Raw genomic sequence first — 70,663 nt, forward strand, 5'->3', positions numbered from 1 at the left:
TTGCGTGTAAAATGCTCCACTTCTGATCTCCTGGGATGACTGGTGGGTTCTTCCTTTTCTGATCATGAGAGCTGTGCAACTGATCACATTCCCCTTTTCACCTCATCCACCAGGTAGCTCAGCACCAGCAACTGCTTCTATGTTATGGATAGTGGCTCTGAGTCCCCTATTTTTCTAATTTCTGACTCCACTTCTGATTATCCTTTCTAAAATTAAACTTCAACCTAAGCTTACCCACAATGTCTTCACAAAGAAGCGGGATGCAGAGACATGATAGTTTTTCGTTTTAGTGGCTGCCGTTCTCTGGATGGAAACTCAGGAAGGAATGACAGAAGAAATCGGGAGAGAGGGAAGGAGAGGAGGGAAATGACTTTCAGTGGCCATGGACCAGGTGTCTTGCATTAGGCAAGCACCTAACATAATTTCTTAAAGAAATTCAATATGCACAGCAGATCCTCTACAGCAGGATGGCTGAGTCAAGCTTGGACTGAGGTCTTTCTGAGTCCAGAGCTAATGCACGCTCCACATGATCGTGCTGTTCCTCAAACAGCTAATGGGGAAAAGGTTGGCCAGTGGCAGAATATCGCTGTGGACCACACAGTACCATGGGCAGAGAGCAGGTTTGCTCCATGTCAGCAGGGAGGACCAAAGAGAGTGGATTTCAGGTGAATAGGTTAAATACAGCAAGCCCCAGGCATCCGTCCATCTGTCCGTCCGTCTGTCCATCCATCCGTCCGTCCGTCCATCTATCCATCCATCCATCCATCCATCCAACTAAAACTTTCAGACTCCACTGCACAACAAAGGCCTCAAAACCAGTTCAGAACTGATCCCAATTAAGCCACAGCCTCTACACCCCCACATCGACCAGTCACTGGATGCAGATACCCTTGGGAAGCGAGTATGAGCCTGAATGAGGACTCTCAGCACAGAGAGAGACTCAGCTGAGAGCCACTGGCAGCCCACGCTCCCTGCAGGGTGGGCAAAGGTGGCGGGGGACGCAGGTTGTCGTTCTGCAGGGACATCTGGGTGGCACAGCACAGGCCCCACCAAGCCCTGCTTTTCTGTTCTCCATTCCATGAGTTTTTCACAGTCTACACCCCCCTCCATGAGAATGTGAGCTCCCCTTTCCTGTTTTGTTCACTGCTGTGTCTGCAGAGCCTAGACCGGGGCCCGGCGCAGAGTTCCACACCCTGCAAGTAGCCCCTGAATGAAAGGAAGGGATAGACACAGCAGCCAATGCTGCTGAGTGCTTACCATGCGTCGGGTACCGTGCAGAATGCTTTGCAGGAAGTGTCACGTTCAATCTACAGGACAACCCAAGAGGTGGGTACTGTCATTCTTGTTCTACGGAGTTAAGAAATAGGGCTTGAAGAAGCCAAGTCATTTGCCCCCTGCCACACTGAGAATAGGGGGTTCAATCCAGATTTCAAGGATTCTGAAGGGTGGCCGTTGGCTCCGGAGACTTTCTCTAGTTTACGACGTGCCATCCCTCAGGGCAGGTCCAGAGAGAGTGGTGGCTGCTGGGAGTTCAGGGAGGACTGGGGACCAGAGGGGCCCTTTCAGGGTCCCACTCGGGGTAGTATGGGAGGTTCCACCAGGATGCATGCAGGACTCAGCTCCTGGCGGGGAGGGGCCCGTAGCCCCCCACGCGGCTCTCCACAGCACCTGCATGCCGGCAATCCCCAGTCCCCGCGTCCAGCCCAGGACTCTTGCCGACCTCCAGACCCTCATGCTCTCACCGTGTGTCTCTCAGGGATCGACCTCACATGGCTGAACCAGACGCCATCAAACTGCTCCACTACCAGCCTTCCCATCTCACCGAGTGGCACCCGTTAGCCACGCAGTGCATGGTCACATACCTGCGGTTACCTTTACTTGCTCTCTTCCCTCCATCCCCTACATCCTTCAGCAAGACCTACAACTCTGCCTCCAAATGAAATCCCAAATCTGCCCACTTTACTCCATTTCCACAGCTGGCTCCTAGCTGACCCGCCAGCAGCTTTCATCTGGACCACTGCGAGAGCCTCCTGACTGGTTTTCTTTCATCCTCTCCACCCATGCCCTGTCTTCGCAAGTGCCAAAAGCCATCCTGTCAAGAACTAGGAAGGGGCTGAGATCTCACTGGGTTGAAAGCTGACAAATCAGGCTGGTCTCACGGACGCTGACAGGAGACATGAGACTCTTGGGTCAGAGACAACAGACTTCATCACTCACAACAAGAGCAGTGGGAAGTACCGGCAGGCTCACTGATGGTCCCTTAGCCCCGATTCCCACAAGGGTGACATGGATGGGCCTAGATGAATGCCTGTACATGCTATGGGTTTTCATTAATGGAGAGAAACTCTGAGCTTTTATAGCAGGCAGGAAACAAATCTGTTCTCTGTCAGGAAGGGGACATTACTACATGTCTCAAGCTTGCTCTCTGCAAACACAACCCCGAGAAATGGCTCAAGTAAAGAGTGACCAGAGCCTTGCATCCATGGCATACCCAATAAGATGAATGCCCATTGACCTAGAACAAAGTTCAGACTATCTCACATGGCTTTCAAGGCCCAGAGTGATCTGGCTCCTGCCTGCTCCTTCTGACCTCACCTCCCAATCCCACTGCCCTCATTCACTCTGCTTGGCCACAAAGGCCTCCTCAGGGCCTTTGTACTTGCTCCACTCCCATCTCTTCACACAGTGGCTCCTTTTCGTCCTTTGGATATCGCCTCCTTGAGGAGGCCTTCCCTGACCACTCCAGCTAACACTGCACCCTGCCTTCGTCATTGCATCATACAGACCCTCTTCTTTTCAAACGCCGTCACACTCTGAAATGACCCTTCCCTGTAATTGTGCTTCCTCTACTTGTATGTCACCTCAGGAGGGCAAGGACCTCGTGTGTCTTATTCCCCACCGTATCCCCAGAGCTCAGGACAGGGTCTAGATGCTAAAATATATATTTGGGGAATCTATAAATGCAAGGCAGGAAGAATCCCCAGCTCAGGAGGCTGGAGGCTCTGAGAGTGGCCCCAAGGGTGGGAAATGCCAACCGAGATGCTTCTCAGTGCTTCGGAAACATAAAACTCGGCATGACTCAACTTAATACCAGGGTGCAAGCACTGTGTGACTCAACGTTATGCTTTAAACACGAGGCTTCTCTTTGTAGCAGCCTTAGAGAACATTAGTGGGGACACCGCGGCATGATTGTAGGGGAAGCCAAGTGGTGGAAAGTGGCCAAGTGATGGAAAGTCTTCAAAAAGTTTATGTATAGAGATCTGTTGTTTACAAAAAACAACTAATACTCTCATAATGATGTATTTGCCCCTCTTGTAGAGGCATTAAGAGCTTGAACTCTGGACTCAAATGAACTTGGGTTCAAGTCCTGGCCCTGCCTGCCCCCATCCCCACTGGTCTGAGTAAAGGGAGGAAAGCTTTTAGCTAACAGCACTGTCTGGGAGGTGAAGAAGGGGACAGATTTTGGTGGGAAGATGACAACGGAGCTTTCAGATACAGAGACTGCAAGGATGATGGATCTCCCCAAGGACATTGCGCGGGAGGCAACTATGAGTTCAGGGCCAAGATAATAAGGGACCAACCAGGCTGAAGGCAATGGCGGCTCAGGTCATCAGGATGGCAAGGTGCCCAGAAAAACAATCCTCGACTGCTCAGAGTGCCCCCGGATGGAGATAGAAGATAACCCAGTGCCAGAAAAGAGGACCGAGAAGAAATATTACAAGAAGTTAAAGACAGAGAGGTAGAGTCTTCTCTGAAGATGACAGAGGAACCAAGGGACAAGGGCTGATTGGCAAGGGGCAGGGGTAGTATTGGTCAGCAGTGTCTATGCTGGAGACACCAGAAAGGATGAGGCTGCTCATTACCCGAGAGAGCGTGGGCAAGTCCCCTAACCTCTCTGAGCCTTTGTAAGTGATAACTGTTATCAGCAGTAATGGTAAGAGCAAGAAGAAAAATAAACCCTGAGGATAGTAAATCCCTTCCCCTGGACCTGGTTGGGGAGGTGGTTGGGACTCTTCTAACTCAGCTAACTCAGCTACTGTCCTTCTCAACCGACAGAGAATGTCTAAGAATTAGCTACAAAATGGCGGCTGGGTTTCCACTGGGCAGTGGGGCAGGTGGGTGGACTTTGTTGCAAGCTGGATTCAAGGTCAGGGAGATAACATAGGCAGCTGTTTCTTCGGGGCTGGCTGGCAATACACAAGGGAAGTCCAAGTAGATCTTGTGTTTGTCTATTTGCCAAACACGGCTTGATTCCCTACTAGGCGCCAGGCTTGTGCCAGGCATTCAGGATAAAAGATAAATGAACCCCAGTGACAGCATTTGGCAGAAAGAGCAAGCCAGGGGCGCCTGGATGAGTCAGTCAGTTCAGCATCTGACTCTTGGTTTCTGCTCAAATCATGATCTCAGAGTTGTGAGACTAAGCCTTGTGTCAGGCTCTGCGCTTAGCGCAGACTCCGCTTGAGATTCTTTCCCTCTCCCCCTGTCCCTCCCCCTGCTCACATTCTCTCTCTCTCTCTGTAAAATAAATAAAATCTTGGAAGGAAGGAAGGAAGGAAGGAAGGAAGGAAGGAAGGAAGGAAGGAAGGAAGGATGGAGGTAGGGAGGGAGGGAGGGGCAGGTCAGCCATACGCTCACATACAAGAGCCCACGGCCTACAATGGCAGTGAGAGTACCCTTTCCAGCTGGCCTCACGGGGCGCGTGCAGGAAGTGGAGCATGGAGGCCTCTTGAGAACACAGTCACCTTTGGGGACAGACTACATCTTTCCTCCTAGAGATCATACCTGGTGCCCCCAACCAAAGTAAGGGGTCCAGAGGAGCCAGGCAAGGCTCCCCAAGGATTATGGACTGTGGCTCATCACCCTACCTACTCCCTTTTGCCATGGAGGCCTGATTGGTGGGGTGTGGAGGCCTCATGAATCCATATAAATCTGTCCCTCCCTCCAGCCTCCCCGTGTCTGTCTTGGGTTCCCAACATCAGTGACCTCCATTCGGTCAGGAGAACATACAATTCATAGACCAACAAATGCAGAGGGCAGCCGTGCACCTTTGTTACCTCCTCCACTGTGAGCGTTTGTCAACTTCCAAGGGCTGGGGAATGCTGGAAGCTGCGGCATGGACCGTCACCTCCACGGCAAGCCCGTCTTCCTTCAGCCGGCCCTGGGACTTAGGGCAGAGCTAATGGGCTGGCTGTATGGCTGGCAACTTAGCAACATCTGTGCAGCTTGGCCCAGAATGTGGAAGTGGCTGGCTGGGAGCCACAATGGTGAAACTGGGATGCGACCAGAGCTCAGATCTCCCAGTGACCTGAGCAAAATGCTGCCCGAGAGAATGTTCACGCTGTGCTGACATTGCCTCTGAAAAATCACTGATTTTTCAAAAGCCAGTCCTGGAGACACCCCACATCCCTACTCAGTTAGAATATCTGAGGTTGGGGGGGCGCCTGGGTGGCTCAGTCGTTAGGCGTCTGCCTTCGGCTCAGGTCATGATCTCAGGGTCCTTGGATTGAGCCCCGCATCGGGCTCTGCTCAGTGGGGAGCCTGCTTCTCCCTCTCCCCTGCTCATGTGCTCTCTCTCTCACTTAAATAAATAAAATCTTTAAAAAAAATTAAAAAAAAAAAAAGAATATCTGAGATGGGGACAGGGCCAATCTGAATTTTGAAACCCCAAACTGCCCCTGGTGGCGATTCGTTTGATGAGGCCAGTGTGGGCCTTTCTGCTCTATTTGAAGCCCACGGGCTGGAGCTTTCCCACCCTTCTCGGTGCCCACGAGGCTGACCCATGTGGAGCCCCTCACCCAGGCTCCTTGTCCTTTGGCTTCCTGCTGGGTCTGGCCAGGGGTGGGGTGGGGGATGCTGTTGACTGCGCATGCTCACGCCCTGCTGGGTGGCCTCTGGTCAAGGCCACCGCAGGCCCCTCTTGAGCCACTCCCTGCCCTGTCCCTTCAGAGCTGGCTGTAGTAACAGCTCCCCTCCGTTGCTAGCCTTGCCCACCCCTCTGCCCTCCACCCCCTCCTTCTGTTGTCTTCAGTGAAACCCGCTGTGGATGCCACCCAGTTCCACACAGCCGTCAATCTCTGTCGAAGTGTGGTCTATCTCCACCTCCAGCCTCGGGAGAAGGTTCTGGAATCTGCTGGCCAAAGGAGGGCAGAGGACGGTCACCCCACTGGGCTGAGAAGGTCAGAGGAGGTGACTCCTGAGCTGGACTCCTGGGATGGAGACCAGGCAGACGGCTGGTGTTACACCAGACAGAGGGCCTGAGGCTCGAGGCGGACTCCTGGGGTCCAAGAGAGCCAGGCAGGAGGAGGAAAGACCCAGTGGCAACTGAGAAGGGGGGAGAGGGCGTGAGAAGGGGTCCCCAGGATGACTTCATTCCCAAACCGCTGTGGGGCAAGCTCTGGCCGCCCCCCAGGTAGGGAGTGCGTGCCTACAAGTGGAAAATGATGCTGAAGAAGGCCTTTGGAGGAACCAGAGGAGGCACGGCGGTTCACAGCCGCGCGACCTTGCACGAGCCTTGGTCCCCTTAGCCAGGACCCTGGGTGACAGTCCTGCCTGACCCCCTCCTGGACGCTCTGGGAATGGGAAAGCGCTTTGCAAACTATGACGTGCCGGGCCCAAGGGAACAATGATGACCATTATTTAAGCAAAAGAAACAAATGGGTTTGTCGGCCCTACCGGAAATGAAGGGCCCCTCAGCACCCCGAGCTTCCTCCAGGCCGTGGACGCCCCTGATCGAATAAGCACAGCTCCAACTGCTCCCCAGACGGACGCCTGCTGACGTCTCCAACAGCCCCACGGTCCCGGGGCGGTTGCACTGTCGTTCGGGAGCCGAAGCGGGAGGTGCTGAAAATCTATTCTCAGGCTCTCTGATGAGGTGCTGACAGCTCTGGTTTTAGCCAATTAAACACCATTTTCATGCACATACATCAGTCCCAGAAATGGGGCTATTGGTTTCAGGACGACGTCCCCTCGGGCTGTCCTCCTTTGCATTTAGGTTCCATCCGCTGCTCAGAGGCAATTGGCTGTGCAGGTACCGGGTCTCTGTCTGTGCTGACTGCTGGGGTGCACGGACACGTCCTCACCCCAGAGAGTCAGCGTCTTGTGGGGGAGACCAAGATCCATGGCTGCCCCTCTGGCGGGTATCGAGCGCATCCTCTCCAGTGCAAGAGACGCAACGCTCGCCACGCAGGTTCCCGAGCTCGGGGAGCTCCCATTCGAGTGTGTCAAAGCCAACAAGCCAAACCCGATGGTGAACACCACATGCCAAGAGCCCAGAAGGAGGGCGTGAGAAGAGCCGCGGAGATGAAAGATGTAAACGTGGCAAACCCTATTGTTGATCCTGATAGGAGGTGTGTGCGCGCGCGCATGCGCGCGCGCGCACATGGGGGTGGGGGAGGGGTTATATCAACTGGAAGGCTCGGTTTAGCAAGGTTAGATCCTCTGATACTGTGCTGAAGAATACTGTAGCTCTGGTACCTGGGTTCCCTGCACTGGGCACCAGGCGCCGGGCACAGGCAGCTCTCCGGGGCTGGTCCTGAAGGCAGCCCGGCCAGACGAGCTCACTACACCACGGCTCGAACGCCTCAGTCGCTATGTAAGCAAATCAAAACCTAAGCCGCAGTCAGGGCACTTGAATCCTCAAAAATGAAACTCAGGACCAACCAATGATAGTCAACGAGGCCTTCCCAAGTAAGGCAACTGCTTACACTCTAATCAATCAAATAATGGCTTTGCTTTGCTTTGCTTCACCTCTTCTCTATAAAATCCTTGTCCTAGCTCCTGTTGATGGAGAGTCCTAATCATCTTTTGGGGGGACTGCTCGGTTCCAATCAACGTATGCTCACATAAACTCTTGAAAACTGTGAAGTGCCTCAGCTTACATTTAACGGAGCTCAGAATCGATATTCACGTCCGCCGGCGGCTGTCGGCTCGGACACTACGGTCATTCTGGCCTGAGGAATTCTCTGTGGTGGGCGCCCCTACCCGCCAGGAGCATACCGCACCCTATCCCCCGGTTGTGACGACCAAAAGTGGCCTCAGATGTTGCGAATGTCTCCTGAGTGCAAAATCTCCCCCGGTACATGCAAATGCTCTGCACCTGTCCTCCAGAAATTCACTTTGGGGACGACTTTAGGGGCGTGCACCCCACATAGAAGATTTTAGAGCTAGAAGCCTACAGTAGTCTCCTTGCGATGCCTTAACAAACACATTGTTCCACAAATAATGGGAGAGAAACATATTGTGTCCCAGCTGTAGAAACGGGACGTCTGAAATGAGATGTCGGCAGAGCCCTGCTTCCTCTGAGCCTCTAGCAGGGGATCCTTCCTGGCCTCTCCCAGCTTCTGGTGGGAGGTGGTGGTCTGCACTCCTTGGCTTATGGACACATCTCCTCCAATCTCTTCCTCTGTCTCCATGTGGCCTTCTCCCCTGCGTGTGTCTCTGTGTCTCTTCTCTTCTTGCAAGGACACCAGTCATATTGGATTGGGGGCCATCCTGCTCTACTCTGACCTCATCCTAACTAACTGCACCTGCAGCAACCCCATTTCCAAATAAAGCTGCATCCTGAGGCCCCAGGGAGGACATGAATTGGGGGCGGTGGGGACACTATTTAACTCACTATGAGACCTTGGAGAGACAGTGGAGTCTAGCCTCATCTTCGCAGAGGGGGAACTGAGGCCTGAGAGATTGGGTTACTTCTTCTAGATCCCTGCGTCAGAGGGAGGGCAGAGCTAGGAGCCGTGTCACCACACCACACACGGCCTCCAAGGGCATGCGGCACAGCTGGGACCAAAGTCCCATCCACGGGAGTCCACCGCTAGCCCACCGCCCAGGTCCCGGGGCCCCAGCCATGCACCTGCACCTCCGGACCTGAGGGGGCCTCCTGGGACAGCCTCTGCACGTCCCCTCCGGTTCGGCCCCCCAAGAAATCTCTTCTTCCTACGGCCAGTCAGACCCCATCACCAAAGGAGACAAGCCTTGGTGGTTAATTTTTTCCCCCCTTCAAAAAAATAAATTCATAAATGGCCTTTGGCAAGCTGTTTACTACCCGGCTTTAATGGCCTGTTTATTACCTTGAGCCTGTGTCTGTTAACACGCCCCTTGCATTTTCCCTCATTAACTGTCAATTTGGAGGCCAGTTTTGGCATAAACCATGCCTCGACCTAAATGGCTGCGGACAGTTGATTTTATGACCGCGCCTTGTCTTGGAAACGCGGGGCCTGTCGTCAGGGGAGGGCTGCGCGGAGGGCTCCAGCGCCAGACAGCCGGCCCTGGGCTGCCGGGCAGGGGGGGGTGAGTAGGCGGGGCTCGGGGGCCCGATTCACGGGGCCACGGGGCCCTTCTTCCGGCAGCGGAAGGACCGAGGCATATTTGGAAGGGAGTGTCACTTCAGAGAGGGACCGTAAAGAATCTCTGATCTGGAAAAACTGCACAGGAAGGCCCGCAGGAAAATACCTCTTTGGGAAACAATCCCGAACAAATCCGTGCATTGACTCCGAGCCTGATCTTCTCAGGCTCCCCATGCCTTTGTCCCTATCTGTTCTGTGTCCTCCCTGCCAGAAGTAGAAGATTTGGGATGAGGAGAGCTGCCTCTATGGCCCAAGAGCTCCCGTTCAAGGAGGACAGAGATGGACGCAGCCACAGGTCACGACGAGCCACGAGCCAGGTGAGCACAGGGAATTTCGGTCTGGGGGCGCTGAGCAGAGGCCCGGCCGTGAACTCAGGGCTGGTCGGAATGGCTCTGCCGAGAGGCTGGTGGGAGCCTCGGAAGGATGGGATACGTTCATCGCAAGCAAAGAGAAATAGATTCTAGAGTGTCGGGATGGGGCAGAATCATTTATCACACTGAAAACCCTCCACAAGTGGAAAATAAAGTCTAGATAGTGAGGCAAGGGTCACAACCCTTTACCTGCTTCCCAGTATCTCCTGCTGTGCACCCCCTGTCGCGCCCTGGGTTCCAGCCACACCAGCCAGAGTGGGTTCAGCAGGACCCCCAGAATTCACGTCCACCCGGAACCTCAGAGTGTGACTTCGTTAGAAATAGTGTCTTTGCAGATGTAATTAGTTAGGTTAAGTTCATAGTATACTGTGTCCGAAATCCATTACCTGGTGTCCTTACTGGGCGGGGAGAGGACGCACAGACACATAAGGAAGGAGGTCATGTGACCACAGACGCGGAGATAGGAGTGATGAAGCGACAAGCCAGGGAAAGCCAAGGATCCCAGCAGCCACGAGAGGCTGAGAAGCAGAGAAGGATCCTCCCCTAGAGCCTCCAAGAGAGCAGGGCCCTGCTGACACCTTGGTTTCAGACCTCCAGCCTCCAGAACTGACTATGTGTCTGTTGGAAGCCCCCCCTTCTTTAGGGCAGCCCTGGGAGAGCAGTACACCCCCTTTCTCCCCTTAGACAGCTCCAGCCCTATAGGACTCTGTCGCCCAACGTCCTTCTAAACTTCTTTATTGCCCAGAGGCCTGGCCAAGGGTTCTGGGTGAAGAATGCAAGCTGAACACACACTTCCAATTTCACTCCCTTAAAAAAAAAAAAATCCCACTCAGTTACAGTCAAGGGATTTTTAAAGAAACTAGCTCGCCAGGGACGGGAGGGAAGGAGAAGACAACCATGAAGTTTGGGTCTCCCTGCCTTCATCTGGCTGCCTGTCCCCATCCTGGGGCCTCAAGGGCAGTTTGGTGAGGGCGTCATCCCCGAAATCCCCGCCATCAAGATCCTGGCGTGGGGCACCTGCCTTGCTTCCTACTTGTTCTTGACCATGAGCAGATGGATCCCTGCTCTCCTGGCAGGGTCCAGGGTCAGCAGAGTACCTCATTTACCCCTGGAAGGGTTCTGGTTTGATCTGCTCTGGAGCTTGTGAGCAGAAAAGGGCAACCACTGGCTGACCGGGTATCTGGGGGTACATGGTACCCCTCCAGATGCCCTGAGGGGATGTCCTCACCCGACTTTCCTCCCAGGGAGCTCGCAGGGAAACTGAGTCGAGCTTGTCCCAGAGATGGTGCTCAGCACTCAACCCGCAACCAGGCCTGCACTGCTTTTCAAAACGAAACAGAATTAAAAACAAAACAAAACAAAACACATTTATTTTGATGGAGAGAGAGAGACAGCGAGGGAGGGAACACAAGCAGGGGGAGCGGGAGAGGGAGAAGCAGGCTTCCCGCAGAGCAGGGACCCCGATGTGGGGCTCGATCCCAGGACCTCGGGACCATGACCTGAGCCAAAGACAGATGCTTGATGACTGAGGCGCCCAGGTGCCCCATGTCTCAGAATTTTTTTCCTGAAAGTCTGTTGAAATGTCACCTTCTCCTAGAAGCTCTCCTTACCCTTCTCTAACCACGCAAGTCACACCTCCTGTGTTGGGGTTACAAACTCCTACACCTATGGGGACCAGGCAAGTGACAAAGTGACATTCCCCCACTGAGGCTGGCAGGAAGGACCCACACATGCCAGCTAGAAAGAAGTGGTAATTAGTCACCCACGGGAATTTGGGCCCATGGCTACCAGATCTAGCTTTTTAAGACAAGCTGGAATATTCAGACTTTTGTGCAAAATCTGATTCCCCCCCCTCCCCCGACCTCCATGGGCTATAAGGGGTCTGTGTGTTGCCGAAGCTCTGCCCCCGCCTGTCGTTAATCTAGTCACACGATCTCCAAGCAGCTGTGGGGTCCTCCGTTAAAGGGGCTCATCTGTGATCTGGATGATCCTGATATAGCAGTGACTCTGTGCCAGGCACGGCTCTAAATGCTTTACTAAGCTCTTCGGGCATTTTTATCTGACTCCTTGCAAAAATGTTCTGAAGCGGGGGGCTGGCCCCATTTTACACGTGAGAACAGCTGAGTCTGGGAGCATTGCCTAAAGTTCCAAAGCTGGTAGGCAGTAAAGGCTTGAGCCGGGAATGTCGGCCCAGGGGCACGTTCCCCAGCCGCTGCACCGAGTGACAGTCAAGCACTGTGCCAAGCTGACTGGCGGATCTACAGAAAATGCACGATTCTTATTCCAACAAGCCTGTGACCTTGGGCAAGATACACAGCTTCTCTCTGGCTTCAGTTTTCACATCTGTAAAATGGGCTTAAGGACAGTGCCTGGGTCCTTGGAATGGAATGAGCGAGAATTAAACCAGAAAAAGTAGGCAGTGTATTTAGCTCCTGGGCACAGTGCTGGCCAAATTACAGCAAGTTTCGTGACTATGATTATTTATTTTATTGATGTTCACTGTGTCATGCCCATAGCCTGATTCCAAAAGGGTCCCTTCTGTCTGTAGCAGCTATAATGGCTGGGCGCATTGGGATGCATTCATTTGCATCCCTATCTGGGGTTTGGAAATCAATATATGCAGGGAGACTGCAGGTTAAATGTTGATGGAAAGAAGAAAAGGAAAAACTGGGGAGAAAGGGAGAAGCAAAGAGAGGAAGGAGGAAATCCCAGCAGATGTGTTGTTGGGTCTCCCAAGGCAGAAACCTGCAGAACGTGGTCAAATTCCCACCATGTGCCAAGTCTTGTCACATCCTGGGGGGGGGGGAGGGGGGCCGTGCATTATCACCCACTTTTACAGGAGAAGAGCCCGAAGCTTAGTGTTCCCACGTTGCCCTGGGCGTTAGCGCTCCTGTGTCTGGCCATCTCGCCTGCTGGGACTGCTGGCTGTGTGTAAAAGCTTCAGGCAAGGGGTTCATCTGCTGCTTCTCATCCTGTGTCCTTGAGGACTTGGAGCTCGCAGTTAGGACCAAGCCACATCACTACATCACCCAGAAGGGACCGCACCCACCATTGATAAAATTGTCCTTTGTTTTCAAAGTCCTTTGCCTTTATGTTAATCCTATTATTTAATTATTCTAAAGACAATCATAAAAGGAGAATTTTCATTTTCTTATTTATCAAATAGTTTGCTTATCTCATGTAATCCCCTCAGCAACGCTGTCCTCACCTGACTCTCTTCCTCAGTCCTGTTACCTGTGGCCTCTGGGGAATTTGAGCTCGCTGTCCGCTCCCCTCCCCCACCCCCCTTCAAATCATTCCTCCAAGCTGCAGTGACCCATTTCTCTGAGTAAAAGCACTCTTGAGTAAAATACATATGTTTAGCTTTCTCCTAGCAAAAAACTCTGAGACCACCAAAAAGCAAAAGAGGTAGCCCTGTTTATACCTCGGGGGCATGGGAGGATCCTTCTTTAATATCGCAATTGTTTATAGAAGGTTGTTTTTTTCTCATTGGATTATAGGAATTGTTTATGTATGGTGGATACTAATCCTTTTTCTGTTAAAGTGTTACCATTATCTTCCCTTTTGTGGTTTGTTTGCTGAAGGGGAGTTTGAACAACAGTTCCCGATTCACTGAAGTCCTATTTGCCAATCTTTTCTATGACTGTCCTTTTTGAGTCTTATTTAGAAAATTCTTTCTTGGAGGCCATAAGAATATCCTCTAATGCGTTTTTCCAGAAGTTTTAAAACTGTGCTTTCCCTATTTACATATTTAATTTGTCTGAATCTAGTTTTTTTGTAAGTGAAGGCTCAGGAGAAGACCCGTTTTTGGTTTTCTGCCCTCTGGCTACAAGTGGTCCTAGCATCTTCGATAGACCCATTGTTCATCTCTCTGGTAGCCAGATGCTGCTGCATGCAGTCCTAGATGAGGTTCCCAAATGTGCTTGGGTTTGTTTGTGAGCTTTTTATTCTGCTTCACTGGTCATTTTCTCTGTGCCAATAACACTGCCATAATCCACATAGCTCTACGCTAAATCTCAACATCTTCTGGGCAACTCGCCCCACTTCATGCTTCTCCAGAAATGTCTTGGCTATTCTTGGGTCTTTGTTCTTCCATATACATTTTAGAATCAGCTTGTTCAGTTCCTTGAAAAATCCATTTGGGATTTTGACTGGCAGTGTATAAAGCCTATGGCTCGATGTGGGGATACTTGAGACCTCCAACATACTGTCTTCCTAGCCATGAATTGAAAATATTTCCCCATTTACTTGTGACCTTTTAAATGATTTTCTCTAACAGTACATACTTTTCTCTATAAAGGTCTTCCACATTTAAAAAATGATCCTCAGATGCTTTGTACCTTCTTTGTTGTCATTGCCATTATAAATGGAATCATTTTTTTAAATTACATTTTCTTTTTGTGTTATTGTTTGTTGTTGGTGTCTAGAAATGCAATTAATTTTTTCATTATTGATTTTATATCTAGGTACTTTGCTAAACTCTTACTAATCTTAATTTGTAGATTCTTTTGTATCTCCTATGTAAATAATGCTATCATCTGTGACTAATGACAGGGTTTTTTGTTTTGTCTTTCCAATCATAACATCTATTATATCTTTTACTTTTTCTTTTCTTTTTTTTTAAGATTTTTTTATTTATTTGAGAGAGAGAATGAGATAGAACATGAAAGGGGGGAGGGTCAGAGGGAGAAGTAGACTCCCCGCTGAGCAGGGAGCCCGATGTGGGACTCGATCCCGGGACTCCAGGATCATGACCTGAGCCCAAGGCAGTCGCTTAACCACAAGAGCCACCCAGGCGCCCTATTATATCTTTTTCTCGCCTTGTTGCACTGGCTGGGGCCTTGGATGCAATAGTGGTGATAGAACGCATTCTTGTCTTATCTCTAATTTCTAAGGAAAAGATTGTAATTTACCACCATTAAGACTGATGATTTTGGTAGGTAAACCTCATCCAGGAAGATCTTTTCCATTTCTAGGCTGGTAAATGTTTCTTGTTTAACCGACTGATTACAAATGGGTAATAAGTTTTCCAAATTCTTATTTCTACACACATGGGACAGTTAATTTACTTCAGTCTAACTGAGTGCATATTGAATTGCTGGGATTAAACCAATTTAGCTCTCGGGCACTATCTTTTTTATTGCCAGATTCCGTTTGGTAATGTTGTAGATGAGACTTTTGCATTCATGTTAATAAATGAGATTGATCTGTAATAGTTCTTTCTCACACTGTCCCTAACTAGTGGGTTTTGATATCGAGATTATATTACCATCATGGAAGGAGTTAGGCACTTTTTATTATTCTCTGGAAGATTTCCTGTAAGATTGGAATGAGTTTGAAAGTTTAGTTGAACTCCCCTATTTAAAAAAAAAAAAATCTGGGACCTGTCATTTTTTCTCATAAGAAGATAATTAACCTATTGTTCATTTTATAAATGGTTTTAAGAAATTTGGGGCTTTTTAATTCTCTATGAATCAATTTTGGAGTTACATTTTTCTAAGAATTCAAATTTTTGGCATAAAGATTTTTATAGTATTCTACTAAATCTTAGTTGTGGCTATAATTTTGATCCATTTACATTCCTTTCATTGTTATATGTGCATGCTTTCATTTTTTTATTTTTTATTTTTTTGATAGAGAGACACAGCCAGAGAGGGAACACAAGCAGGGGCAGTGGAAGAGGGAGAAGCAGGCTTCCCGCTGAGCAGGGAGCCTGATACCGGACTCGATGCCAGGACCCTGGGATCATGACCTGAGCCGAAGGCAGACACCCAACGACTGAGCCACCCAGGTGCCCCTATGCTTTCATTTTTTTTAAATCAGTCTACCAGAAGTAGCCTATTTTATTAATCTTTATTAATCTCTTCAAAGAACCAACATTTAGCCTTGTTGATCTGCTTTCTTGGATCTTTTTTTATTTCTATTTCATTAATTTCTGTTCTTTATTGTCTCCTTTCTGCTTTCTTTGAGGGTAGTCTATCTTTCTCTTTAATGCATACATTTTCAGCTTCTCTTTGTTCTAATATAATATTTAAGGTTACAGATCTCCACTCAAAGTATCACTTTTGTTGCACACTGACAAGTAATCATTTTGGTATCATACAATTCTCATTTTAAAATTCACCAAAAAAAAATTCACATTATTACTCTCTTATTCATGAAGGTTTTTTTGGTTTATTTTATTTTATTTATTTTAGAGAGAGACAGCACATAGGCAGCAGGGGCAGGGAGCGAGGAAGGGGCATAGAGAGAGACTCTTATGGAGGCTCCACACCCCGCACAGAGCCAGACATGGGGCTTGATCTCACGACCCTGAGAGATTATGAGCTGAGTGGAAATCAAGAGTCAGACACTTAACCGACTGAGCCGCCCAGGTGCCCCTATTCATGAGTTATTTTGAAGTGTGCTTTTACATTTCCAAACATAGAAAGATTACTAAAATTTGTCTTTGCATTATCTGTATCTACTTTTTAAATTCCATCATGATCAGAGATTGTGTGGTATCTGTATGACACTGATTGTCTTAAACATAATGACCAATGTTTTGTGGCTTAATAAAGTCTACACATTTCAACCATGGTTTCTGACCACGATGTGATTAAATTAGAAATAAAAACCAGGGGCGCCTGGGTGGCTCAGTTGTTAAGCGTTTGCCTCCAACTCAGGTCATGATCCCAAGGTCCTGGGATGGAGCCCCACATCGGGCTCCCTGCTCAGCGGGAAGCCTGCCTCCCCCTCTCCCACTCCCCCTGCTTCCCCCTCTCCCACTCCCCCTGCTTGTGTTCCCTTTGTCGCTTGCTATCTCTCTCTCTGTCAAATAAATAAAATCTTTAAAAAGAAAGAAAAGAAAGAAAAAGAAAGAAAGAAAGAAAGAAAGAAAGAAAGAAAGAAAGAAAGAAAGAAAAAGAAAGAAAGAAAGGAGAAAGAAAAACCAGTGCTATGACATTGTAAAACACAGATGAAAGTTTCTATATATCCTTGAGAAGAATGACCATAATTTAATTATCAGAGGAGCTATATGTCCTCTAAGTCACAGCCGGGCAATTGTAATTCAAATCTTCTGTCTTTCCTAATTTTTTTGTCTGTTTGAGTTATCAGTAACTAATAAAGGTGTGCTGAAATCCTCAACTGTTATGGTAGATTTGTCCATTTCTCCCTGTAGTCATTTTCCATTTTTGTTTTATATTTTTGAGGCTTTATAAAATGGATACAAGTTTACAATGTCACATCTTACAGGTGAATTGAACTTCTTTATCATTACATATTGACCTTCTTTAACATTGCATTTTTTTCTTAAAAATAAGTTAGTTTCTGGGCGCCTGGGTGGTGGCTCAGTCAGTTAAGTGTCCAACTTTTTTTTTTTAAGATTTTTTATTTATTTATTTGAGAGAGAGAGAGAATGAGAGATAGAGAGCACGAGAGGGAAGAGGGTCAGAAGGAGAAGCAGACTCCCTGCTGAGCAGGGAGCCCCGATGTGGGACTCGATCCCGGGACTCCAGGATCATGACCTGAGCCGAAGGCAGTCGCTTAACCAACTGAGCCACCCAGGCGCCCAGTGTCCAACTCTTGATGTCGGCTCAGGTCATGATCTCAGAGTCCTGGGATGAAGACCCATTTCAGGCTCCATGCTCAGCGCAGAGTCTGTTTGGGATTCTCTCTCCCTCTCCCTCTGCCCCTCCCCCTACTCGTGCTCTCTTTCTCTAAAATAAATAAATAAAAATCTTAAAAAAATCACTTAGTTTCTCATTGGTAGTGCTGATATAGGTCTTTGACCTTAGGACAACCCTGCCTTATAGTTATTACTCAGTTTACTTGCTTACTATTTACCATTCCTTGCTTTGGCTTCAGGTCCCTGATATTTATTTATTTATTTACTTATTTACTTAGTTTCTTGCTTACCTATTTATCATGGCCTTAAGTGTGCCCTTATTTCCAATGAGCTCATCAATATATTAAAATATGTTTGCTGTCATTTTGCCTGGCTCTAATTGAGATAAGAGAGTCCTTCAGACAGAATACCATGATGCTAAACTGGCACACTTTGCAGTCCTCATGATAGTTTCTGAAAGTACAAGTTACGGGCCCAAAAAGATAAGCCCGGAGCCGTGGGCACCAAGGAGTACCGACCAGGTGAGCTTGTCGTATGTGCCCACATACACCTATGAGTATTTTCCAGAATGGCTGTGGGTAAACTATGTGTTGAAGGAAATATATACATTCCTTCTGTCATCTGTGTTTCTGAAATCATAGGGGTTTTTTTAAATCCTTTTTAAAAATTTTTAAAGATTTTATTTATCTGGGAGAGAGAGCAAGAATGCACACGAGCAAGGGGGAGGGGCGGAGGGAGAGGAAAAGCAGACTCCGTGCTGAGCAGAGAGCCCGCCGGGCTCAATCCCAGGACCCCAGGATCGTGAGCTGAGCTGAAGGCAGATGCTTAACCAACTGAGCCACCCAGGCGCCCCTGAAATCATAGGTTTTTAAAATTACATCATATTTTGGTCAATGAATATTCGCTATGTATGAAACGACAAGGGTGTGAGAACCATAAAGATTTTAGGGATCGTCACATCCATTACATGTAAACAGTGCTTCTCTCTATGTGTTGGGCCTGGGGGGGGGGGTGATATATATTGGCTTCTATCGATTTTCTCTGTTTCTTGAGCTTCTGCTGTAGGCCTGTACTGGTTTCATGATTATAGGGAAACAGTTGTTTTACGAAGGGGTTTTCATACCTCAAAGAGTTGGAAACCACTACTTTGAATGGCGATTGAGAGCATTAGAGCAAGAAAAGCAGATCCGAAGGTGGATGGCTGGGGTCAGGCCTGGGATGGGAATAAGAAAGTGGGCCAGGGGGGTTTCGAGTGGCCAGACAGCGAAGGTCAGATAAAATGGGAGTGAATGCTAGTTGGCTCCAGCCCGTTTTTGCCCTGTAAAAATTCAGGCCTGATATTTGCCAGATCTTTTGGTTAAGTGAAAATAGATATCTAGGTATCTAAATCTGTTATTTGAAATCCTTGCAGAGTTTTAAATGCTGGCAAGTAATTTTTTAAAAAATGTTTAAACACGGTGCAGTTCAAATCAACCATCTGTGTAGATTAGATATGGCTCCTGGGTGGCCCCTTTATATCCTGGGTTAGGATCTGAGCTCCTTATCTCTTTCACCTCCACATGCAAACTCCACAGTCACTAAGATCAAGTCCAGCCCTGAAATATTTCTGAAATAGGACCGTACCAATTTCCTCCTTTAGTTCAGATTATGGGCAGCCTCTCCGTCCATCCTAGTTTCAGTCACATTGGAAGAGTCACCAAGTTTGTATATCCATCCATCCATCCATCTGTCCGTCCATCTATCAATCCATCCGTCTGTCCACCCATCCATGTATTCATTCAGACAACAGCTATCTTTTGGACATTTCCTAGATATCAGGCACGGCCGCAAATGGTGGAGAGAGAGAACAGGGAACAAGACTAAGGCCTACCCTTAAGGAGCATGTCACATTCAAGGGGAGGAAATAGACAATTACAAGCAAATGATCTGATTTCAGGCAAGGGAGGTGCTATCTACAGCCAGGATAACGAGTTGGCTTGTGTGGGAAGAGGAGGTGAGGGGACAACAGTGCTAGAAAGGCCTTTGCAGCTGGTGTCTGAGGAAGACCTGCTTGCTGATCAAGGGCAGCTGTGCAAACATGGAGCGTGAACTTAGCTTCTAGGTAACAGACAGATAGCAGCAAGTGCAAAGGCCGGAGACAAGAATGGGATGATCTCGATTTGCTGGGGGAAATCTGCTAATCCTCTTCCGGAGTCCCTACACAATGCAGCCCTCCTCTCTGACTCCACTGTCAAGCGCTTTGTCCATGTTATCTGCTAACTGAGGCTGTGGGCCAAGGCCATTCTCCACTGGTCCATCCCACAGGGCTGGTTTCCAGGGAAAGGACAGAGCTGTGGTTCTGGTTCTTCCACCCCCAGCTGAGACCCAGGGCAAGTTCCTGGTCTTGACAATCCTTTCTGATCTTCAGTGGCTATCTTCCGCTAAGAGGGGCTCACCTCCGCCAAAGGGCCTCCTTGCCGATCCTACCGAGCAGAACCATTAGCTCCTTTCTAATGCCATTTGATAAAAGTCCAAACTCCGTTACCACCTTTGTCCAGCCCTCCGGCTCCAACCACTCCCCATCTTCCCAACCCCGCCCGGTCAGCCCAGTCCCCAGACTCCCCAGGCCCGTCCCTGATATTTGACCTTAACACGTGTGGTTTGTTCTCTTAGAACAAACACCATGTGCCCTTTACTTCTAGCACCCTTCCTGGTCACTTGGTCCATATGAAGGCCCTGAGGCTTTGTATTTCCCAATTGCCTCACCGTGGGCCTCGTTCCATTTCCCTGCCTCTTCCCCAAGTCTCATCTGTCTCCCATGGGCCTTTTCCTGCCCCCACAACTGCAAGCTCCCTGCCTGGCTCACCCTCAGGCTCCTCTGCCCACGTTCCACGATCTTTTCTAACCGCTACCTCCTCCTACAATTCTAGACCATTCGGTGCAGCAAATGCTTGTAGGGTGAACAGTTAGTTGTTGAATAAAGTCCCTGGGCTGATCAGGGCACTCCGAATGGTCCGCCTTTGAGCTATGAGTCGCACAATTGACAGATGATCTCTTCTTCCCACATCTTCTATGTGCATTTATCATGAGCACGGCATTGCTGGCATTGGTCTTAATCTATACTCGCTCAGGGTTTGTTCAGTATGAGCAGAATGCTTGCACGGAGGGCTCACTACCTGCCCAGTGCCCCACCTGGAATGCAACTGCCCCTCACTGTTGTACAGGTAAAATGAATGAATGAACAGCATAAATGAATGAGTGAACACTCCCTAAAGCACTTTACACAGGTCATTAACTTTAATTTTTTTTTTAAGATCTTATTTATTTACTTATTTGACAGAGAGAGCAAGCAAAAGCAGGGGAAGTGGCAGGCAGAGGGAGAAGCAGACTGCCCGCTAAGCAGGGAGCCCGACATGGGGCTCAATCCCAGGGCCCTGGGATCATGACCTGAGCAGAAGGTAGATGCTTAACCGACTGAGCCACCAGGTGCCCCCATTAACTTTATCTTTAAAAACAACCTAAGAGATAGGTTCCCTCGTCAAATCCCATCCTACTGTCTAGGATAAACATTAAGGCTGAAGGTGATTAAATGCTTTGCCTGAAGTTCACAAAGCTAGTAAGTGGTAGGGCTGGGATTCGAACCCAGCACTGTCTCGTTTCATAGCCTAATCCCTGTGCCGTTCCAACGTGGTGGCTGTGAGCCACAGGTGGCTACCGAGGACCTGTCCAACTGTGGCTAGTCCAAATCTAGATGTGCTGTAAAGATAAAATACATTCCAGATTTCTAAGATGTAGTGTGAGAAAAAGAATGAAAACTATCTCATTAATGCTTTTTACATTAAAAATTTGCTGAAATGAAGGTATTTTGGATACATTGGGTTAAATGAAAAATATCAAAATTAATCTCACCTGTTTCTTTTTACTTTTTAATGCAGCTACTAGACAAATGGAAATTGCACTGTCGCTCGCGTTATGTTTTTGTTGGACGGCACCGGGCTAAGCGTTCAGCTGATGTGTTCTAGCGATTCAAATGCCTTCATCTTTAACATCGCCAATAATGTACTCACGGGACTATCGGCCTAAGGCTTGGTTCTTTGTCCCCCTGGTTCTCTCTTCCACCCCTGGGATGTTCAGCCTCAACGTACCTCAAACCCCAGTGCTGTTGCCTTGCTTTTTAGCTGAATATTGTGGACAGTATTTACTCTGGAGATGCCTCCTACATGGGGGGTTGGTTCTAAAGTCAGAACATGAGGCAAACATTGTTCTAGGCAAAATTATCCATAAAAAGCCCTCAAAGTGGGCATGCGGTAGCGTGTCCCTGGTTCGGTGCATGGGGATATGTATGCACAGACTCGGTAATATACAGTAGAATAAGAGTACACAGCAAAACCTTAGTTTACAGGATATTCCCACGTATTCTTATTATTTTGATGAACCATTTGTAAGCTGCAGATATTGTGACCTTTTACTCTTGAATGTTTAAGCGTATATTCTTTTTTTTTTAAGACCTATTATCTTTATTTATTTATTTTTTAGAGAATGAGAGAGGGAGAGGACAGGGGGAGGGGCAGAGGGAGAAGGAGAGAGAAAATCTTAAGTAGGCTCCATGTCCAGCGCTGAGCCCTACACAGAGCTCGATCCCAGGACCCTGAGATCATGACCTGAGCTGAAGGCAGATGCTTAACCAACTGAGCCACCCAGGCACCCCGATCTTCTCCTTTTTAATTATTAAGAAATCTCTGGTCTCCTTTTGTAGTCGATAAGCAATCTGTAGCATGAGGCTTTGAGTGTGTACAAGCATCACGTCTCCCAACAATTTCACCCAGAGGTTTTTAGCACCCATCAGTGATTTTTGCCCGGAACGAATTTTTATTAGGAGAGCTGCAAATCATCTTTAAAGATGTAAAAGAGAGATGGAGCAGGGGGAGGGAACGCAGGTGAAGGGTTGACTTTGCTTCAGATAAAGGCCTGGAAGATGTTACTCCATTGTATGCAGAATTTTTAATCTGCAAAGCTTGGTTTGGGAGGAAGGGACAAGGGTAACCAAGATATGGTCCCTGCCACCAGAGCAGCTCATGATCAGATGGGGGAGACAAAGCAGACAGAGCACAGAGGACACGTGCACGTGTGCACACACAGACACACACGCATGTGTTAAAGGAGTGGCGGGAAAATGCCAAGTGAGAGCTTCAAGGGGAGCCCAGCAGCCTGGATGGCCCGCTGGAGCCTGAGGTTTGCCCAGCCCACAGGCGCCGTGTAGGGGAAGAGTCCTCCATCCCCAGTGTGATGGGTTGATGGGTCCCTCCCAAATTCATCGGTTGAAATCCTAACCCTCAGTACCTCAGAACATGACTTTATTTTGAGATAAGGTCTTTACAGAAAAAATCAAGTTAAAATGAGGTCATTAGGGTAGGCCTTAATCCAATATGGCCTTTGTCCTTATAAAAGGGAGAAATACACACAGAAGGAAGATGATGTGAAGACACAGGGAGAACATCATTGACAATTCAAGGAACTCCCGTGCTTCCAGAAACCTGGAGGGAGGCCCAGAACAGATTCTCCCTCAAGGTCCTCAGAAGGGACCGACCCTGCCAACCCCTTGACCTTGGATTTCCAGCCTCCAGACCCTGGGACAATACATTCCTGTTGGTGAAGTCGTCCAGGGTGTGGCACTTTGTTACGGTGTCGTGACCCTGTGTTCATGGGCTGCAAAACATAGGGGCAAGAGCCCAGGGGGGAGGCAGAGACTTGGGGTCATGGCCAGGTTCTACCACTTCACAGCTGCTTGAGCTCAGGACGATCTTGTTTCTCCCTAGTCTCGTTTCCTCATTTGTCAGTAGAGGGGAGTGACCCTGGGACAACTTGAAACTGCTGAAGATGGCGGGGGGGGGGGGCTTGCATTCCACTGTGGTCATCTTGACTGGCCAGCATTACGTCATCCAGCTTTGCTGACTACAGGACTCCTTCATGGGAATCCTCTCACCTGAGTTCCGCTGGGCATGGCCACATTTTGACTCCCTTTCACACTCAAGGCCAGCTCATAGGGGGTAGAACTAGACAACACAATCCAGTCGCCCAAAATGTCCCGGTGCTGCCTCAGTGAAGGACGAAGTTCGCTTATCTGTCTGCGACTGAACATGACCCACTGTGCACCAGGCATTACAGGCCTCACCTGGGTCACTGTCGTGGCCTAGACGGTGTCCCTGGAACCCAGGACATTACAGGAGCCTTCCTGGTTTCCCCAGCCCACTGTGGAAGTGATCGCTCAATTTCTTAGCTCTATAATTGCTTCTCTCAGGGGCTCTGGTTGCCTTCCATTGACCACCGTTGTAAGCAAGGGGAGGAGGTTAAGGAGCAAAGTGTAAAGGGTCTCGCCCTAGAGCCACCCTGTCTGAATCCTGACTTGGCTCTGTACTAGCTGTGTGACCTTGGGCAGTTTCCTCAGCCTCTCTGAGCCTCAGACTTAGCTTGTGTAATAATGACGTGCTTCTAGGCGGGTGGTAAGGATTGGCTAGGGCTTGGCATATAAGAATCATTCAATGAACGTCAGCTGTTTTTGTTAGCGCTTCATCTCTCAGCGTGTTTTCTCCCTCCCACTTGTCATTAGGAGCCAGGATTTTGGTGTAAGAAAAAAAAAAAAAAAAAAGACTGAGATCTGAGTTTTAAAAGGTTAAATATAGCCTGACTTAGAGTTAGAAGAATCAGTACAAACTCATGATATAGTTTATCCTTTAAAAAATTAGCTCATATTTTTTAACTCTGTTAACTCTAGATCCACTGAAAAGGCCCAGAAGCAGTATCTCAAGAGTGTAAATGAACATCCCCAGCATCCAGACTATGGTCTCTAAATACCGTTTCTCCCTTCAAGAAACCAGGGAGGGTTGATTCCGGTTCTTGGGCAGGAAATGAATGAGAGAATCCTGGAAAATCTTGTCATATAAGAAAGCAGGGCAGCCAGGAAAGACTACTGAGGCACGTCAGCTTAGGACTCAGCCTGTGAAGCATCCAACTCTTGATTTTAGCTCAGGTCACACTCTCAGGGTTGTGAGATTGAGCCCCACCTTGGGGGCTCTGCATTCAGTGTGTCAGCTCGGAGTCAGCTTGAGATTCTCTCTCTCCCTCTGCCCTCCTTCACCTTGTGTGTTCTCGCTCTCCCAAATAATAAATCTTTAAAGAAAATTGTCTTTAAAGATGCCTCAGGGTATTATAAAAAAATGACCTTGAATAAGCTCCTTAAACTCTCGGTGCCTCGGTTTAACCCATACATCGGGATAATACTATCACCTACCTCTGAGGGCTATTACGGGGATAAATGAGAATGTAAATGCACAGCCTCTGGAGAATGCCTCACTCATCGTTAAGTGCTCAACAAATGGCAGCTTTTACAGACATCGTGGTTCCTATCAGATCCCTAGGCACTGCGCAGGGGAGCGGGGCCGCATAGGGATGGGGCTGTGGGGAAGACCAGGGAGGAACTGGCTAGAAGGATACCAATCTAGTGAACAGAAAATACCATACAACACCTGCTATCGTCATGATGGGACCCTAGAGCGCAGGGGACAGGGGCATGGCAACTCCTCTGAGCTGAGTGGTGAGCAGAGGACAGCGGCTCAATAATAGCAACCATACAGCGCACTGCTGCTAACCGAAGGGGCCCTGCAACGTAAGATGCATCATTATTTTATAAATGCTCTGCCCATTGATGCCATCAGGTATTTAGGTCGAACCCTAACATTGGATGCGTTGAAGTGTGGATAACAAAATAAGCGTATCTCAGAATTGGCAAAATACAGTAAATGCCAAGCACGTCATCTGAGTTAACTCTGCAGAAACCCTGGGAGATGCATGGTCAATAAGATCCATTCATTCTCATCCTGGGGTTCATGCGGCTCCCAGGGGTGGCCCCTAACTCTGATTTCACTCCAGACCTACACCAGATCCCTAAGTCAAACCTCTAACCCTACCGTAAAAGTAGCCCTATCCTTAACTCTAACACCAACACCGTTAGCAGCCCTAACTCTGTGTCCGCTCTAGTAGGTCTGTTTTTCTTCTTCTGGCCCGGTCGTCAGTCTGTCTGCGTCCTCTGCCCTCCAGGCGCAGGTGGGTACCCCAGCGCTGCCACAGCCCATTTCTGGAGAGGAAGACAGCTGGGGGAATCTGGCCATGTCCCACACCTGCGGTCAGACCCACTTCTTCTAAACACTCCACATTGTCCCCTGCTGCCAAGGGAAAGGGTAGGGCAGTGATTCTCAGACCTGGAGTCCCCTGGGGCGGTTTACAAAGTGCTACCACACCCCTTTCTCAACTGGTCTCGGTGGATTGGGAAGCAGAATGGTGGAGAAGGTGGCCAGGCCGCTCTCCACCAGGTGCCTGGTTCAAATCCTGGTTTCACCTGCCCACCGTATCTCCTCATTAACCTGACCTTAGCACCTGCTAAGCACCATGTCAAAGTCACATGCACATCTGTGCAGACATACCCACTTAGCACCTTCATTCTGATGTGATGAGAGCTTTAGCCCAACGTAGCCATAGAGAAATTCCTATTCTCTATCAGTCTCTCATGTGCACATGAAGGAAAGTGAGAGCCAGGTAAATTGTTTTCCTCTAATAAGAGTCCAACTTCTGTGAATTATGTGTTTCCACATAGCATAGCATCACCCTCTGGGCCACCATGCCTGTGAAAGCGACCCCTAATTGGCTCCTTTATTCCTCATAACAGCCTATGTGGACAGGACGACTACTAGCCCCACTTTATGGATGCAAAAACTGAGGATCAGGGAGGTTCAAAAACTCCGAGCAAGCTAACACAGAAAGCCCATGCTGGAGATTTCCATTCTCGGCATCCGCTCTTTGCCTCGCCGTGGGCTGAATGCAAAGAGTGCAGGCTTGGGGGAGGGGGGGGGATGTGGGTTTGTCTAATACTTCTGCTTTCTTACAATCTGTAAGATCATTTAATCTTCCAGGATCCCATTTCCTCATGTGCAAATGAGGATAATAATGCAAGTTAAAAGGCCTTTAAAGTATATTAGAGATAAGGAAGTACTATCAAAATCTCCTTTATCTTTCCCCTTGAAGAGGATTGAGGTGAATTTTCTGAGTCACATTGAGTATCCGTACGCTGCCTTGAGTCTGAAAGGTGTTTAAAGTCTTGGAAAAATGCAGAAAGGCTCCCCAGGCTCCCATTTAGTGCCCAGCCTCGGTGAGGGTACAGGAGTCTTGCTGCCCCTCCTGTCCGGGCCAGAATGCTTCCACTGGCTGAACCCCTTCTGTGCACCAGGTACTCATCTGTCCAACAACACCCCGAGAGTAGTCCTAACAGGTAATCTTACTCGGATGAATCCTGAGGCTCTGACACCCTGACACCTTGCCCTGGCCCCCTTGTGACCTGGCTAGGAGTTGGTGAAATCAGGCTTTGAGCTCAGGTCTGAGTATGGTGGTCGGTCCAAAGCATCCGGACATCACACTTACAGTCCCCGATTGTCAAATGAAGATCAAGCAGGCTCGTTACAAAAAGCCTGAGTAGGATCTGTGGCTATAGGCCCATCAAAATCCAACTTGGCATCTCCAACGGAGTTATGAGTCTCTGTGACTCCGTGTAACTCAGACATTTGTGCTCTGTCTGTTGTAACACATACTGTGACAATAATTTCCTGTCCTGTTCACTGCACCCTCCTAGCTAAGATCACCTGCTTTATTTCTCCTTAGCCATGGCTCTTTATTGCAGGCAATGTCTTTGAGTGTAAGGGACTTACCATGAGGTCAGGGACTTTTTCATGTTCATCTTTCTTCCCCAGCACGTAGCCCCCAGTGGCCCGCACACAGAAAGCAATCGATAAATAGCTGTTGAATGAGTGCACTGTGAATATGAACTTGAAAGATCAAAATATTAATTTCATGCTATAAAATAGCAATTCCTTTGTTATTTTAATTCCTTATAAACGATTTTCAGCTCCGTTTCACAAACATCCACTGAGCACCTACAACAGGCCAGGCACAAAAATGATTATAATTTTAATGATGCTCACTTGCTCTCCTTGTTTCTCAAGAATTAAGGGGTACCTATGGCAAAGATTGGGGTCCCCATCGCAGAATGAGAAGTGACTTACACACATGAGGGGCAAGTTTGGGGACTAGAATCCAGTCTTAAGACTTTAAAACCATAATGTGTCCATTTAGGACTCCCCTCCTGTTCACGCCCCCAGCCATGGTCCAGGAACCCAGGGGAGCAAGTCATTAGCGAGGGGGACTCATTTCCAAGGATGCTGTTTGCCTGTGATGAGGTGTTAGTTGAGGAAATGAGGAGGGGGGGAGTCGCTTATCCCATTATTTGTTTGACCTTGGTGCTGTTTCCTTGGAACACGGCCTGTGCGGAGGAGGAAAGGAGTTTCAGATTTTGTAGATACTGGGTTTGGATTCATGCTTAGTTTTAATTTCACAAGTAAAACACGGATGCTGTGTCTTTGTACAAAAGCAAAACATTAACAATAAGACTCCAGTCCTCTTTAAGCATCTACTCCAATCCCAGACCTTCCAGATCTTTCTCTTTTGTGTTTAGATTTATTTCTCAAACACCATACAGCACTTACTATGTTCCGTGCATTGCTCGGCTTTCCAAATATTAACTCATATGAGCCCACAGTCAATGTTGCTGGGCTGTGTATGTGAGCACGCACGCATGCGCACGCGCGCGCGCGCACACACACACACACACACACACACACGCACACAGAGTCATGAAGTTACAGTTCTGTAACTTGTCTTTATTATTCCACAAGACATCCTGGAGATCCTTCCATATTAGTACATATAAGATGGCCTTATTCTCCTCAATGGCCGCGTGGTTATTTATGACGCGCGCGCACTGGTATATTTAATGAGTACGCTACCTATAACATTTAGGTTGCCCCCTAATGAATTTCATCATCCGTCGTGAATCTCCTTCCGCAGACCTTGTGTGTAGTATGAGTGGAGGGGATCGCTAGGGTGGATTTACTCAGGGGTCTTAAATCTTAATCTTCAGTAGGTTAGCGTATGAATAATATATGTCACGCCCAAACAGGTTTGGGGCAGGGTGGTGGGGAGGAGGAGGCGCATGAAGAGGGATGGGGCCTGGGGTTACCTGTGAACCCTGACCTAAAAACTGCCCCTTCCACACTGGCTTCCTTGGGAGGCAGAGATACCTCCTCTGGAGGTGTGTGCACAGCTTTTCCGGAGGACCCCACCCTCCCAGCAAGTGGTCCCTCAGCTTCTCAGACTCCCCACAGTTGGAAGCCACCCTGATTTTTCCCACAGCAGAGTTGGAGTAGCTGTTTTTTTAAGAAGGAAAAGGCTAGGCTGCACAAGGAGGGGTCTGGTGGAAGGAGCCCCAGGCTACCAGGAGGCCCAGCCAGGAATGATGGTGCCGCGACCTCCCCTCTGAGACCAGGAGCAAAGTGGTTAGACTTCTCTGGCCCTCGGTCTCTTCATCAGGCAAGCCGAGTTACTTGGCCCTGCCCTGTGGCTCCGGGTTACTTTAATCTGAGAATCCCATGTAGTGGTGGAGAACTGCAATTCCTAAGTGATGCACCATTTTCCTTAGGAAATCCCCCAGGATAGGATTCGAAGCTTTTGTTTGGCAGCGAGCAAAATCCCAGTCCTCTATCTACCGGGCTCCAGGTAGTTATGCTTCTCTGTCCCTTGGTGAATAGCTTTCTTAAGGCTGTGCGCAAGAGCTGGGGAGCCCTCATGGTAAATATCCCCTAACGTGGGAAGGATTTTGCACCATAACAACGACCAACCGCTGCTCGATGGGTGCACACGCTCACTTGTCGTGAGCGTGGGATCCTACCATCTCCATTTTACAGAGTCCAAGACTGAGACTCAGAGAGGTGACGGGGTTTGGCTCCCACTCACACAGTGTGCAAACGTCAGAGCTGGAAGTCAGCCTAACAACAAAAAGCCTGGACTTCTAGCCACTACACCACCCACAGCAGGAAGCAGCTCTTGGAATTGGAAGCTCTGGAACCAGACAGAGAAAGTTGAGCTTTGTCAGCATTTAACATGACTCCTCTGCGAGATGAAGGGCAAGGGCCTAGAGTTTCGCCGTGGGGTCTCTCCTTAACTTGCTTTGTCGCTGTGGAGGGGCAGGGAGTGGTAAGCGCGGATTTCAAAGAGGCCCCTTTGGGAGGCCCACCGGCGGTACCTGTCACTGCGTACGTCTCTAAGAGGCCATGTTTTCAACTACCCAAGAGCAGGAGGAAAGCATCACGGAGGGCCAACTTTGCCCAGGCAGCTCTGCCCCCACCTCTCCATGTGGCCTTGAACTGGATTCTGACCCTTTCTGCCCACCCCTCCCCCAGGCCGTACCCCTGGGAGATGGGGATGCATCCTCCCTGAACCGAGCCGGAACTCAAACTGATGTTGAAGAGCAGCGGATGTCTGCGCTGAGATGCAGTTCCAGCTTGTTTCCTGACTGCTCTCCCATTTCACAGATAGGAAAAGGAAGGCTCCAGTGGAAACATAAGCCAGGCCAGACTGGGGAGTCTTCGTGCTTTCTTCACGTGCTTTCTTCCTGACCCTCCCAGAGGACAATGGGCCACTCCACCCAGATGTGTCAGTCCTCAGGTACAAAGGTGACGGTCAGCCTCCATGTGTGCGCAGGTGTGTCTGGAGAGACACAAGGTTACCCGCACGCCAACTCACTCCCGTGCACACGCTAGCCACACGATGATCCCAGCCAGCGTCCGGGCAGACGGATGGACAGACCTTCTCCCTCGCCTGCTCTTTTATTCTGTTTCAGGAGAGCACCCACCATGGTTAATGAACACTCTCCTGCTGATGGTCTTTAGCCTGGAATTTGGGGGGATGTAGAAGCAAGGACGTGGCATAGGGGAAGGGGTGAAAATGTATTCTTTCCTTAAACAAGTGACTTAGCACATTCCCTGGGCCAAGGCTGGTGGTCAGCTGGTGGGACACGTGGAACAGAATCAACGGTGGTTCTGCCTATGGGGTCCCAGCCCCAACGCCTCCAACTCTAGGAGGTCTCGTTCTGGAGCCCAGCAAGGCCCCAGTGATTACCTCCAGGTCTTCAGAGTGGCGGAGGCCATGTCCACACAGCTGGACAGGGAAGCCAGTGTGGCCCCGCTGAGCCAACAGGAGAAGGCCACGTAGGAGGGGGGAAGAGAGGCAGAGAAGGCACAGAGAATGAGCAGCCCAGAGCCCCATTTTGTAGAACCGACTGGGTGGTTTGTCCTAATTAGACATAGTCATGGCTGATCCTCAATCCCAGTTTCCACCGCCTTCCGCCCCAGGATGCAGATCTTTGCTCCCATTTAGAACAGGAACCCATAAAAAGGCAATTTGTTACTAGGTTGCGAGAGGAGGTCAGCCCAGACAGAGATCCAAGGAGCGAGATTTCACAGCGACTCCAGCTTCCCGAGCGAGAAATATTCAATAAAGAATTCCCCTGAAATATGGAGTGGTGTGCATTCGTCACACATATTCAATATCCACCCTTCCTCACCAGATCACCCCTGCCATGCAGAGAGCTCTGAAAGCAACCCACTCCACTGCTGCTCTTCTATGGAAGGATGTGAATGGTGAACAAGTTATTTCAAAAATTATTTCAAGTGAAACATTCACTTGATCATCTAGTTGAAATTGGAAAGCTACTTTCTGAGGGTTTTGTTGGGGGGGGGGGATGGGGAAGAATGGCCACAGCTTAAATCAGAATGTGGATAGCATTATCAAAAACTTCTGTTCCTGTCTTAAAGTCAACTGGAGATCCTTTAAGATCCAAATAATTCCAGAATCCTAGAGTTTCATAAAAAGCATCCTCATTAGCTGAGCACTGACCGTGTTTGTTGATGCCAGCATTTCACTTGCAAATATTGCGCTGACCTACCAGGCAGAGCTGAAAATGACTCTATCTACAAACCTTCTGAGAGGGGAATGAAATGTTCTTTGGGGACCTGTTAAAAAAAACCTGCAAGGTATCATGTGGACAAGAGGAGTTCTTTTCAGTTCAACTGTCCTATGTTTGGCTCATACACTCAATTCCCCAAGCTATCATTACTACAAACAGACTACTTTTCCCCATTATACATAAATTACAAACAACCCAATGACAGGGGAGATGGACTCTTGTGATTTTAAATCCAAGACCTTCTGGTCTGCAGAAAGAATGTTACTGCTAAGTGAAACCAAATCCACCTCGCGGACCCAGCATCATTCAGTTTTCGTCCCTGGCTGCAGGCAGATACCCAAGACAAGAAAATAAACACAAGCTCCAGAGAGAAGGTGACCAAGGAGCTGGTACCGGGGTTCACTGGCCCGGAAATGACCAAGTGTGCAATATGAAGGTGTAGGGGGCTGGGGGAAGGTGTGTGTGCGTGCATGCGCACACATAAGGCAGTGTATTCCCCAAATCCTGATCTCCTGGCTACGAAAAGATAATAAAAGCCCCAAAACAAATCAAACAAATGGAAAGTTGAGGGTGTTTCTGGGAATTCTCTTCCTTTCCCCCCTCAGGGACAGAGAGGTGATCTGAATTATCAGCCTCCTCTGCCCATGGCAAAGCCAAGTTAAGGTTGAGTGACAGCATCAGACCCTCTGGCTGGTGGGATTGAGCAGGTGACATGACCTGTGACCTCCGAAAGTGGCTTTCTTCCCCCCACTCCCCGTGAATCTGACTCCTGAGGCTTCAGAAGCCTTGATTTCTGCATATAACCAAGGGACAGGGGAGTCTGGCTGCTTCTTTAAAAGGCAGACAGGAATGAATGGGCCCAAGTAAGGGCCCCTTCTGGAGTTCAGGAAAACTATTTTAAAACCACCACTGACAGTGATGCTGGAGCAAATCCGAGCCTCCTTGGTGAGTGACTGCTTTGAAGGACAAGACACATCTGGGAAGACCCTTGTTAGTTTCCTCACTCTGATGTTTTAAAAAGAGCCAAAAACGCTACCTGCTATACATTTCACATCCAGATCTTAAGAGGACGTGGTGCCCAATGACCATTTTAGCAAGTCCTCCTTAAAAAGATGAACACGCTAGCAAAGTTTCATATGACACGTATCTCCACCGATACTAACCTTTCCGGACACTACCACTACCACTCAGACACAGCTATCTTTTCCTCTAATTTTCAGTTTTATTTCATAATATTTTCTCCTTCCCAAACAAAACAAAACAAAACAAAACAAAACACAAAAACCCCAAAGCCCTCAACCTCTCAAATTATCTTTTAAGTATTAAGTGTTCCTCTCTTACCCCAAATACATCCCTTGCCTAGCTAATTTTGATCACAAACACATTTTTGGGGTAAGTTCCTAAAAGTTAAGCAGCCGAAAGCTACGGAAATATTTTATTAGAGAATCAGTTGTTTTTCTAAGAACTTTAAAATGACAGCTAATAGGGAAAAAATTACCCTTATTTCAAAATGGACAGAAGAAATTAGACAGGAATGTAGAACGCTCAGGAAAAACAAAAAAAGTCTGGTGCCTTCTTTATGCTCTGAAATATGGCCTTTCCTTTCCGGTTTGCTGACCACAGTATGTGTTGGAATGCGTAAGAAATGTAAATAAAACACCTTCTCTTGTCTTTCTGGGTCGGCCTTTTTTTTTTTTTTTTTTTTTGCTGCATCACGGCTTTGTCCCAGGACAGTCTCTCTATAAAGAAGATCTCAGTCTGCTCCCGTGGCTCAACTGTGTACAAAGAAACCTGTCTCCATTGCTTCCTATCTCCCCTTAGTTCCTCCAAAACTTCACAGAGGGGAGAGATCTCTCGGGAAAGTTTGTGTAGGACAACGCTGACCTACAGGATAGAGAGGGTGGGACAGGGAGAGCAGGGGGGAAGGCGAGGTGGCTGCCAAGCCCGGGTGCAAGTCAAGGTTTGGCCCCGTCTAGCACTGGGGTAACCGGGTAACCTCAGGGGCCGGGCTCCTTGCTCTGTCTCCCTCCCTCTGGGCGAGGGGCCTTCCAATCCACATCCCAAGCTTGTTTACGGGAGACAGAGATATTAGCAACAAATGCATTTATGCAGATTTATCAGTGTGTTTCAGAACCGCCTGGCAGCCCAGAAGTGCTTTCTGAATTGTGCCCTCTGCCGTCTCTGCAATCCCCAGCGACAGCCTCCCACTGCGAAAGACCCCCGTGCATGACTCAGACCCGCCATTTGTGTCCAGTGATTCCGAGCCCCCGGGTGATTCTCTTCCCAGACGGAGTGATTTTTGCATCTTAATGGGTTCTGTGACACGGGAGCCATTTCGCTGGTAACGTCCTGAAGTGATACCTAGATTTTTAACACCTATTTGTGTGTTGGACGGATTGGCTCAGCTCTACATAAGCATTTAATGATAAGGCAGTCAGTCCCAGCCCTGCTTAAGTGTCCCCTCAGACGGGCTGGCTTAAAGAAAAATGACAGAAAATGTTCTTTAATAACTATGGTTTATCCATTTCTTTCAGATAGTAAGTGGCACGTTCTCACCTCATTTGTAGCTTTTAATCCCAAATGGACACTGCTTTTGAAATATCCTCTTTCTTTCCGTTTTTTTTTTTTTTTTTTCCTCCCTGAGGCTGCCACTGGAAAGTTGAAATCTAGCAAGAATGTAATGGTAGGTGCCACAGCTTTCAGAATTACAGGGTGACCGCCTGAGCTGATCCTAAAAAGCAAGTGTCTTTTTTATACCGCATAAAAGGCTGAAATGTTTACATATCAAAAGGCTATAGGCCAATTTCTGTCAAAATTACACATGAAGTTAAGCAGTACAAGCAATTTATTTAAACACTAGTCATTGTAGAAAAATTCAAAACCATATGCTCTTTTAGCAGTTTTTCACAAATGCATTTGACCCATGACTTGGCTAGACATACAAGCTTCATAATTTACTCTAAATTTCAAATCCTCTTGACGTTTAAATAAAAGATCTTCATTAATGAGGTTTACATGAATGAAAACTTTAGAAGCTGATATCGGTTAGCGAGGGGCTGCGGGACCCGTCTGTGCATTCGCTCTAATTTTCAAATGACTGACTTTGCTAATCATTTCAAGAGAAAGTTCCACTGAGAACAAATTATCGTCATTTGCATTCTGTGATTTGCAAAAGCAACGGTGCAAGTCACTTTGAAAGAAACTTGGGTAAACAGCTCGGCTGAGAGTGTATTTCTGCAACCCTGGAAACCCGGAGCTATTTTTTTTTTCTGATGCTTTGGGAAGACGTCATTTTTCGACACCCTCTTCTCCCCCCCCACCCCCCCTCCCCGAGTTATGTTGAGTTTTCCTAACACCTTGATTATTTCGTCCTCAGGGGCTCAGAGTGCTTATTTGGAATGTTGCAAAACTTTGAGCAAAACTCAGCTAGTAAGCGTCCCTACATCGCCCTTGACTGCCTGCAGAAGATCCAGCCCTTGCGCGCTTGCCCCTTAGCGGGGTGGTATCTGCTCCTAGATGTACTCCACCTACCCAGCCTGACACGGAAAACCCCCTGGGGCTACCGGAGGTGTCCTCCAAAGAGCAGGGCCACGGACCGGGGTTTGAGCACCATTTTTGAGGCACTGGATTTTTTTTTTTTTAAAAGCCCGTCTACAGACAAAAAAAAAAAAAAAAAAAAAAGCCGATTTGCGCTATGAAGGCTGGATGGGGTCTCGACGCTGTGCACCGGCTGCATCCGGGTCTGCTCATTGTTCCTCATTCCTCCGACCCAGCTAATTCTCCCTGGGGGAGGGGGGTCCCCTACCTTTGAAAAGGACACGTCAGCTTTTTTTGCCCTTGCCACGAAAAATCCTTAAGGGCATCCGATTATGAGCTGTGATCGGCTGAGAGGCTGAAAGAATTAGGAAAGTTCTCCAAACCGCAAGAAGACCGCACGTGCATTTTTTTTTTTTTTTTTACAGCCACGGGTGCGTGCGTGTGCGTGGTGCGTGTGCGGAAGGATCGTGGGCGACAGTTTCCTCCCGAACGAGAACCTCTTGGGGAGGGTGGCGATAGCCAAACGCACACTCCAAATTTGGGCACTCTGTTTTAAATCAGAGAAGCAATTTAATCTCTGCGCTATGAATTAATTTAGCGATGATTGTGGAGGAATAAAAAAAGCCCCTTGTCAGATACCGAACCGCACGTATACCTTACGCACTCAGAATCCGCTGATCTATTCTTTATTAAAAATGAGGGCTATTACCGGGGCGACTGACTCCTCAACAAACACATTTTCCTAGACTTCTGGCATGGTGATTGCTTTGTGTGAAATCGTGTTTGGGTGATAATAAGTAAAATCAGCGGCGTGTTTACTGCATGTCCGACCTAAGCGCTTGCTGGCCGCCTCCGGACGCTCGCGGTCCTCCCATGCTGAGCGGTGCCTGCGGGGCCGACAAACAATCGCTTAGAAACAGGAGGCAGGCAATTTGTGTGCGTTGCATTTGTTATTCCAGTTGCCCCTGGCTTCACGAGGCGGATGATTGTTTGTTTAGTGCCTGGCGGACACTTGTGGGTTTCGGCCCGCGGAGGAAGCTCAGCGCGGGGCGCCGCACCGCTGACTGCCTTCCCCTGCTCCTGCGCCCCGCGGACACAGTGCAGCCTGCAGATTGAGGGGCAACAAGGATGGGGAGCCCCCGCCGCGCAGGGGGTGAGCTCCCTGGGAAAGAGAATAACTGGCTGAATAACTGGGGCAGAGAGGCTTTTGGGTCCCTGTGTCCTCTTCCCAGAAAGTCCCTTCTGCAAGAGGACAGAGCTTTCAGACTCGCTTGTCCTAATCGTGGACCTAGCTGATAGAGACCCTGCCCTGGGAGGGGGTGGGGATAGCAAGCTCCTTTGCCCCAATGAAAAGAACTAGAAAAATGCCCCAAAGTCTACCCCCAGTCTCCTTGGCGAACGGGCGACAATTCTCTATCCTCATTAATTCTTAAGGTTGTAAGGGACCCAATGATTGTTGGCGTTGGTTCCATCAACTAAAAAAACAAACAAACAAAAAAACAAAAAGACAACAAACCGAGACCTAGAGAGGAGGGATAATTTGCAAGGTGGCAACGTTGGGTCGAGAACTCTGACGCTCAGACTCCCTGTACAGTGCTCTTCCTTCCAGGAATCGGATGGTGCCGAGAGCGCACTGCATTAAAGCAAGGGGCGAAGTCTAGGGGTTTGCTAAATATGATTATTAAAAAGAACTATGTACCAAGTGGAAGAAGGCATGACGTGTGTGTGGCGGAGGCTGTCTTATTTAAAACCTAGAAATTGCTCTTTTTAGAAATCTGGCTGACGTCTTGGCGCCTTGCTGGTCTGAGCACCTTCACAGAAATGGACGAGGAATCGGCCTCGGTTTTCTGCCTCCGCCCGGTTCAGCTCACACACGCGCGCTGCCCAGAGCGCCCAGCCCCGAAACGCAAACTCGGCCAACTCACTACAGGAGTTGCAGCCTCTAGTTGTCTTCCATCAGTTGCCCTGCAGAATCAGACCCAGGAAAGGTTGGCGGGGAAATGTGTGCCCGGAAACTGGTGATTTTTAAGTCTCCCGAGTGGAAAAAATGCTTCTATCCCTAGTTAGTAGCAAAGGGAAAGCGCTGCACTTCTTTCCCTAGACCTGACCTCTCTGAAGGGGAGGGTCACTGTCCGTCCCCTGGGAGTGGTTTCTAGTGTTAAAAAAAAAAAAAATCGATTGCCTTCCCAAACTGAGACCCATCCCGGTCTTGCCCTAATCTCCCCCTACAACAACTTTTTAGTCCGCTCAGAGTTCAAAAAGGCAAGGCTCTTGGGCCCCGAGCGGGTGGGCCTGAGGGTGCAGAGGTCCACGAAGGGGAGGCCTAGGAAAAGCGCCGCCGCCTAGCTTCTCCCCGGCCGCTCCTGCGCACTGCCCGAGTTCTGCGCCCCGGCCGGACCTAACCTCAGCGCCACGGCTCCCCTGACCCTGGAACAGTAATTGACAAGTGCCCTTTCCCCTTTGCCCTGCCGCCCGGGAGGAGGCAGCCCACAGACGTGGCCTTGCTGAAGTAACATCAGACATCCCTGCGGGGATCCCTGTTAATTAGCCCGAGAGCAACAGGGAGAAATGGGCGTTGAGTTAAAGGCGGCCCTCCTTCGGCAAACCCGAGTTGCCCCCCAACCCGGCCCTCGGGCCGTCTCGCCGGGGCTCGGCCCTACCTCTTCCCCTGGAGTGGCTGGAGGTGCCTGCGCGAAGGGCCGAGAAAGGACATCTCTGCAAGGCTGGGGCTTGCGCCGGGCCCGCAAGTACCTCGGGGGCTACTTTCGTTCCGCGCGCACCATCGCCTACCTTCTCGAAGGGCGCTCTGCCGCCTGCGCACGGTCGCGGGCTGGATGCGCCTCCGGCAGGCAGCTCGGGCGGACGAGCAGTGCGGCGCCGAGGATCCCGCAAATCAACGGCGGCCGCCTGCGGCAAGCAGAGCCCGGCTTCTGCCAGGCCGCCGGGGCTGGGGGCCTGTCGGGTGAAGGACAGCTAGGGGGCCTGTCCCATTCAGGGGGCTGGCGAGACGGACGGGGAGAATGCGACTCAACTGTTGGGAAACGGGCTGGGGAATCCCCAAAGCCCCATTTCTGGATTTTGGATTGAAAACAAAAACAGGATGGGGGAGAACACACCCCATTTCCAAGAATAATTTTTTAAAAAGCAAAAGATAAAACGTAAAACCTACCGACACCCACGCAGGGAACAGCTGGAAGCATCGCTTGAGCGTGTTACTCTTGGTGGCGAATTTTAATTTGGTCTCTGCTGTGTAAGGGCCTACGGATTCCTATGGTAGTTGTCAGACCCAAAGTGACTGCGAAAAAAATAGACACATATTTTAAGAACCACAACGCACCTCTTTCGTCGATTTCGCCTTTACAAATTTTGGCCTTTGCAAAAACAAAAGGGTTGGGGGTGGGGTTACCCTGTTCCACTCGGGAGAGAACCTCGAGATTTAAAAAAAAAAAATAGAGGTGAAATTTGACGGTGAGGGCTTGGGGGTCCGGAAGAAGAACGGAGTTTTTAATCTTAAGAGAGGACGCAGCCCCTCACATTTTCTAAGACAAAACAAGTTCCGAAATGGGGCAAAAAGTAGCCCCAAAGTAAAACTGGCCACAATAAATTGGAGTTTCTCGCAGAGGAAATCGCACCCAATAATAGGACCCAATCTGAGAAAAAAGGGTGGGGGCGGAGAGGTCGGGCGGAGGGAGTTGTTAACTGCGCCGCACAATGGAATTAATGAGATTAACCGGAGCAATTAGGACGCCCGCCCAGCTCGGCCGGCCCGCGGCGGGGCCGCTGAATGGGAAAGATTAGGTTAATTTCATTAATTTGCAATCCACAATCCCTTCTCTGGCCCCCGCAACCCCCTCCCCTTGGCACCTCTCCCCCTCCCCCTTCCCTAAAGCCCCCCACCCAAAGGAACAGAAAGGGCCAAATCTGGTTCTGTTTGTCATCTGCATATTACCAGGAACTAAATCCAGGATGACGTCGACTCAGTATAAAACCAACAAGAGGTTCAGCTGGTCTAAACTCCGTCCTACCCGCGGGTTGAGTTCGGCGGACGCTGCTGCGAGGGGAGGGCAGGAGGAGGGAGAGCGGACGCAGGGGGCGGGGAGGGGCGCGGGGCTGCGCGCTCGCCCGCGCTCTCTTTCGGTTTGGTCGGCCGCTGGAGGAGAGTGGACCCCCCCCAACTTTGAGGCTTTTTCCCCGGCGCCTCCCCGCCGCCCCCCGGTCCCGGCGCGGGGCTCGGGGATGCCCGCCAGCATGTTCAGCATCGACAACATCCTGGCCGCCCGGCCGCGCTGCAAAGACTCGGTGCTGCCCGTGGCGCCCAGCGCCGCGGCTCCCGTCGTCTTCCCGGCCCTGCACGGGGACTCGCTCTACGGCGCCGGCGGCGGCGCCTCCTCGGACTATGGCGCCTTCTATCCGCGCCCCGTGGCCCCCGGCGGCGCAGGCCTCCCGGCCGCGGTCGGCAGCTCCCGCCTGGGCTACAACAACTACTTCTACGGGCAGCTGCACGTGCAGGCGGCGCCCGTGGGCCCGGCCTGCTGCGGGGCCGTGCCGCCGCTGGGCGCCCAGCAGTGCTCCTGTGTCCCGACGCCCCCAGGTAGGGTCGCGCCCGCGCCGGCCTTCTTGCCGCGGTCCTCGGTCCCTGGGGCTGGCGCTGGTTTTTGTTTTTTTGTTTTTTTTTTCATTTTTTGCACTAACTTTTCTCCTTGCACATACGAACCTCCCCCCCTTTTTTCTTGGCCGATCCGGCACGGGGGTTTGTACACTTGCTGTAAACTTGAGGCGAGAGTTAGGGGAAACTGTAACTTAGTGGCTGCGTGGGGAGACGAGGCTTTTGGGATTCCCTAACTGGCCCTGGGAGTGTGCGGGTGGACGCTCTAGCACGCTTCCCCCATTGCCCTGCATTTCCGATTTCCGCGCGCCCCCCATTCCCAGCGCCCCGTTGCAGAGGATTTTCTAGGGGGAGTGGGTCGGAGCGCGGGCGGGCGGTGTGCGCAGTGGCAGGGGAGCCGGCCGACCGTGCGTCCTCTGTCGCAGGCTACGAGGGCCCCGGTTCGGTGCTGGTGTCCCCGGTCCCGCACCAGATGCTGCCCTACATGAACGTGGGCACGCTGTCGCGCACCGAGCTGCAACTCCTCAACCAGCTGCACTGCCGGCGGAAGCGGCGGCACCGCACCATCTTCACCGACGAGCAGCTGGAAGCGCTGGAGAACCTCTTCCAGGAGACCAAGTACCCAGACGTGGGCACCCGCGAGCAGCTGGCCCGGAAGGTGCACCTCCGCGAGGAGAAAGTGGAGGTGGGCGCGCCTGCGGGCCCTTGCCGGCGAGATCTGGCCCCCGCCGGCTTAGCTCGGCTCTGCAGCCGGACTCGGCTCGGGTCTCCCTGAACTTGACCGACATCCCGCGGCGGCCCGGAGGCTGCTGGAGGGCGCCTTAGGCCCAGGAAGTTGCAGGGAAATGCGGAAGCGGGAGCGAGTCTCCCGTCCTTTTGTGGGCGTGCGCGCGGGGTCCCCGGCTTCCGAGCCCACGCCGGCGTCATCCGCGGCCGCCGAGGGCCCCCCGGGGTGCCGGGGCCGCGGGGGTGGGGGGAGCGCGCCTTTGATCTTAACTGTTGTTCTGTCCTCCGTTGCGCAACAGGTCTGGTTTAAAAACCGCCGTGCCAAATGGAGGCGGCAGAAGCGGTCCTCGTCGGAGGAGTCGGAAAACGCCGAGAAGTGGAACAAGACGTCGTCCAAGGCGTCGCCCGAGAAGAGGGAAGAGGAAGGTAAAAGCGATTTGGACTCGGACAGCTGACGGCCGCGGGCCGGCTGTGGTTCTTGCCTAACTCGAAGGACTTGCACAGACAGACGATACTACTTTCTTGCACACGCGCTGCCTTGCGGGAGGGGCTCGAGAAAGAGGAACGAGGAGCTGTAAATAGTGTACAGAGCCGGGAGGGCCGACGCCTGGGGTCGGGGTCGCGCCGGGGCTCGCAGCCCCGAAGTCCGAGGCCGCCGGCGCCTCGCTCCCCGCCGTAGTATTTATAGTTAAGTTAACGGTGACAATACAATAAAGTGATGGCGATGTAGACGGGCCACATTCTGTATTTCCTACCAACCTCCCCCACCCCCATCTGAGGCCCCATAAAGAAATCTACTTAGTCTTGTAGCTTCGAAAGAAAAATCGGGCAGCTCTGACCTGGCCCGGAAAAAGAGGAAGAGAAGAAGAAACTCTGGGCATGAATTCGTCACAGGACGGGTGTCCTTGCTTTAAAATCCACTTGGTCTCCAGGGCTGCAGGGAGAGGGGGAGAGGGGCTTTGCCGGGCTGCCAGGGGCAGGTAGCATTGCCCAAGAGAGGGGACAGCATGGGGTTCCTGTTCCCCCTCGCCCTGGGGAGAACAAGGACTTTTTTCCTCCCTGTTGCGGCTAGGACGCCATAGCGGAAAAGCAGGATCCACCGCGGAGCTCTCTCCAGAACTGGCTCAGCCATCCCTGTTCCCACGAAATCCCCAGATCGGACGGAGGCTGGGACTCCTAGGGGGGAATTAGGTGGTGGGCATGCCTCTCTCCCGACACTTTTTTGGATCTTTCGTGGCTGCTCTGGGCTGCCCTGCTGCCCCACAACCCTGCTGGGCACAGCGCCTGTCCTGCCTTGCGGCTCTTAAGCTGCGGCCTGGGGCCCACTAGGGACCTCCCCGGCGCTGGGCCCATGGTGCTTTAGCCCAGGCATTTGGGGTGGCCAGATCTGCGCCCTGAGCTCTGTCTGCCAGTCGCGTATTAAGAGCGTCGGGTGGCCACCGAGGCACTTTGAGGTGGGAGTGCTGATGCCCTTGGCTTTCTCCCCCCACCCCAATCTCCCCTGTGCACTGGTTGGGGCGGGAGGAGGCGCACCCCTGGAGCGCAGCTGGTGGGCTGGTCAGCAGCTTGTGAAGAACTGGAGAGGCAGAGAAGCTTCCCAGTGCTGGTGCCCACTGAGCTGAGTGCTTGGGACAGGGATGAAGACGAGAGCATGCATATTGTATGGTTCCCGGGACCCTGGGCCAGGGGTTGGGGTGGGTGGAGATCAAAGGCCAACAGGAATGGTTTTTAATGCTTCACCTTGATTGATTTTACAATAAATCCATCTTATAGATAAGGAAGCTAAGACCCCCAAGAGCTGCCAGGGTTGGCGGATGTGTGTGCTCCCCAGGGAGCAATGAGCTGCTGCTCCTACCTTTTCGGCTGCCTGGGGTATTTGGTGTAAGGACCCTCCAGGGGAGGTCTGTGCATCTCGCCTGTGAAACACAGCGCATGTAGAAAGGAGGGCTTTTTACAAGAGGCAGTATTTTTTCCTCCCACAGCGTTTTCATGTTTAAAAGGTAAAAGTGACTCCTGGAGTGGGTGAAGGGACACTTATGAAATATGGAGTGACTCCCAGTTAATCACCTTTTTAATAAGGAGTATCCCCCAGATGGAAGCAGGAGACAGCTATTTGGAGGCCAGGTGCCTAGAGGGTCAAGGTCACCTTGGCTCATGCGTGACCTTGAGCAAACTTCTGAACCCATTGGCTTTGCACCTTCTGGGACTGTAAAATGGGCACAACTATAATACCTCCTTCCCAGGGCTGGCATGGACAGAAAAGGCACGGAACTCCTATAGAATAGCAGCTGGTATGGGGGGAGTCCTTCAACATGGCTACATATTTTTTAAAAAATACTGTTATTTGTATTGTATCAAACCCAGTGCTTAGAGAGATTTATGTCCATTCTCATTTTGCTTTTCAAGAAACTGAGGTGGGGGAGTTGGCGCCATTTTACAGAGGAGAAAATTAAGGTTTCAGAAAAGTTAAATCTTTTAACAACGTTGAGCTTTAGAAAATACTCATCTTTGGGCATCTTTGCCCAAGTAAGTCTTATACTATAATTGGGAATGTTTCCACTAATATCAGTTCTGGTGAGAAATAATTCAAGAGGCCGTTACATTAATTTCTAATGAATCTTGCAATGGCTATTACATCTCCATGGTGAGAAAGCCTTGCCTGCCTTACGCCCCCCCCTCCTCTGTTGCTGTTCCTAGGTGCTGTCGTCTGTCCCACTGGAGAGGGGTGGCCAGGAAGAGCTCTGACTTCTATCCTTCCTCCAGTCTAGAACATTCTAACATAGGACATAATTGGGCAGCATCATTCCACCCTGAGACATCTGATGTCCCAGAACCCTGTTATAAACTCCCGTGTGTCTCTGTGCATGCCTTGCCCTTGGACTCCCTATAAACAGGGATCTTCCATTTTAAAAAATGATCTGCATTTGTCTAATCTGGAGAGGTGTCCAGTCAGGTGGCAGGGGGAGCGGGGTTGCAGGAGTAGGTTCTCAGACATTCTTCCCCCAGGAGCACCTGTTGAAAAGCCAGGACAAGTGGGGTATGCAAGGGGAGAGAGGGGGAAGAGCCAGGGGCCTCCTCCCAGCTTGGCCCCAGGCAGATGCAAGCCGGCAAGACGAAGGTCCTTCCCTGTCCTTCCCACAGTGCATGAGCCTAGGCCCAGCTTACTGGAAACAAACATAATAAACATCTGGAACGAAGAGGGAAATGTCAGGGTGGTCTAATTATATAGAGTTAACCCACCTTTTGCATTCCCCAGTCAGCTGTGGGGCTCAGACTTTTGTCTTAGCCTGGCCACTGGAGTCAGGCAGGGACAGATAGTGTCATGGAACAGAAGGCAGTTGGCCTTTAAGAGCTGTCTTCGGGCTTTGTCATTGTCTTTGAGAATTTGGATCCCAGTGTTCGAAAGTGGTGTGTATGCATGTTGAAAGGGGCAAGGCATAAGGCAAGAGACTGCCTGGATGGCCTGTAGCCTATACAACACCTTCCCCCCAAAATGAAGGTGTTCTCTCCATTGGACAGTCGGGCAAACTGAGGGACAAAGTTAACACAAGGGGCCAAAATGACAATTGTCATCTTCAAGGGACACAAGGCTCTTAAAAATTTCCATAAATCAGGCTGCCTCACAGAACTGAGAGTATTCTTTCCAGTGGTGATGCGGCTGTGTATAAAAGTTCCCCGACAGCAAATGATCCGCAGGAGTGAATGCTCTTGCCCCTGAGGGACATAGGAATTAATGTGCCCTAAAGTGCCAGAAAGATTCTGGCAAAGAAGAATAATGACAATCAGAGCCCCTCACAAGAGTCTTAGCACTTTCCACCACAAAGCCCTTCCACGTACATCTCTGGCCCTCTGGAGGGGAGAATCGCAGCCCATTTTGCAGATGGGAAGGAGACTCCGACAGACCAAGTTGCCTTGCCCAGAATGCATAGTAAATGGCACAGCAAATCTTGGAAACCCCAGACCTGAGCGGACGCTCCCACACACGTCTTGGGTTGGTAGCAAAGTATGAGGTAAGGGCTTCCAGCTGCCAGGTCACCTGGGCCAAGGAGGGTCCTGGCTGCAGGCAGCTGACAAGTACGGAGAATGGAGTGTGTGGGGGAAGAGCCGAGATTCTCGGGTTCTTGGATATTGCTGCGTAGCTGGTATGTTCTTACCATTGTTGTGGTGAGCTGTGCTGTGCGCATGTGAGGTGGGGCACAAGGGCCTGTAAACAATTGCTTTCTAAACCACACTCTTGGGGTGTGTGTTTCAATGACAGTTCTTGAATCAAGTTCCCTTTTACAGACTTTGGAACTTTGAGCTCATGTCTTAAGCCTCGTATGAAGGACGTCATTTTAATGGGTATGTGTGAGATCGGAGCTGGTAGATTCCGCTTTCGTTTCTTTGTATGTACGGGGGTGGGGGGGGATCGGGCAGCTGGAGGCTGGGAGGTCGGGGGTCACAGGGTGCTTTTTGTGACTCGTATGGGGTTTTAAGTGACTCAAGTAAAGTTGTTCAGGCACCAAGACTCCCACCCAGAGATCCCCGGTCAGGTCCCACTAATTCAGTTTCCCTTGTTCATGGCAAACTGCAAATGCAAACCTCCACCTTCAGGAAGATGGAATTCCAGCCTGGGGAGGGCAGGAGGACGGTGGTGTGGCCAGTGGGTGGCTGGGTGGCTGGTACCAGTGTGCATCTGAATGGGGCCACGTGCTCATCAAGTGACCCGGGCGAGGTTCCTTCCTCACCTGCACAGTGGGCTCCGGTTGAGGATTAGAATAATAATCTAAGAACCCGGCAGAGTGTCTGACACATTTATTATGTGCTTTGAAAAGCACCCTCAAATTGGCTGGATAATGCCCTGCATACGTAGGTTGGAATTAGGAATTGAGGAATGCCCCTTGTTTTTTAATTGTTGCTGGCGTAGCAGTTTATGCATGAGCACAGGACACAGACTGTAATGACATTAAATGTGACCACCATGGATTTAAGCCAAGGAAGCATCTGATAGGCATAATAGGTTGTATTCTCCCTAAGATGTTTAGGATGAGGGGATGAAGAGCGAAGGAGAGAATTTGGCATGGGTTTGGATTCCATTTCCAAGATTTATGAAATGACCTTGGAGTTTTTCAAAAGTAAAATGAAAACAAAATGTGGCAGCCAGTGCAGAGCTTCTTGAAAGTTCTAGAAGAGATGGAGCCAGCTGGGTCTTTGTTGCGGGGGCTTTGCACTTGTTGGGGAGACATGGTGTGTCCCCGATGCCTATCCCTGGAGCCATGTAACAATGCAGAAGACCTCTGGCTTGGTTTTAAATCTGGGGGTGGGGTGCGGAAAAGCCGTCTTCTTTTGCAGTCCAAATGACCCACGGGACAAACAGGATGCATTACAGCATGTCACGGTATTTTTAAGTGGGTCTGTAATTTTTGGATTCCAGCGGCCATGGTCATTTGCTCTCAGGTGTCCAGCCCTGGGAAGCATCAGTGAAGAGAGATCTTAAGAATCTCTCTCCCAAACCCTCTCTTCCCTGGGATTTGTTCCACTCGTACCTTCTGTTTTCCTAATTCCGAGGTCCTCTGGAGTCTGCTGACCAGAAGCAAGCGACCGTGTTCAGTCTCGCCGAGCGTTTGCCCGCCCTCCCTTAACCTGAGCTGATTTTATAGAACCTATCATTAGTGAGATAATTTTAGCTGTGATGGACAGAGTTCAAAAGTGTCCATACCCTTTCCTTCCTGATCTTCCAGTCGTAGAATGCCGAGCCCTGGAAATGCTCCCAACCTGTTGCATCGGCGAGGCTCCCGACCACTGAAAATGCCAGCAACAGCAGGTTAAGGAGACAGATTCCCTTTGTCGGTCTGAGCAAGGCTGAGCTCCTTTCCTGGCTATTGCCATGCTCCCAATGCTCAGAACTAACACACAGTTAACTTGTTTAAAAAAAATTTGTTGGTGGGGGGGGCAGGGAGGGAGGATGGGGCGGAGACAGAAATATCTTAAAAGTAAGAATTTTTCAGAGGAAAGCAAACCCGTGATGTCCAGCAGCCTACAGTGAGAAAGATGGTGTTACCCCAGGTGCAGTGTCCCAGGTGGCCACCCCGCACGTGGCCACAGGGCTGCCAGAGAACTGACCTCATGGCAAGGCCGTCCCTCCAGAGAGGGTGAGCTTGTGGCTGGGGTTGGCCTGCGCCAGCCAGGTAGCGGCTCCCTGCAGGCAGGCCAGCCTCGGGGGCCGCCGCCGTCTGACTCGCCCCAAGCGGCCTCACCGTGACTGTGTCCACTTTAATCGTGTCCCAAGCAAATTTTTGACATCGCCCGGCAAAGGCCTAGAGACACTTCTTTCCAGATGGAGTATGGCTAATCCTCCTTTGAAAATCCTCAAAAGTGCTAACTATGGGACCAGAAAAAGAAAACTGCCCTTCTCTGAGAAACGGGGAGGCCCAAAGCATTTGGAAAGTCCCCCCTCTTCAAGGGAGACTCAGAACTCTGTGAAGTCGGAATCCCAGCTGGTTGTTTCATCTGAAGATGTTCCGACTCCGGGGCCAGATGGCTGGGACATCAGGGGATGCGCATGTTCGACATTGTTTTGTATTTGAGGAATAAATATTTAAATCTGAAACTGAGTGAATCACTTTCTACTGAAGTGGGCAGGGATGGAAAGTTGTGTATGCTGGTGGATGTCCCCCACTGTCCTAAACATCACCCCAGCCTGTGTGATTCCTGCCACACTCAGAACCTTCAAAGAGGGGGTCCCCCCTGGGCTGGTGCAGGACGCCAGGAGCGAGGTGGGGGTGCTTCCTCTGCTTCGGGGTTCCGTTCTGTTTCTTCTGATCTGTGTCTGCTTTTGCTCTCAGACTCCCAAGGCACGTGAGTGAAAATGGAGACCCCTTGTCCCTTTGTCTTCAGTGTGGTGAAACCCCCTTGGTTTTGTTTCATTTGGGGCCTGTGTCCTAACTGGTCTCCGATACGAATGTGAGCAGCTGAAAATTTAACCCTTTTCTGGATTGTCATTAAAACTCTCAAAAGATTGTAGGTCTTTTTGGTTTAGATTTGAGTTTATAGAAGATGTGTAGTTTCTTTTTTTTTTTTTTTAAAGAAGGGAGTTTTGTTTTTTTTTTTTGCAACTTCCAGAGGGTGTTGTAAAAAAAAAAAAAAAAGGATCTTATGTTAGTTTGGGGATTGGCAAGTTTCATAATCATTTTCCTGGCCATGTCCTTATCTAATCCCTTCTAAGCCTTAGGAGGCAGGGTGGAGGTGGCGACGGTCATCTGGTTACATAATAGTGGTTACTTACACAGGTTTTGTCCTGTGTCTGGCCTGCACTGTTCTGACGGCTGTCATCTGTGATGAATCCATCCTGTCTGCCCCATTAGCAGAAGGTGAGATGACATGTCTATTCAAGTAAGGTTGGATCTTAGACTCCAAGTGCACTTCTCTTTCTGCCCTGCCGGACTTCCTTAATAAGGACCCGCCAGGAGTCTGGGTTTGAATCTCTGCCTGGTCACCAGCAGGAAATGTCATCTTTACGCTTCAGCCCCCTCATTGGATGTCCTCCCATCAAAATGGGAGGATGATCATTTCCGGCAACACATGAAAATTACCTGGGGCTTTGCAAATGCCCGTGGTTAATGACGGGAAACATACCAACACAGTAACAATACTCATGAGCGTATAATCGAACAATGTATTTATTCAAGACCTTCAATGAAAAGGTAGTAACGATGGCCTCCATTCAGCCCACAGATATTAAAAGGGTGCCCAGTCTCTGCTCGGTACTGTTCCAGGTGCTGGAGAGAGAACCTGTGCCCTCTTAGAGTTTGTGTTCTATTGGAGGAGATAGTCACTCACCAAAAAAACAGGCCGTAATTTCTGACCGTGCTAAGTACCAAGATGAAAACCAGGAGAAAAAAGTGTTAGCGGCTGGGGCAGGAGTTGGGATATTTCGCAGCATGGTCTGAGGTCTATGTGGTGAGGGGATTAAATGTTACCTCAAGTAGTCCTCCAGAGCAGGGACGGGCCGACTGCAGCCCATGGGCTAATCTGGCCCACTTCCTGTTTTGTCAATAAAGTTTTATTGGAACACAGCTGTGCCTGGTTCATTTATGTCTCGTCTGTGGTTGCTTTCCCCTGGAAAGGCAGAGTTGAGTAGCTGCAGTAGAAGCTGTAGGGCCCGCAAAAACTGAAAATACCTGCTGTTTGGTCTTCCGCAGAATAACTTTGCTGACCCCTGGTCTAAAGTTGAGAGTTTAAACCAAAAATGGAAACTGTGGCTCATAAGGGGTGGAGTGAGGATTTATACCTGTTTGCCCAATGCTTCATTTCCTTCTCTAGCTTTTAGCGCAGCGTTAGGCCCCTGTGACGGGGCTGGGGTCCAGAGGGTAGAATATCAGGTGGGTCTGGCAGAACACAATATGGTGCCTGATGCCGGGTTGCTGCTTTCTCAGTGATGTGCAAGAAACAGTTTTAGAACAATGGAAAACAGGATGTCAGGAAGTGCTAAATTTTGTGGCTTTGACTTGGAGATCAAGAGAGAAGACAGCCGCAACCCCAGAAGGCTTCCTAAAGGAAGCGGGAGTTGCAGGGGGGTTAGGATTTGGCCAGGTGGAGCCGAAGCACCAAGACAGGCAAGTATGGTGGCAGCAAGGAGACCACCTCATCAGATCAGCGAGGAGGCCGACACTCCCTGCATTCCTCCAACACTTGCCACACCCCTGCTGAGTGCCAGGCAGGCCCCCCGTAGCGTTTGGGCTGCAAACATGAACAGCAGCGCCCCTCCAGCCATGTGCCTCATTCAACACTAAATGCTCGGTGCGGGGGAGGAGTGGGACCCATGCCATGCTGTGGTTGGGCAGAGGCAGGGTCCTAGAAGCTTCTGAGAGTGGATCATGGGAGCCACATGCTTTGAGGCACATGGTGATGGGTGGAGGAAGAGGGAGAGAGCCTCGAGGAAGAGGGAGCAGCTTGAGCAAAGGTGCGGAGGTGGGAGGGCAGGGTGGAGGCGAACCCACCGAGGGAAGCTTTGGCTTGGAGGGCGATGAGGGGAGGAGCCTGGGGGGTATCCAGTCGGGCGTGTGCAGTGCTCAGGTCATTATTTTTTTAAAAACCAACTGGCAGAATAGGGGTCCCTGCCCTCCTAGATGTCAGAAGATAACCAAAGAAATGGCCAGGGTCACACTGACATGCGAATAATTCATGGACACTGCTGGCCACGGGCCTTTGTGGCCCCGTGGGGGCCATGTCCCGTCAGCATCTGCTCAGCATCCTCTCCATCTTCTATCAGAGGAGAGAAAAACATCTCACTTGGAGCCTTCTGCAGAGAAGGGGTTTTTTGTTTTGTTTTGGAAAGGGATTTTAAAATACAGTGATTTGTGGCGGGTAGCTGAGTTCATCAAAGTGAATTTTCCAGATGCTGCAATTTTTGGGCAGCTGACACGTCAAGGCTGCCTCATCTCCACCGCCTCCCCAATGCTCCAAGTCCCCCCTCCAGCCTCAGGCACCGATCCTACCCCATGGGAACCGTCCCAGGCATGCAGGCGACATCTTACAGAATGTCCTTCATGGTTCTTAATTCTTTGTGTCTATGGCAACCATGGGATGCGGGCAGGGTGGGGTCTGTTCTTCCCATTTTACAGAGGAGGAACTGGATCAAAGTCATCAAGCCGCTTTCCTAAGATCACGCAGTCGTGAAGAGAAGAGCGGAAGAGCAGAAGTCTCTGGCCCTGGAACTTTCCATTTATATCTGGCTCTGTCTACTTGCGGGAGTGTAGCTGCTCTCTTTCTGGATGTAGCAGCATGTTGGTTTCCACATGAAATGGGGCTCAAACTCATGCCCCTCCTGGTAACCAAATCCTCCACATGCCCCTTCCTCCAAGGCAGCCTTCTTGGACCACTCCGGCCTTTCATAGGCCTCAGAGACTTTGGCCTGATGGCTTGTGCATTCTAAGAGTTTGTAAAGACCCTTGGATGTGCTCGGACTTCATACAGACTCATACTGTCAGGATGGTCCCCTCCTGAAATAAATCAGGCTTTGTGTTTGCCAGTGACCATGAGATTCTAAGGCTTCAGAGGGCAGATTTGCCCCAAATACCTGTGGCTACCACCCTCCCCCCAACCTCTGTACTGATGTCCATGCATTGGCATAGAATCTCACCCCTTCCATACCAGGAGAGAGCACCTTCATTCAAAACCTCTGGCAAAAGGCCAACCTGGGAGGAGTTCTGTTAACTCCGTGGCATAGATTTATTCCTAAGCTGCTTCACCCCAGGGATCAGACCCAGGTCAGTTTTGATACGGAAGTCAGTGAGTGTTGGCGAGGCCTTTGCAGTCTGAGTGATTTTGCACGTAGCTTCTCACTGGGGCAAGTGGTCACCTGCCAGCGTTGTTGAGAGGTTTACCTGATTTAATGAGTGTGGACACTGTGTGATGGGTCCCATGATCAGGTGTCGGTCAAAGTCCCTGGTGGCCTGAGGACTTTACCTTGTACCCGGCGGGGTCCCTGTCAGCTCTGATGTCTTTCCCTTCAATTATTTGGTCTCTCCCGCATCCATCTTGCCTCTTAGAATGATGGACATATCTGATCTGGTCACTGGCCTGGCCAGAGACAGAAGGCCTCCGCCATGGGTTAGGTGGCTCCCTTGGAACATGGGCCACAGAGAAGCATCTGTGGAACATCGAATTTGTGCCCTTCAAGGAAAGCGTGGGGCCTCCACAGGCATTGGACATTTTTCTTCTTTTCCCAGAGTGGAAACTGTGTTCCCCAAAAGATATGTCCCTGTCCTAACCCTGGGAACCTCTGAATGTGCTGTTATTTGGAAAAAGGGTCTTTGTAGATGTAATTAAGTTAAAGGTCTCAGGATGAAATCATCCTGGATTTGGGGTGGGCGCTAAGTCCAATGACTAGTGTTCTTAGAAGAAGAAAGAGAGGAAGGGCGCCTGGCTGGCTCAGCTGGTTAAGTGTCTGCCTTCGGCTCAGGTCATGATCTCAGGGTCCTGGATCGAGTCCCACGTCAGGCTCCCTGCTCCGCGGGGAGTCTGCTTCTCCTTCTACCCCTTCCCCCTGCTCGTGATCTCTCTGTCTCTCTAATAAATAAATAAAATCTTAAAAAAAAAAGAGGAAGAAGGAGAGGAGACCTACCAGGAAGACCTTGGAACCCAGAGACAATTGGGGCGATGCTGTCACAGGCCAAGGAACACCTGTATCCACGTGGAGCTGGAAGAAGGCAAGGAAGGGGTCTCTCCTGGGAGCCCCTGGAGGTACCCAGCTTGCAGTAGTATCTCGTAGCAGCCCAAGGAAATGAAAACACCTGCTTTGCCTTGGAATGCTGTCCCCTAAACCTGACTCACGCTACCATTGTCTGTGATGGCACTTAATTACGGGGACCATGACTTGCTCTTTCCGACCCTGCAGCATCAGTGTTTCCACGTTCCATTTCATCTGAGGATCTGTGAGAAGGCAGCAAGGAGAACCGAGGACTCCTTTGAACTTAGGCAATTAACATGATTTTCCTTCTGGAAACATTATAGGATGACATTTACAGGAAAAACATCTACAGCCCTTCGCAGCTCCGAGAGCTGAGTGTGTGGCCTCCAGGAGAGGAGAGGAAGGCAGGCCAGTGCCCAGGCAGGCTGGGCTGGTCCTGCCCCCCAGACACAGCTCACCTTTTCCCACCTCTGGGCATCTGTCCATGTGGTTCCCCCTGTCCAGGATGCCTCTTCTCCCCGCAGTGCTGGCTCCTGAAATCCCATCAGTCCTGCAGAGCTGCTCACTGGCCTGATTCAGAGGCTCTGCCTTCTAGTCCTGGGGTTGAGCCTGTCTAAGACTCCCGCCTCGCTGGGCTTCATTTTCCCCTTCTGTCAACTTAGCTCAGCTCAGAGAGCGTTTACTAAGCCTCTACTCTGTATCAGACAGGGTGTTAGATGGTGGGGATTAAAGAGTGCTCAGACCAGTTACGTAGTTCTTGCTTCTAATTTTAGGACCTAGGAGAAATCTGTAGAATGAATGAGTGAGTAAGTGCCTTTCACCACCAGCTTGCGGTTGTCCTTCCCAGGCCCTGCTGTGTGTCTGTGCGGGGGGGAGGGGGGACCGCTGTTCTGTGCACACCTGCCTGTCTTTCCTCTGAACCCCGCTGCAGGCAGGGTGGACAGCAGGGTCAACAGCAGACAGACTGGAGCACTGCAAATGCTACCGAATTTGGATTTTTGCTGAATGATTGGGCTCATGCAATGTGACCAGGTGTTTGGGTCTTCTAGGTCTCCAGGGGACCTAAGGGTGTGGTGACGATCCTGCTCAGACCCCAGAATGTTGCAGGAGATCAAATCCGATTGCTGCAACCCCAAAGAACTACCGATTCCTTGGCTGTGCTGGGGTTTGTGATTTCGACACTATTTGTAGTCACTGTGCCACAGGTTGGGGTTTACAGAGTGTTTGTTGCTGTTACCTGGACATTCAGTGTCCCACTGGCTTTGGAGTTGGACAGACTCGGTCCTCATTCTGGCACTAACCTATCAGAGCAAGGCCCCACCCTGATGACCTCAATTCAAGGTCAGATATAGGCTTTGTTACCTTGGGCATGTCCCCTAACCTCCCTGAGCTTCCTTTTCTTCATCCAGAATGAGAACATGGAATTTTCTTACCCCAGGGTCTACACAGAACAAGTCCTCAGGAAACCACCAGAACTATTGTCATCAGGAACTTTGTGTCATGACATGATCTTGCCTGTCCGTTAAGCTAAGCTTAGGGGCTGAAGCAGGGGATGGGGTGGCGTATCCGTTACCACACCCTGGTGGCTTAACCCAGGAGAGATGCATTCTCTCATGGTTCTTGGGGCCAGAAGTCTGAAGTCGAGGTGCTGGCAGGGAGATGCTCCCTCCGAAGGCTCTCAGGGAGGTTCTGTTGCTCGCCTCTGCCAGCTTCCAAGGGCCACAGGCGTCCCGGGCTCCTGGCTGTGTCACGCCCATCTCAGCAGCACCGTTGGTGGCCGACTCCCTGGAGTCTCTGTGTCAGATCTCCTTCTGCTTTTCTCTGATAAGGACACTTAGATTGCTTTTACAGCCCACCCTAAATCCAAGAGGATCTCGAGATCCTTAATTACATCTGCAAAGACCCTTGTCCCGTATATGGTCACATTCAGAAGTTCCTGGGGTTGGGATGTGGACACATCTTTTGGGGGGCCACCGCGGGGCCCACCCCAGGAAGGAGGAAAAGGAAGGGTTGCTGGGAACCCATTTCTCAGCAGAGGACGTAACACTTCTCTTATGTGCTCCTCGTTCTAAGAAGGTCTGCAGCAGACCTCTCCCTTGGGTGCTCACCATCTGGTCATGCTGAGGTGGAGAAGAGGGGAGAGGCATCCTGGACAGGGGGAACCACATGGACATGCTGAGGGTATACTACGCATACCTGTGATGCTCTGAGGCCCCCGGGCCACCCTGTGGCACCCACAGGGCAGGCCACAAGTGCCAGGAAGATGACTCTGGTGGCAGCAAAGGACAGATGGGACTGAAGACCCACTGTATTAGTCAGCTTGGGGTGCCAAAACAAAATATCACGGAGCGGGTGGCTTAAGGGACAGACATTTATCTTCTCACGGTTCTGGAGGCTGGAAGTCCAAGATCAGGGAGCTGGGAGGTCTGGCTTCATGGCCTGCAGACAGCTGCCTCCTCTCCTTGCTTTCCCAGGGCCCTGCCTCTGTGTGTAGTCACTCCTGCTGTCTCTTCCTCTGCCTATAAGGACACCAATCCTATCAGATCAGGGCCCCACCCTCGTGACCTCATTTAACCTCAGTTACCTCCTTAAAGGCCCCTTCTGCAAAGACGGGGGTTAGGGCTTCAATAAATGAATTTCGGAGGGGGGCGCAATCCAGTCTATCACACCCCCTTTGATTAGCTTTGCCAGAGGAAGCAACATTTTGATAGATCGGGCGTACCCGACGTTGGATTTCTGAAGTCATACGTGATTGTTTCCAGTTTTATTAATCACCACCGCCCATCGGAGCTTCCGCCATGTATAGACGCGTCATTGAGATCTTCGCGGGCGTGTACCAGATACCACTGCCCCTAAGAGCCACTGCGTGTTGAGCACTGAATGCAATGCAGGGACATTTACACACCACACGGTATATCCAGGCCTCACTTCACCCTCCCCCTCTAAGCTGGGACAATTATTTGTTGCATTTGATTGATGAGGAGCTGGGGGCTCCGAGAGGGGGGGAATCTCCCAACTAGGTGCTGCGAGAGAGACACTGTGAAGACACCGTGAAATGGCCTCTGTCTGACCCCTCCTCCCATCATTTCTTACCCCTCTCTGTTCAGAGGAGAACCTTTGACACCCGACTTGGGCACCTGCCACCCTCCCTTTTGTTCCCAAAAGGCCTGCTTTTTTTTTCCCCCATGCCGCAACTTCTCCGTCTCTCTTTGGAAGGTTATAGTCCTGCCCAGATAGACTGTTGTCCTCTGCAATCATCCCCAAACCAGCTTTGGATCCCAAAGCACGCACAGCCTTCTCCCGGCCTGCGATTACATTCAGTGCTTGGGGGAAAAACCTTCCCCACACATAGCAACGGTCTCCAGGCTGAGCCGAGCCGAGGGCTTCCAAGTAGAGGGGTCATTTGGATACTGACCAGCATCTTCATGGGATGGAGGTGACCGCCAGTCAGCCGGCCAGCCACGAAGGGTGGGTGTGTCTCTTTGCAGCCAAGAGAGGGGGGTGACCTCGAGGATGCTCATTCTTTCCAGCCCGTGGGGCGTTCTCGCCATTGGCCCTGGAAATCCGATGCATCTGCCTTTGCGAGAGTGGCTCATTTGCAGGGCAAAGGTGGAGAGACTGAGTGAGCGGCGGCAGCCTCTTGCACATGCTTCTCCCCAGAAGCATCTGTTGCCAGAATGCTAGAATGCTCTCTCGTTGGCTTTTGCTTTTGTTTGGAGCCTCACTGGAAAGGAGCGATTTTTCAATCATTTCGACCCCGTTCAGTGGAATCCTTGAGGCGGTCTCTACTTTCACTGTCCTGAGGGGTTGGTCTGCATTTGGTCCAAATTATGTGACTGCCGACAGACAGCAGTAAAAGTGCTTTGGCAGGCAGGGCAGGACGGTGGTGGGAAGAGCTCTTTTCTGGGGATGGAGAGTGATGAGCTTGGCTCTGCTCCCCGCGGCCCCTGGAGCCTGGTGACACAGTGAGCCTTTTAATCTCTCAGAGATATGGTTGCCTCAAGAAGAAAACGGAGCTAATAACTCATGCCCCTTTGTTCTCTCCAGGGCAAATTACGGCAGTCTTGGAAGCACAAAAGCAACTTTTTTCCCCCTCTTTTCCCCGAGAGTGGGAGGGATGAGTGGACTCTTCAGATGAATTGCATGTGAAATGGCAGAATATGATGTTGATAACAGTCCATATTTTTGCCTGTGGAATACTGCCTCTAAGACTCTTTTTATAGACCCATGATAGAACATCTGGGAGGCTGAACACAGGCTACACGACCATGGTCTGGGTTCTTGACGCAAGGATAAACGAGGCATTTTCCCATCTAATGCTTGCAATCATGATGAGAGCAAGGAATGTTCTGGAGAGGGACGGGGGCTCGGGGAGGAGTAGGGGCGTGTCCAGGGTCTCTCTGGAGCTGGCTGCATCTGGGAAGCGAGGGCCAGCTGAGCAGAGTCCAGGACAGGGGCCTCCCAGGAGTGCCCAGAGCACCCGGAGACGGGGCCCGGCAGCGAGCCGGAGCCTCAGGTCAGGAGGGTAAGGAAAGGCTGAGGTCCCAGCCCAGGCCTTCAGTCCGGGGCCAGGCAGACTTGAACAGCTTTGGAAGCTGAGTGTGGGGTGCCTAGGATGGTGCTATGAGCCAGGTCCGTGGGCCCAGAGCCTGCTCCTGTGGGAACAGCCATGAGGGCAGGGGGGCAGAACTGCAGGATGGAACGTTCTGGGCCTGAGGGGCCCTGGGGCAGCACATGGAGGAGGCTGAACTGACCCCTGTGTCCCAGGTCCACCGGAGACCCTATCCCGAAGGCCGTGTGCATGCAGAGTCCCGTGGGAGCAGCACTATTTTTGGCCAACACTGGGACAGAGGTACATAACGCAATGGGCCAGTTCCTGTCTTGACCTCCCCGGGGCTGCCCCTCTCCGCCCCGCTCAGCCTGCTCTCAGGGCCCCATATTGGGCCTCGCTTGGCTTGTCTTTTTTGCATTTTCTCCTTCCCCCTCTCTCCCTCACTTTATTCCCTCTTTTCCTGTCTTGCTCTTTTCTCCTCCAACACCTTGGCCCTCTGCCCTTTGCCTCGGGCTGGGGGTGCAAAGATGAGCAGGGCAGAGCTCCGGCCAGGGCGGGAGACAGACACCAACACCGGAATCCTCTGGAGACAGTGACGCCGAGAGAGAGAGAGGTGGGCGCAGGGCACAGCGAGGACTGGGGGTGGCCGCGGAGGCTTCCCCGCAGTCCCCGGCTTCCCTCAGTCTTCACATCTGTGCAATGAGCCTCCTGACACCAGCTGCTCCCTGGGGCCCAGGACTAAACAAGGTATGGAATGTACGTGGCGCCCCGAGCTGGGCACCTGAGCCACACCCCTGCCCAGCCCGTGCTGGCCACTCTGTCCTCGTTACTCTACCTGGGAAGGGAAAGAGATGGGGTCAGGAGAGACCAGAGTTAATAAAGTTTGAAAGATTCGTGCCCTACGGCCTCTTCCAAGGGGGCCCCACCAAGGGTGTCCCGGTGGAGTTGACAGACGCTGGGGGAGGGAGGGGAGGGAGGCCCCGGGCGGGGACGATAGAGGGACTGAAGCTCAGGGGTGGGGGCAGCGGGGCCAGATCAGGGGGGCTTTAGCGGGACAGTGCTCATTAATAGGGACCGATCCTGGCTTTTCTTTCCCTCAGAATGACGCTCCCAGTGTCCTCACTGAGACAAGATGTCACCGGATCAGGATAATGAGGTTGATTGTGCCGTAAATTGGTGACCGCTCCATTCCCAGCTTAAGACGGTGCTCAGCTCTGTGGGTCCCTTGGAGGGGGGGCTGCTAGGTTTTCAAGACCGTGCATTTTATTTTATTTCATTTTATTTTAATTCAATTAATTAACATATAGTGTATTATTAGTTTCAGAGGTGGAGGTCAGGGATTCGTCAGTTGCATAGAACACCCAGTGCTCATTGCATCACGTGCCCTCCTTCGTGCCCGTCACCCGGTTACCCTGTCCCCCCACAACCCCTCCCCTCCAAGAACAGAGAATTTTATTTAATTAATTAGTTAATTAATTTACTTATTTATTTTTTCAAGATTTTTATTTATCTATTAGAGAGAGAGAGCAAAAGAGCACAAGCAGGGGGGAGGGGCAGAGGGGGAGAGAGCAGCAGACGCTCCACTAAGCAGGGAGCCCCCATTGTACCTGGGGCTCCATCCCAGGACCTGAGATCATGACTTGAGCCAAAAGCAGACACTTAATCGACTGAGGCGCCCAGGCGCCCCAGGAAGCCATTCCTAACTGTCACAGCCCACGGACGACTGTGCGTGGATCCTGTCGGCCCTCGCCCCACCGGAAGCGGGCCTGAGGACAGAATCCTGCATGTGGAATTGCCAGCCAGCCTCACTCCCCGGCACTGCGGGTGTCGGTCATGGATTTGTGCGAGGCCGAGGGCCTAGGCTTCCTTGTCGCTGCTTGTTGGCGTTTGTGAACTGCCTGCCGAAAACCTTCCCCATTTTTCTAGGGGACATTTGGCCCTTTGCTTCCTCTCAGAGCTTTGAGTAAGTCAGGGCCACTTGCCCTTCATCCCTTAGATACGCTACAGATATTTTCTCTCAAAGCTGTCCTTGTAGTTTAACTTTGTCAATGGTCTTTTGCTATATAGAGCATTTCATTATGGAGTAAAATTTGTGGCTGTTTCCTAATGGCTTCTGGATGATGCCTTGCCTCCAAGGCCCTGCTCCACCCCAAGACTATGACAAGAGTCATCTGTAATTTCTCTTAGTACATTTATAGTTTCATTTATTACATTCAGGTCTTTAATCCATCTGGAATTCATTTTCGTATCTAAGGTGATGTAGGAATTTAAATGTATATTTTCAAAGGGATGGCCAGTTGTTTTAATGCTATTTACCATATAATCTATCACCACTCCTGTTAATTTGTAACATGGCATCATTTCTATTTGTCTGTGGCGTCATATCTCTCTCTCTCTCTCCCTCTCTCTCTCTCTCCCTCCCCCTCTGTCTCTCATCTGTCTACACCTTTTTGCCCCCTTGGCTGTGTTCCACTGTGTTCCACTGGTTAATTTGTGGCCATGTTGTGTAACTATCCTAGTTGCACAGTATCTCTTAGTATCTGATGGAGGAAGATCTTGTTCTCCTCCGTTAGTTTGGTTCCCCCCCCCATAATTTTAGTGACCAAATTTGTTTTACAATTTATATTTAAAATCCCAGAGAAATAAATATCCAGTGGCATTTTGATTGGCATCACTCATAACTTTATAGATTAATTTATAGAGAAGGCATATCTTTACAATACTGGATATCACCAGCCAGGAATGTGGAGTTTATCAGTTAGCTCTTACTGTCTAACAAAGCCTCCTGACACTCAGTGACTTGAGACATATGTGTGTGTTACTGCTCACAAGTCTGTGAGTTGGCTGGAGACTGGCTGATCTGGGCTTGGTTCGGCGAGGTGGCTCTGCTTCAAGTTATAGAGGCATCTGGTTGGACTTAGCACTTCACTAAAGTTGGAGTTCAGGTCTGCTCCCTTTTTATTCCCTTCTGGGCTCCAGGTCTGGGGCAGCTTCTCTCATAGCAGAGATGCAGAGAGGCAAGCAGAAGGCTCTTAAGACCGGACCTCGGAACAGGCGCGTCGTCACTCTGTTTACATGCTGTTGGCCAATTCAAGTCACGTGGTCAAGCCTAAAACCAAGGGATGAAGGAACACTCTGCCCACAGTGAGGCCAAGGAAAGGAATGGATGCAGAGAGAGAGATGAAGAACTGGGGCCAGTAATGCCATGGACCTCAGGGTATAACTTTATATTGAATTTTTCTTTTTGGTCCCTGAGTAAATTTTATGGTATTTTGCATATGTATTTCCTAATGCTCATTAGATTTATTTCTAGATATTACGGTTCTTATTGCTATTGTTAGTGGGACCTTTTATCCATTATCCATTAAAATAGTTTTTTTATTGGCATGCGGTGGAATAGTTTGTTTATTTTATTGTATCCAGCCACCTTACCAAACTCTTACTAGTTCAGCATGATTTTCCGTTGACTTTGGGGATATACTAGGTGGACAGTAATATCATTGGAAATCTATAATAATTTTGCCTGTTCTTTTCCAGTACTTATTTCTCTTATTTCTTTTCTTTAACTTATTGTGCTCACAATAGTGAATATAATAGTGTTGGTAGCAGGCATCCTTGTTTCCTTCTTGTAAAAGGATTGCTTTTGGGTTTCACAGATAAATATTATATTTGCTATTGTTTCTTCCATGACAAAAAACGGTAGATGCTTGCAGTGAAGATAAGCCTCCTTCTAGAAAAATTGGAGAGATAAGTTTGGAAGTCAAACATGCTTTAATAAATTATTAGTTTGTATTCTTTTGGCTGTAAGTAATAGATATCAGCTCAGTCTACCTTTAATTAGAAGAAAGATCCCTAACAATAGCATTTATATAAGGATAATGTAGACAGAAACAGCTAAGCTTGATGAAGGGCTTAGAATGTCACTCAGATTCTCCCTTCATCTCTCATTTCTGTTCCTTTCTGTGCCTCTTGTTTATTTTCATATGCCTGTAGACCGGTGTTCTCTGTTCCCCAAGTCATTGGGCAAACACATGATTCCCAGACACTTGAACAACATCACACTCATCCTTTCTCTGCCCCCCATCACTCTATTTCTCCATGATCCATTCCAGATTCTAGCAGAAAGAACTCTGGCCAGCCCTACCTGAGTCAGATGCCCCCCCCCCCCAACCCCCAGAAAACATCGATGGTCAGGGGACAAAGATGTCTCATTGTACATGGGCCAGAGGGTCCCCATCTGGATCTGGGGAAGTAAGGGGGGGCTTGTTTGGGGTAGACAGTCCACAGATATTGCTTGTGCAGAGAGTGACCTCAACTCAACAGCAGGAATCCTGGGTTTGGAGCTTAGAGGCTTCAAGTCACGTCCTTACTCTGTCCCGGACTCTCTCCTTGACCTTGGGAATATCAAGAGTCCCCCAGCTCTCAGTCTCCCCATCTTTGCCAGCTTTATTGAGGTATAATTAACAAACAAAGTTGTATATATTTAATGTGTACACCGTGATGTTTTGATATATGTATACAATGTGAGAAGATCACCACACCACAATCAAGCTAAATGACACACCCATCACCTCACATGGCTACCATTTTGTGTGTGTGTGTGTGTGTGTGTATGTGGTGAGAACACAGATGATCTATTCCTTCAGTAAATTTCAAGCAAACAATACAATTTTATTAACTGTGGTCCCTATGCTGTAAACTAGATCTGCAGAACTTACTCATCCTGCATAATTGAAACTTTGTACTCTTTAGCTAACATCTCTCCATTTACCCCCAACCCCAGCTCCTGGCAACCCCCACTACTCTCCGCTTCCTTGAGCTTGACCTTTCAAGATTCCACTTATGAGTGAGATCATACAATGTATGGCTTCTTTCAGTTAGCATAATGTCCTCCAAGCTCATCAAGGTTGTCTCAAATGGCAAGATTGCCTTCTTTATTTGGGGGTAAATAATATTTCATTATATATTATATATACATATAATGAATATATATAATATTCATATATATTCATATCATATATATAATATTCACTTATTATTCATTATATATCACCTTTTCTCTATCCATTCTTCCATCTATGGACACTTAGGTTGCTTCCCTATCTCGGCTATCGTGAATAAGCATTTTCTCCTATTTTTTACATTGGATTAACAGTGTCTGTGCTTCTTGCTTGCACGGCTATGGGAGAAAGTGATACATTATTTAATGTGAAAGTACATTTTGTCCTGTAGCCTCCAAGTGTGTACTTGCTATGATTATTTCCCCTGCTCTTTATTCCCTGTCCTCCCACTCCTCCTTCTTAAAATATAACTTGTTTCCTCCTCATTATAAAAAAGACGTACTCTTTGTAAGAAAAAAAAAGGGTGAACCAGAAGAAAATAAAACACCCTTAACCTTCTCTTAACACCATGTCGTACACTGATCAGGACCTCCTTTTGTTTTTTTTTTTTTCTTTTTCCTTTCTTCTTTCTCCCCTACTTTCACTTTTTACGGAAAAATAAGAAACATTCAAAGAGGTTCTTGGTCCTGAGTGTTTCCTCCTCTTGGAACAGAGTGGGAGTGGTATGTGGAGGCAGAACCTTCAGGGACCCAGCGTTCTGGAGAGGAAGCAGGAAGGTGAGGGCAAACCAGACCGGAAATCTCCCACTGCCCCTTCCTCTCTCCTTCCTGGCTCCCTTGAGGGGCCAAGGGGCCACTGCTGGGTGGGGGTGGGGGGGTGGGAGGGGTGCAGAGCACTGCCAGCCTGGGTGGCAAAGCCCGCCCCCCTCGCCCCCCCCCCGCCTCTCCCTGCCTCCGCTCAGCCTCCCGCATCTGTACGGTAAGGCTGGACCTCCTTCCCTCCCGCCTCAAGACCCCCATCTCTTTAGGACTTTTTTCAGCTTCAAGAGCATGCGCCATATTTCACTTAACTTACTTAAATGTGCATATATTCAACTGTAGTGACATTCACTGGTGGGGAGACCCTGCAGGAGACTGGACTTGGGGCACTGAAGCCCCCCACTGATAGTGCTGAGAAACCTGACCTGTCAGAGCTCAGAGGTCATAGGCACTGCCCTGCTGGTTTGCTCTTTTTTTTTTTGGAGAGAGAGCGTGCACACATGCTGGGGGCTAGGGAGGGGCAGAAGGAGAGGGAGACAGAGACTCTCAAGCAGGCTCCAAACTCAGCACAGAACCTGATGCGGGCCTGACCCCATGACCCTGAGATCACAACCTGAGCAGAAACCAAGAGTCGGATGCTTAACCAACTGAGCCACCCAGGCACTGCCCCCCCCCCCACCCCGGGCTGGTTTGCTCTTTAGGCTGCTGGGGGACAGGGGTGGGATGCTGGAGGGAGGCCAGTTGTTGGTGGGGGTTGCGGGGGGGGGGGGGTTGTGTTTTCCAGGAAGGTGGGTGGAGATTCACGCCACAAGCCCAGGAAGGGTACACAGACAGAGCATAATGGTTAAAAACCTGGGCTTCTAGATCAACTGTCTGGGTTCAAACTGTGGCTCTGGGATCTTGGGAAAGTCATTTACTCTCCAAACCTCTGTTTCTTCATCTGTGAAATGGGGATGTTGAGGGACTGGTTGTGGGGAGTAAACCCTGATTTGCAGGGTTTGTAAGCACTCTCCTCGTGGAACGTGTGCGGCCACACACCATCATAGATTATTTCTAATACACTCATATGATGGAGAAAAATAGCCCCCATAGCACAGATGATAGTAAAATGCAGTAAGATAAGAAGTGATGACTTCTGAGTATGTATTTCCTTTGCTTTTCATACAATTTACGTAACTGTAAGTGCATATAATTTGATTTTTAACAGCAACTCTGTTTAACAAATGGCTCACACAATTTCCAAAACTGTGTTTGCTTTCTTGCAAACCTGCCGGAGCTGGCTCAGGCCGGGGCTCGGCGGGCCACCCCGAGCTGGAATGAAGGAAGCAGAGCCATCAGCATCCTGCTTGCTCCGTAGCAGGTTTCCCCGTAGCCTAGAAAACCAATCCAGGCCACTGAGGCTGGGCCTTCATAGTTTTACCAGATTCCCAGGTGGTTTTGATATGATCTAAGTTTGAAAACCCCTGGCACAGAGTTAGTGTTCGGATATGAGAGTGGCCAATTAATGTTAGCTTGAACAGTACCAGATTGCCCGATTCTACCATTTGGATCCGTTCTGTCGGCAACCTCCCGTGGTTCCACTTGATACTTCTTCCTTGCTCCTGCTTGGAACCGACTAAGAAATTACCAGGGAAAGCAGACGGGCAATTGACGTGCTGACAAGGCTGATACGGAGGCCGTGGCCTCGATCTGTGGGCTGGAGGCCTCCCAGGGCTGTACGCCCGGAGGATGCGCCACTGGCCCCACCCTGAACGCTGGCCGCAAGCGCAGGCGCAGCACGAGGCAGGTGCCCAGCGGAGCAGAGCAGGGGGTTCCACGGGGAACCGCCCACCTGCTTTGCCAGCCCCCCTGCCCAGACTCACCGGTCAGGTCAGCAGGACGGATGTGCAAAAGAGCTTCAACGATGGATGCACGAGAGGAAAAAAAAAAAATCTCCTCTACTTCTCCCCAAGATGCCGTGCGGCCTTGCCATTGCAGGTGTGGTCCGTGAGTCAGCAGCATCGGCCTCCCTTGGGAGCTGCTTCGAAATCCACTCCCACCTGAGAGTCACAGCCACCCAGCCAGCCCCCAGGGACTCCCAGGCTGCGGCAGAGGGACATCTTGTGGAAAGGAGCAAGGAGGACGCGAATGGGAGCTCCTGAGGGTGGGGCTCCGTCTGCTATCGTGTTGTAGTGGTTCTTTTTTTCTTTTTTAAGATTTTATTTATTTACTTGTCAGAGAGAGAGAGAGAGAGAGAGAGAACACAAGCAGGGGGAGCGGCAGGCAGAGGGAGAGGGAGAAGCGGGCTCTCCGCTGAGCAGGGAGCGACGATGCGGGGCTCGATTCCAGGACCCTGGGATCGTGATCTGAGCCGAAGGCAGACGCTTCACCGACCGAGCCACCCAGGCGTCCCCGTCTCGTGATGGTTATTAACAGCTGCACTGAGGTACGGTTGACCTATTAGAAAATTCACCCATCTTAAGTGTATAAGTGAACGATTTTTCGTCTATTTCCAGAGCTATGCCACTAGCACCACAATCTAATTTTAGAGCATTTCCATCACCCCCGGAAGAATTCTTGTGCCCATTTACAGTCATCCCTACTCCCATCCCAGCCTTAAGCAAACACGAATCTACTTTCTCTCTCTTTAGATTTGCCTTTCAGGGACATTTCATATAAACGCACTCAAACAATATGTGTTGTCTGAGCTCCCCCACCCTCTTTATTGAGGTATCATTGACATACGGCATTGTGTCAGTTTAAGGTGTAAGGTGTGGTGACTTGGTACATGTCCGTGTTGCCAAATGGTGATCCCCACAGCATTGGCGAACACCTACATCCCATCACTTCATTACCCTTCCTTTTTTGCGGTGAGAACCCTGTAGTTCTACTCTCTTAGCAACTTTCAAGTACATAATACAGTGTTGTTAACTACGTCAGATCCCCAGGACTTACTCCTCCTCTAGCTGGAAGTCTGTCCCTTTTGACCAACATCTCCCCATTTCTCCCACCTCCCCAAGGGCTTGATCTGGTTTGTTCACCCCTCTATCCTTAGCACCAGGGGGGCTGGAGTGAACGCGGGATTGTGCATTTCGGTGGGCAAAGGGGCTGCGATCTGGAGCTCAGGGGAGGGATTAGCATCCCTGCTGGGCTGCTAGCCAGCTATGGAGTCTTGAACCAGACACTTCCTATCTCTGGGGCCCAGTATTCCTGTCTGCAAAATGGGGTTAGCAACAGCTGCCCGGAAGGGCTGTTGTAAGAAGTGACACCATAAGGCAGCTGAGAGCAGAGGCCCGGGCACCGGGCGTTGAATACAGGCAGTGTGTTCTCTGAAAACACTTTAAATGTGCAGCGACCCAGTGTGTGGGTGTGGGTGTGGGTGTGTGCGCGCGCGCGAGTGTGTCTGCATGTGTATCCCTGTATGTTTCTGTCTGTGAGTCTCTGTGTGTTTGTGTGTGTGTGTGTGTGTCTGTCTGTCTGTGTGCATTGGGGGAGGCCAGAGGAGTGGGAAAAGTCCAGAAGGTAGAAATCCCCCCGGTTTGGGTTTTGGGGGAGGCCACATTTTAAACTCACATCTCTAGGGTGACCTTTTGAGTCCAGCGGCGTCTTTTGGGATTATACCCGAGATGTTTTTCATATTTTTGGGTTTCTTTTCCTTTCTGGTTTTCATCTTCGCTCCGAGACCACAGAAGTTCGGCCGCCAATGGCGCGGGCCTGTGCACAGGGTCTTGGTTGTTCCAGTGCCTGGATCTCAGTGACAGAGTGCTCCCTCTGTTTATCCAGCAGTCACACCTGATTAATCTAAATCAATTTGCAAATGTCTTTATTTACATGGAAAATCCTTTGGATAAACAAGGACTCCTGTGATAGAGTACACAGTGGAACAAAAATATCCCGACTCCTTCTTTGTGCAAAAAGTTTCCCGATGTGCAGACACTCAAGCCATCCCAGACCGTTTCCAGCCTGGCCAAGTGGAATCCTGTGTGTGCCCGGCCTGATGCGGACACAGAAAGGATCCTTCACAAGTTTCTTTAGAACCTGCTATTCCTACCTAGGATTGTCCAGGTCAAGATGAAGAGTCAGAATCAAGCCGGCAGGAGTACCCCCTCCAGTGGAGGTCTACACTCGGGGGCGGGGGGGACTATGGCGGGTATGGGTTTCCCAAAGCCACCGGCACCCAGCACCACGAACTTGATGGCTTAAAAACAACAGAAGTGCAAACTCCCAGAGTTCTGGAGGCTAGCAGCCTGGCATCCGGGTGTCGGCAGGGCAGTGCTCTTTCGAGGGTTCTAAGGGGTTCTCATGGTTCCTTGCTTCTTGCTCCCTTCCCGTGGTCGCCCGCAGCCCCTGGTGTTCATGTCCTGCCCCTACATCTCTCCCGTCTCTGCTTCTGTCGTCATATGGCTTTCTCTCCTGTGTGTGTCCTTCCCTGTGTCTCTTTTCTTACAAGGACACCAGTTCTACTGGAGGAGGGGCCCATCCCATTCCAATATGACTTCATCTTCACGGATTCCATCTGCAAAGACCCAATTTCAAAATAAGATCCCATTCAGAGGTCCCGGGGTTAGAACTTCAACATATCATTTTGGGCGGTGCAGGGCAACCCATCCCAGTAAGAGATTTGGGGCAGGAATGTCTGGTTTCGCAGCCCAGCCCTGCCTTCCTCTGCCAGGGGGCAGAACGTGGTTTTCTCCCTGAGAGTTGGTTCTTGTCTCTGGACAATGACAGTGATGGGACTCTCCTTGGCCGCGCTGACCTGCGATCAGGGGAAGTGACATGACGACTTGGCACAGAGCTGGGCCCCCACAGTATCCATTCTGTCTCCTTCCCGCAAGCCTGACTGTGAAGTGGGAAATATCTGTCTTCTACGCTTCCAGTTAGAAAAGTTTGCAGTACCCGGAAGGGGAAGGCTCGCTATGGCAATTGAGAGCCATGCTAAAATTTTCAGACCACAGTCAGCAATGTATATGGAATGGTAAGGAGAGGGGGGCGGTCTTTAAGTGGGACCCCAAGCTGAGCGCCTTCAGCTCCTCTGTGCTGGTTGTTGCACAAATGCAACACGGGAACCAAATGGACTGCGTGTTTCAGGAATGGTTTCGTGTGTTGCAGATGGAGCTGTTACTAAGTAAAATGTGACATTGGCTAGTATTCACATCTGAAAGTCAGACTCAGTCTTGCTTCTGCCCTTCCTCTGAGTCTTGGGAACATTCCATGGAGCGCGGAGGTTGGATCGAAACTGTGTGCTTCTATCTCCCTGTAAACTGTGAGTCCTGAGCACAAGGTGACCGCACTATTTATTTCTCGACCCATAATATTCCAGTTATTTATTGCTGCCTAACAGACCACTCCAGTGCTTAGTGGTTTTAAAATAGTATGTTATTAACTCTCATGGTGCTGGAGGTCGCCTGGGCTCAGTTTTGTCTGCCTCCCGCACAGTTGCGAGGGGATGCAGGCTGGTGCCGGAAGCATCGGAGGGGTGCTCGCGTGTCTGATGGCGAGGGCTGGCATACATGGGCTGGGCAGCTGGGGCTCCTGGGGCACTCTGATCTCAGTGTGGCCCCTCTGCACAGTTTCTCCCCCATGGTGCCTTCAGGGTAGCTGGAGGCCTGCGGTGCTCAGGGCTCCAAAAGCATAGGCCCCAAAAGGAGAGCCCCGTGGAGTCTGCCTTGCTTTTTATGAATGAGGCTCCGAAGTCAGAGCACGGTCGCTTCCCAGAGAGTCACAGTAAAACTGTTTTTACCTTATCTCAAGACTTTCCTTTTTCTTTGCGGCTATTAGAGAGGATTATTCCGAGTAGGAGGGCAGACCTCACAGAGAGCACACAGTAGGTGCTCAACACATGTTTGCTGTATTGACCCGCTGCAGAACAGCATCCGTGGATTCCAGCCTGTGGTTAAGCAGACACGGTGACACAATGGCTGGGATTAGCACTGACCATCGAGGCGTCAGGTTTTGCTTTTTCACAGAACTGTATGCAGAGTAACTGGTGTGTTAGTAAAGATTCCACCAAAGAAACCGAGCAGCTCGAGTGTCATAAGGGGTTCCTTCTAAGCATTAGACTTCATACCTGTATGCGAACCAGTTAAACAGTCTATGTCCATGTGTTGTCATTGAGTCTGTTGTGGGTCTGAGACCAACATGGCTGCCAGCAGAAGGAGAAGACGAACATGCAGTGGGGAGTCACACAGGAACCCAGGAGGATGAGCCCCGGAAGGCTGTGTCCTGTTGGATCCCATGCTGGTCTTTCATTTCCTCCAAGCCCACAGCCTCGATGCCTTAAGGTGCACTACGGAAGACCTAGGTGCTTCTCCGTAGAAGCACCTGGCTCAGGTGGGCATGGACAGCTTCATACACATAAAGTGATCCAAGATTTGGGACCCGGAGCGAGGAGATGGGGTAGGAGCTGGAGAAGCCATGGGCCTGGCTGCTCTGTTCCAACCAAGTGGGCCAGGAGACCCAGGGCCGTGTGGGCGAGCTCTAGCCGCAGAGTCTGCAGCTACGGCAAGCCTGGGGGCTGGGACAGGGTGGGAGGTCAACAGATGGCTTCGGCTTCCCTTTGTGGGGAAGAGGGTGCATGTACCCATTGCTGGTAGACCCGCAACTGTTACAACTCCTCAAGGAGTAACCTGGCAAAACGTATTAAAATCACAAGCACAGGCCCCGTTGGCCCAGAATCCCACACCTAGGAATCCTGATCACACACAGATGATGGAAGAATATATGTTCACTGTTGAATAAATTGTGGAGCCCTCCTAATGATTCATAGTACTTTATTAATAATCATAGTAATGGATAATTCTTGATTCATTAAAAGTAATAAATTGGCCCTCTGGGGCTCTGGAGCAATCTGCATGAGGTATTCAAAGAGCAAAGCTGAAGTGAAATGTGTACGCTTTGAACCCATTTTTTAAAACAATGACAAAAATATTTTGTGTAGGTATATATGCTTGTGTGTGTGTAGCCAGTATCACTTTAGAAGTGATTTTGCAAGCATGTGGAGAGTCTGGAGAAAAATAAATACAAGGTTGCTTAAACTGGTTGAGTACACTTTACTCACCAGATGGAGTAAAGAAGGAACAGAGTGCCTCCCAGAGAGAAAAAAGCAGGTATAAGACTGGGTTGGGGCACCTGGCTGGCTTGGTTGGTGGAATATTGGACTCCTGATCTCCTAGTTGTGAGTTCAAGCCCCACACTGGGTGTAGAGATTACTTAAAAAAAAAACAAACAAAAAAAAACAAAAAACTGGGTCAAACACAGATCTAACACCATCAGATGGACATGATCTCACTTAGGCCAGAATTCAAGATAACGTAGGTGTGTTTACCCACTTACTGTCACTCTCTCTGTCTTCATAATTAAAGTGCATCATTTTCAGGGGCACCTGGGTGGGTCAGTCATTAAGCGTCTGCCTTCGGCTCAGGTCGTGATCTCAGGGTCCTTGGATCGAGCCCCACATCGGGCTCCCTGCTCGGCGGGAAGCCTGCTTCTCCCTCTCCCACTCCCCCTGCTTGTGTTCCCTCTCTCGCTGTGTCTCTCTCTGTCAAATAAATAAATAAAATCTTAAAAAAAAATTAAGTGCATCATTTTCAGATAATATATAGTTGGGTTTCTTGTGTCCATTCCGATTACTCTGCATTTTAATTGGAATGTTTAGACCATCAACATTTCCTGTGATTATTGCTAAGACTGTATTTAGGTCTGCTACTTTATTATTTGTTTTCGGTTTGTCCCTTTGTTATTTTTGTACCTGCTTTTGAGAATAATTTCCAATTTACAGAGAAGACGCAAAGATAGCTACGGACTGGTTGTGCCCCCTCCCCCACCATTCATAGGTCCAAATCCTAACCCTCAATATGATCGTATTTGCAGGTGGGGCCTTTGTGAGGTGATTAGGGCGTGAGGGGGGAGGCCCCGTGAATGGGATTTGTGCCCTTGTAAAAAGGAGGAGGAGATGCAGGATCCCTCTCTTTCTCCCTGCTGTGTGAGGACATAGCAAAAAATAGCCATCTGCAAACCAGGAAGAGGATCCTCACCAGAACTGACTCCGTTGGCCCCCCTTGACTTTGGATGTCCCACCTTCAGAACTGTGTGAAATAAACATCTGTTGTGAGCATCCCCCTCCCCCACCATGGTGTCTGTTGGAGCAGCCGAAAATGATGAAGACAATAGTACAGAGAGTGCGAGGACTGGCTTACCCAGTTTCCCCATTGTTAACATGTTCCATGAGGCCTTACCATGGTACATTTGTCACAAGTAAGAAACCAACTCTGGCCCATTACTGTTAACTGCACTCCAGAATTTCTTTGGATTTCACCAGTTTTTCCATTTATGTCCTCTTGCCAACCCAGGGTATCACCTTGCACTTAGTCAGTATGTCCTCTTCGTCTCCTTTGGTCTCTAATAGTTTCTCAGTCTTGCCTTGTTTTTCATGACCTTGACAGTCTTGAGGAATCCTGGCCAAGTATCCTGTAGAATATTTCCCAACTTGGGCTTGTGGGATGTTTTTCTCATTAGAATGGGGTTATGGGGTTTAGGAGAGAATACCAACGGAATGAAGTGCCCTTCTTGTCATGGCCTATCGGAGACACGTCATTGGTGATGTTGACCTTCACCACTTGGTTAAAGGGATTGTTTGCCAGATCTCTCCACTGGGAAATTACTACGTTTTCCCCTTTTTATGCCCTTTACCTCTTTGGAGGCAAGTCACTAATTAGACCACCTGTAAGGGGGGGGCAGATTCAGCTCCACCTTCTAGAAAGGGGGTATCTACATATATTATTTGAAATTCTTTTATAGGGAAGGTTTGTTTCTTTTCCCTATTTATTGATTTATTCTATTATTTATATAAGTATGGATTCATGTATATTTATTTTTTGCTTTGGTTTGTAATTTAAAACTGTTATTTATTTTGTTCAGATTATTTCAGCTGTGGTCATTGAGAGCTCTTTCAGGTTGGCTTCTGTGTCTGTGAGAATTGTCCCTACTCCTTCAGGTTTTATGATCACATCTACCCTGAACTTTTCAACTTTTCAGACAGATGAGCCAATAAGCCACCTCCCTCCCATATTGCTTAAGCTAAATTGAATTGGATATCTGTCAGTGGCAAGCAAAAAGAGATCTGATAAATGTCTATAACTATATATATCATATATAATATATCTGATATATAACAGATATAATATATACCAGACTCAGTTCAGATTTAATAGGACTGTTAAAATTAGTATTGAAATTTGTTAAAATATACTGAAGTAGGTAAAAAAAAAAAATGATCATACTCAAAATTTA

At 49.9% G+C, this 70,663-nt stretch overlaps 1 protein-coding gene and 2 long non-coding RNA genes across 4 annotated transcripts; 2 read left to right on the plus strand and 1 right to left on the minus strand.

Annotated features, from left to right (window-relative positions):
* Positions 1-1,295: 1,295 nt before the first annotated feature.
* Positions 1,296-38,778, minus strand: LOC113909808. Its single transcript, XR_003515827.1, has 4 exons — positions 38,693-38,778; positions 37,913-38,038; positions 37,534-37,698; positions 1,296-1,347 (listed from the first exon to the last, which is right to left on the minus strand). It is a non-coding gene; the product is annotated as an uncharacterized LOC113909808 (long non-coding RNA).
* A 25-nt stretch (positions 38,779-38,803) lies between these two features.
* On the plus strand, positions 38,804-40,805 carry GSC (goosecoid homeobox). The gene is made up of 3 exons (XM_027571375.1): positions 38,804-39,334; positions 39,775-40,034; positions 40,375-40,805. The coding sequence occupies exons 1-3, from the start codon at positions 38,980-38,982 to the stop codon at positions 40,528-40,530; spliced, it is 771 nt and encodes a 256-aa protein (XP_027427176.1). The 5' UTR covers positions 38,804-38,979; the 3' UTR covers positions 40,531-40,805.
* A 15,206-nt stretch (positions 40,806-56,011) lies between these two features.
* On the plus strand, positions 56,012-59,171 carry LOC113910059. Of its 2 annotated transcripts, none has more exons than XR_003515897.2 (3): positions 56,012-56,097; positions 56,325-56,544; positions 56,898-57,327. It is a non-coding gene; the product is annotated as an uncharacterized LOC113910059 (long non-coding RNA). The 2 variants fall into 2 exon arrangements; XR_003515896.1 differs by lacking the exon at positions 56,012-56,097 and adding an exon at positions 58,777-59,171 and having other exon boundaries at positions 56,149-56,544; positions 56,898-57,013.
* Positions 59,172-70,663: the final 11,492 nt, after the last annotated feature.

Source organism: Zalophus californianus, chromosome 6, assembly GCF_009762305.2.
Source record: "Zalophus californianus isolate mZalCal1 chromosome 6, mZalCal1.pri.v2, whole genome shotgun sequence".
In the NCBI taxonomy this organism is placed as follows: Eukaryota; Metazoa; Chordata; class Mammalia; order Carnivora; family Otariidae; genus Zalophus; species Zalophus californianus.

Coding starts and splice junctions, on each gene's coding strand:
- GSC (XM_027571375.1), top strand. CDS start 38,980: ATGCCCGCCAGCATGTTCAGCATCGACAACATCCTGGCCGCCCGGCCG. Junction 39,335..39,774: donor CTGTGTCCCGACGCCCCCAG/GTAGGGTCGCGC, acceptor CCTCTGTCGCAG/GCTACGAGGGCCCCGGTTCG. Junction 40,035..40,374: donor TCCGCGAGGAGAAAGTGGAG/GTGGGCGCGCCT, acceptor GTTGCGCAACAG/GTCTGGTTTAAAAACCGCCG.